The 72,089-nt window shown below is 33.4% G+C and overlaps 3 protein-coding genes across 4 annotated transcripts in view; 1 reads left to right on the top strand and 2 right to left on the bottom strand.

Moving 5' to 3' along the window:
- The window catches only part of LOC142637150 (uncharacterized), a 6,265-nt gene extending 5,466 nt beyond the window's left edge, over positions 1-799 (top strand). For both annotated transcript variants that reach the window (XM_075811430.1, XM_075811428.1), the window contains exon 4: positions 364-799. In XM_075811430.1, the coding sequence (XP_075667545.1) occupies positions 364-582 (219 nt within the window). In that variant the 3' untranslated portion in view covers positions 583-799. The remainder of the gene's footprint in view (positions 1-363) is intronic.
- Positions 800-31,978: 31,179 nt separating this feature from the next.
- Positions 31,979-35,064, bottom strand: LOC142637413 (uncharacterized). Its single transcript, XM_075811690.1, has 4 exons — positions 34,536-35,064; positions 33,306-33,446; positions 32,407-32,487; positions 31,979-32,142 (listed from the first exon to the last, which is right to left on the bottom strand). The coding sequence occupies exons 1-4, from the start codon at positions 35,043-35,045 to the stop codon at positions 32,050-32,052; spliced, it is 825 nt and encodes a 274-aa protein (XP_075667805.1). The 5' UTR covers positions 35,046-35,064; the 3' UTR covers positions 31,979-32,049.
- A 3,368-nt stretch (positions 35,065-38,432) lies between these two features.
- Positions 38,433-50,820, bottom strand: LOC142637369 (uncharacterized). Its single transcript, XM_075811650.1, has 4 exons — positions 50,243-50,820; positions 46,297-46,437; positions 44,649-44,729; positions 38,433-38,688 (listed from the first exon to the last, which is right to left on the bottom strand). The coding sequence occupies exons 1-4, from the start codon at positions 50,768-50,770 to the stop codon at positions 38,596-38,598; spliced, it is 843 nt and encodes a 280-aa protein (XP_075667765.1). The 5' UTR covers positions 50,771-50,820; the 3' UTR covers positions 38,433-38,595.
- Positions 50,821-72,089: the final 21,269 nt, after the last annotated feature.

Here is a 72,089-nt window from a genome sequence, read left to right as displayed (position 1 = left end):
ATTATTATTATATATATTTTTTGAGATAGGGCAAATCACGTGTTAGCAATGACAATATGCAACTTCCATGTGTAAAGGTTTGGGCACGTAATTCACTTTGCTTTGATCAAAAAACATGTTTAGCAAGGATGAATTATTGCCAGGAGTCTTGAAATTCAATTAACATTTTTTTTTTTAATATTTCCAATGGAGATATCAAAAAACATGTTTAAATATCCCCATCTTCCATTGTAACTTTCAAATTATTTAGAAAAGAGAGTAAAAAAATCTATTTATGAAAATAAAAGGCTACTTTTTTATGGACATAAAAGGATTAATTGATACTGACATATGCGCTGTTTGTTAAAAAAAAAAAACACGCAGGCTATTATTCACATCATGTTAGATCGCCCCACGGGCAAGAAAGAAGCCAAAAAATGTTGGGAAGATTTTATGGAGATTCAAAGACACTTTGAATGGCCACCTTGTTCGAATGAAATCCAAGCCCATAAAGTTATTACTGATTTCAATGAGTTTGAGAGGGAAGTAAAGTTGCTTAAAGATGATATCGCCAAGGCACACGCAAAGAAAACACAGGCCTAGTAATGGATGGTATTTGTATGTCACTAAGTGTAAATAAAACAACAAGAGATGTGACTAGGGTCGGTGGAGTACTCCATATTTATATTTCATCCCCCATCCCTTTTTTTTCTTAATCTTTTGAACTTTCCTCTCTCCTCCTTGGATAGAATCGGTGAATATGAAATTTGAAAGATTTATGGCATCCATCTTCTTTGTAATTTGATTGGCATTTGATCTATTGTAGATTTGCAAGTACTACTATAGTAATGAAATACATGTTATCTTTTTTAATTTGCTGTATGTTTTCAACACCCTCTAATCTGTCCAAGAAGATATCAAGCTCCTGAGATTTCAGGGAACTGAAAATGGAAGTAAAGTAGAAATTCTTCAATTATAAAAACTAGTTCATGGCAGTTCCATATTTGTTTCGTTGTCTTTTTTTTTCTTTTTTTTTTTTTTTTTTGATAAACTGGAAAATGCATTAAAGACTGAGGAACAACAGGTTCAGGACAAAGCCTGTTATAGTACAACCCAATTCTGTGTGAGCTTATAAGCTCTATAATATCCATAGGCGGATCATCATATAAAATAAAGTCCCTATTCTAATAAATCCCCTTCTTGGCTAAGAAATCTGCACAGCTATCAGCTTCATGAAAGCAGTGGCCGATCCGAACTTGGAGAATTTGAGAACAACAGGAATGGCAACATTGTTAGAATAGGAGAGATTAGTAAGGAGATCAACAATGGCTTTAGCATCAATTTCTACATCAACGGCACACAGATTAAGGTTTTTGCACAAAGTAAGCCCATCTCTAAGGGCCTACAACTCGGCAATGAAACTGGAAGTGATTCCGATGTTCCTTGAAAACCCCTGGATCCACTCCCCATGTTAATTCCTTACGATTCTTCCATTTCCTGCCATTCCCGGATTGCCACTAGATGCTCCATCTGTGTTTAGACAAACCTAACTCGGCTGAGGTCTTTTCCATCGGACTCTCATCACCTTCCTATTACCTGCGTTTTTAGGATTAAGGGCACAATGCTGGAATTCCGAGGCATTGAAAAGGATATTTTTACGAACATTGGACTGGATGGGGCAATTATTAAACACCATGTCGTTTCTGTGTTTCCATATTAGCTTGATGGCAAAGGGAAAGATAATTCTCCATGGAGGATAGCTATTTAATCGGCATGTGGTGTCCTTGCAGTTCTTGCTTAGCCACTACTATATGTCACCTTCAAAAAAGCTACTAGCGGGGTTGATACCTAGTTGACCCCTGATATTTTTTGCCACCATGCAATCTCGCAGCCCATGAAGAATAGTCTTAGGTTCCCTCTGACATAGCTGGCAAGTATCACTTTCCCTTGGGCCTCTCTTAACTAAGCATTCAGCCACTCCGATGCTATTGTGGAAGCACAACCACATGAATTATTTTATTCGAGGAAGTGTGACTGTTTTCCAAACCCAGCAACCTGTGAACTGCATCTGATCTTCATGACAACCCGTGGCCAATGCATAACCGGATTTAAGATCAAACTCCCCATGACTTGAGCCACTCCAAATCAATTTGTCCTCCCTTCTTGCTGTCGTTGTGGAGTAAGGGATGAACTTGATTTCCGTAAGGATTGAGTCAGGAAGTTGGATGGATAGTTCAGTCTAGTCCCACCCTCCTGGGCCAGTGACTTGACTTGCAAAGAGTCTTATTCTACCAGGAGGCGGCCTTGAATAACTGGTCTTAAGATACCTTTCGTGGTCCAGTTATCATACCAAAGGCTTAACTTGCAGTCCCTTCCCGGAATCCATCTAGTGCCTTTCTTAAAGAACTCTTAACCCTTTTTCATAACCTTCCACACCCTAGAGCAAGGGAGTTTGTCTCTATTTTTGGAATTTATTCTTCGATTCGAGAAATACTTACTCTTTAGCACTTTAGCCCAAATTGAGTCCTTCTCCGTATGAAATCTCCAGTTGAGTTTTGCAAGAAGACCTAAGTTCTTTTCTTTTGCAGATTGTAGCCCTAGACCCTCCTCCACTTTAGGTTTTGTGACTTTATGCCATCCCACCCAATGAATCTTTTTTTATGTTTTTGAAGAGCCCCATAGAAAGTTTCGGTTGACTCTGTCAATATTCTCCAAAAACTTCTTTGGCAGTGCCATACTAACATAGTTCTGGTTGATGTTTCGTTATTATTTCAACTATTGTAGCATTACAAATACTATTATCTTGTACAATAAGCTTTTTAATCACAATAACTTCTTCTTCATTTTTGCATTTTTTATAGCAAGGAGAACAATATAAGAATACATTTTTTTTTCGGAGTTGGCGTAAAGTAGCTCTTTTACGCTACCAATAATAAAGCGCCACATCAGTCAATAACTTTAAATTTAATACACCTAATTACACATGATTATAACCCACATAATATCCCAAAAATGTTTCTAAACTCAAACATGTTCTTCTCTCTGTTTCTCTCTCTGATCCCTTTCATCTCTATTTCTCTCTCCCTCTCATCAAAATCCAGTGACAGTCTTTAGCCTGCACCCACATCATCTCTAATTTTCCATCACCCACACCACCTCCAATTTGCCATCACCCAACGATGATGCTCCAACAACTGGCTGTGCATTTCAGCCACACACCTCTGTTTATTAGATCAGGTAAAATTTTGACATCCCTTTCTTTAATTGAATTTTTTTCCCCTTCCTTGCTAGAGATCTCTAGTAACTGTAGTTGGGTATGAGCCTCTCTCATTTCGACTCTTTTTTTTTTTTCTTGAAACCCTTTAGATCTTGTTTTGTTTCAGTTTTGATTTTGATAACTGGGTTTTATTATGGACTATAAAGCTTGATAATGTTTCTTGGGTTTGAAAATTGGGATTGTTGGGTATGGCCAAATGTGATGTGATTGAATGGAAATTGCCTTGTAGTGGTTGTAAATAGGCAATCATGCAAAGATGGATTCGATCAATACCAAGAGGATTTCTCAAATAATCCAATTCCTGCAAACAAAAAACCAGACCACAAGAAGAGATGATAACAGCATCTTCTCTAAGCCTTATTATTTGACAAGTGAAACAAAATTTTTTTTTTTTTTTTTGAGGTTAAATGGCAGAAATTTTATTCAAAACAAAGCAAACTTGCTTGGTACAATATGAGACACCTCCGACTGAAAGGATTTTGAAACAATATCAAATCTCTAGCATACAAGACATGCTCTAGAGTAGATACAATATCTTCCTAGTCTACCATATATTTGTCTATCTATACAAAATTAAGAAGGAAAGGGGGCATTCCTCCATTTAAATTCCCTTAGAATTTCTCTTGAGAGTTTCCTTTTCTATTACATGAGCTCTTTGATTACATAAAGAATTTGTAAAACTAAAAAAAAAATTTCTGAAGCGTGATGCTCTCCACTGGATGTCTTTAACCAATGCTCTAAAAGGGGCAAAGACATTTCTCTGGATTTTGTAGACACTAAAACAAAATGAATTTTCAGTGAGGGAAAAATTCGTCACTAAAAGTCCAATTTTTTGTCACTAAGAACCTTTAGCGACGAAATCGGACTTTTAGCGATGAAACTCATTTTTTCCCTGAAACCCCGTCGCTAAAAGTCATAGCGACGAAAAATTTCATTACTAAAAGTCCGATTTGTTTTAAAAAGAAAAAGAATTTTCATCACTAAATGTCTTTCTCGCTAAAAATACTATTCAGTGACGAAAATATTTCATCACTAAAAACACTCCAGTTTATTAAATCATATTTAGTGACGAACAATTTCGTCACTAAAACTATTTTCGGGTACATATAGTGACGAAAAAATTTGTCACTAAAACTATTTTTAAGAAAATCTAGGCACATATAGCGACGAAAATTTTCCCATTTCTTACACTACAAGAAATCTGGGTTTAGGCGGCATTTTTTTTAGTGACGTTTTTAAATCCACCACTGTAAGTGGCATACTGTGACGTTTTCTAAAAACGCCGCTAAAGATTGAGATTTTAGCGACGTTTTTTAAAAAACGTCACTGTAACTCAAAACAATACCAACGTTTCTTAAAACGTTGCAAGAAGTATAGTTTTAGCAGCGCATATCGCGTTTATAGTGACGTTTTAATAAAACGTCGCTATAGTGATTAAAGAAAATGTACTGAGCATGTGTCTAAAAAAGAAATACTCTATTGCGACGTTTTTGAAAACGTCGCTATAGTGATTACAGCAAATGGTCTCCGCCTGTTGGTGAAAAAAAAAATACCCGCTATATTGATTAAAGAAAACGCTTTCAAATACTCTATAGCGACGTTTCGAAAACGTCGCTATATGTTCTAAACTTTTGACTTTCTGCCATCATTTTCGGGTTCCCACACTTTTTTTCCCTCTTTATTTTATTTTTTGGCCTACACTTTTTTTTTCTTTCTTTTCATTAACTCACTCCGTGTCCCACTCTTTTCTTTCTTAGGCTCACTATTCATTGTCCCCTTCTTTTCTTTTCTTTGTTCTTTGTTCCTAGTGTTTTCTTTGTGACCCATTTTCTCTAGGACCACCACACATCTTTTCCCTTCCACCCACTGCCACCGCGGCCGTCATCAACCTCCACTAAGGCCCACTGCCACCACCATACTTTTTTCCCTCTTTTTTGTTGTTCAAGTTTCTTTAGAGTGTAAGTATTTGTTCTTGGCTTATGGGTTTGCTTTGATATGGTATTTTTTTAATGGGTCATGGAGCTTTTTTGCTATTTTTTAGTTTTGGTTGGAAAGTTTTTGTTGTTCAATTTTCTTTAGAGTGTAAGTATTTGTTCTTGGCTTATGGGTTTGCTTTGATATGGTATTTCTTTAATAGGTCATGGAGCTTTTGTGCTAATTTTTGCTATTTTTCAGTTTTGGTTTAAAGTTTTTGTTGTTCAAGTTTCTTTAGAGTGTAAGTATTTTTTTTTTTGCTTATGGGTTTGCTTTGATTTGGTTTTTCTTTAATGGGTCATGGAGTTTTGTACTAATTTTTGCTTTTTTCTATTTTGGTTGGAAATTGGTAGAGAAATCTCTTATTCAGATTTGGCTTCTTGGGCGAAAGGACTTGAGGATCAAGGGCTGAATCATTGTAAGTATTTCTTTAGAGTCTTAGTATTTGTTTTTCAACATTATACCTTCTAGCAGTGGCAGGGGATGGACAATAGGATTGCAAAATAGACTATGTTCCAAACATATATATTAATGGGTTTTTAACTAACTAAGAAACTTAATTTAATAGCTACAATTAATCTTAGGCAACCAACCCACTTAGTTAAAGTGATACATGTATTGGTATTAAACAAATATATATATATATATATATATATATATATATATATATATCTATCTATCTATGGTTAATGTGTTATTGTGGAATATCAATGATTAGTAGGTATATTTGATATATTACAATCTTGTGTTAGTTATTGTTGAATTTAAAGCAGGTTTATATAGCATTTTAATTTTTTTTTTTTAAATAATGAGCAGTTTTTGCGACGTTTTTGAAACGTCGCTATAGGTGTGAATATTTGCAGTGTTTTAAAAACGTCGCTAAATGTATTTTCCTACATTATATACGAAAAATGTTATATTATTTAGTGACATTTTAAAAAACGTCACTAAAAGTTTTTGAACGCCACTAAAGAGTAACATATGGCAACGTTTTTTGAAACGTCGCAATAAACCTATAATGACCTCTCTATTGCGACGTTTTTGAACGTCGCAAAAACAAACGTCGCTATAGACCTTTTGTGTCTATAGTGACATTTTTTGGGTTTTTAGTGACGTTTTACAAACGTCGCCTAAACTCAGATTTCTTGTAGTGTTACAAAATTTTGCTATATAAATGTGTTGTTGAAATATTTTGTCACTAACACAATTTTTTGTTGTTATATTTGTGACGAAAAAATTCGTTTCTAAAACTTATTTTCTGTTTTTATTTTTTTCATAGCTTTGATATTAACCTATAACCTGGTATTACATTATTAAAACCTTAAATTCGAATAACACATTTATTTCAACAACACATTTATATAAAAAGATCTATATTTCCACAAGTAAAAAATAAAAGAAGCATCCAATTCAAACTCCTTCCATACAATAATTAATTGCAACACATACAATAACTCAAGATGTTTTATAACAATACAAAAAGTGTAGCATAATATAATTAGAACTAACGGAAGATGTCCTCATATGTCTTCAAGTAATGCCAAAAGTAAATCCCTAAAAGCCACCAATAAGAAATCTACACAAATATAAAAACAATACTACATTAAAATCGTAAAGTAAAAACATTAAATATGTTATAGGAAACATTTCTAACAATGCATTATGAGTAGCCACACCAATGAATTAAAATCACAACTCCTAATGTATAAGTTGTAGAAAACAAATATAGATTTTCAAGTGTAATATAATATAATTAGTTTTAAATATGCATTAAAAAAAGTAGTCACACCATGTAGTACGGGTCAATTGCTAAAATATAGTACTAACCAATAAGTGTTCTAACTTGAAAATGAACCACCCCCATAGGTAAGAGCGTCATCATAACCCTTGCAACAAATTTCATATTTAAAACAGAATCAATTGCCACACACACACAAAAAAAAAAAAAAGTGATCCAAAGGACCATAACACAACGAAAGCATTTTAATACACTACTACAAATGATTAAATCAAACCATTATTAAAATTAGCTAAGTAAAACACATGTTGAGAAAAATGTAGGAATTTACAAGCCAACCCACTCAACAAAGGTTTCAAGAAAATTTCACAAAATTCCAACATACTCGTCATACTTTTAGATTCACTACATAACAAGTCAGCCATTTTGTAAAAATCATTTGGTCCATGAAAAGTTATCTAATTAACTTGAAATTAAATATGGATACGCTCTTATATGTTTAGTATGTACCACAAAAAATTCAGCACAAAATAAAGTTTCTATAATTTATTAAAAATCACGTATTGCAGCTGACTCAAATTTCCCCTCGACAGCTTCACTACATAACAAGTCAGCCCTTTTGTAAAACTCGTTTGGTCCATGAATAGTTATTTAATTAACTTGAAATTAAATAGGGATAAGTTCTTATATGTTTAGTATGTACCATAAAAACTTTAGAACAAAATAATATTTTTATAATTTATTAAAAATTACGTATTGCAGCTGACTCAAATTTCCCCTTGACAGATTCACTACATAAAAAGTCAGCAATTTTGTAAAACTCGTTTGGTCCATGAATAGTTATTTAATTAACTTGAAATTAAATAGAGGTAAGTTCTTATATGTTTAGTATGTACCATAAAAACTTCAGAACAAAATAATATTTTTATAATTTATTAAAAATTACGTATTGCAGCTGACTCAAATTTCCCCTTGACAGATTCACTACATAAAAAGTCAGCCCTTTTGTAAAACTCGTTTGGTCCATGAAAAGTTATCTAATTATCTTGTAATTGAATGGGGATAAGCTCTTATATGTTTAGTATGTACCATAAAAAATTTAGCACAAAATAATATTTTTATAATTTATTAAAAATCACGTATTGCAGTTGACTCAAATTTCCCCTTGATAGATTCACTACATAACAAGTCAGCCATTTTGTAAAACTCGTTTGGTCCATGAAAAGTTATCTAATTAACTTAAAAATAAATAGGGATAAGTTCTTATATGTTTAGTATGTACCATAAAAAATTCAGCACAAAATAATGTTTTTTTATAATTTATTAAAAATCACGTATTGCAGCTGACTCAAATTTTCCCTTGACAGATTCACTACATAAAAAGTCAGCCCTTTTGTAAAAATCATTTGGTCCATGAAAAGTTATCTAATTAACTTGAAATTAAATAAGGATAAGCTCTTATACGTGTAGTATTTACCATAAAAACTTCAGAACAAAATAATTTTTTTTAATAATTTATTAAAAATCACGTATTGCAATTGACTCAAATTTCCCCTTGATAGATTTAGGTTCCCAAAAGAAAATTGCTATAGTTTTAAAACTAGCCCAAATGCTTTGGTACTTTATTCACGTTAGAACTACATGTTAAAGAATATTAAAAACATGGAATGAAACCTTTTATCTCATATAAACAAATACCACAACAACAAATCAAGAAACCAAAACTCATAAATCATAGAGATAAATAATCAAGGAAAATTACCTTGGAATCATGTTGGGAGAAGGCAAAATTTTTGTAGGGCAGGTTGATAACTGAATATCCCATTGCAAGAAACCAAAAGGCCAAGAGAAAGAAGAGACACTACAAGGCACTTAAACTTTCATGGTTAACACTTCATTACAAATTTGTTTTAAAACAAGTTTCTAGCACCCAAACCATCAAAGTATCACATACTCACCTCTAGAACAAAATAATTTAAACAAAATTTTAGATTTCACAAACTTTATATACATATACATATACATACATATATATATATATATATATATATATATATATATATATATCACATAGTCCAACTTCAAATTAAATAATCAACAACAAACAATTAAACCCAACTTCATAACTCATTAAGGTAATATATCAATCACTTTATGTGCAAAAAGCAAAACCTCAAAGCACTTAAACTTTCATGGTTAATGTAAGTGCACAATTGCACCTGGCCCCAAGAACAGTTACGGGCTCAGGCCCAATGAGCCTTAAACAATATGAATTTGTAGAGTGTGGGCTTGAAACCCAGGTTAGAAGTATGTGAGGATTAAATGACAAGCCACAGATTATAAACACCTGGAAACAACAAGGAATGTTGTAAATCAACCTCCTCGGACGTATGCCAAGAGTTGTTCTTATATTATTTCTTGCTCTTTGTTTCTTTTTCTTTTTTTAGATTACAAAAAAGTGAATCCCTATTTCTGTTCTAAGTTGCTCCTTAAATACTCTTATTTTTGATACTTTGTACACGTGTTGCCCCAACTTCCCCTTAGCCTAGATATTTCTTTTCTCAGTGCCTTTGAATAGTAACCAAAAGTTTCCCTTCCATTGTTCAGGTGTCACTTCCCCATTAATGCGGCCAGGGTGGTAGGTGCAGGGTCTTTAATGTGGAGGTAGCAGCCTTTATCTTTGATATTTCTCCAACATCGGTGCTTCTAGGACATTCAAGGGTTCACCCCCTTTAACCATTGGTCTTGACCGTGTCATTCCCTAACCTTTACCATGAAATCCTGAGTTCTCCGGTGTCCGTCCGAAGGGAGATTCATCCTCGGCTAGATCCTCGGATCCTCGGCTAGATCCTCGGATCCTCGGCGTATGAGCCGACCCGTAGTACTAAACAGTTCTAAACCCAAGAGCAGGTCGGCCTTCCTTAGCATGGCCCAAAGGCCCACATCCCCATTAGGGTCCTTTTACTCCCCACAGTTAACACTTCATTACCTATTTGTTTTAAAACAAGTTCATAGCACCCAAACCATCAAATTATCATATACTCACCTCTCCACACCACCAAGACTTCCAAATGCTTCAGGTATTGAAAAAAAAGTAATCAACAAATATAACTCAATCAAAACCTAAGGCCCTAAAGCTTAACTTTACCATCCTAAGACAAATACTCCTACCCAAACGGGAACCAAGCAAGCATACAAGAAACTTATAGGCTTTAACACAACCAAAACCTTTTATTTTCCTACCACAAACAATGTGCATTTACCAACTTAATACAAAGCATTTCATTACCAAACCATGATAAAATTAGCCAAAGTAAAACACTTGTCAAAGAAGCTTGAAATTTGCAACAGGTCAGCCCTTTTTAAAAATTTGTTTGGTCCACTTAGTTCTATCCAAAAAGCTTGAAATTAAATAGACAGAAGCCCTTATATGTCTAGTATGTACCATCAAAACTTCAGTTCAAAATAATTTTTCTATAATTTATTAAAAATCATATAGTGCATCTGACTCAAATCTGTATAAAGTCACAAAAGAAAAATACTATAATTTTAACCCTATGCCAAAAGCTTTGAGACTTGATTAAACCTTAAAGCTACATGTGTTAGTACATATAAAAAACTAGGATTACAACCCATAACTTCATATAAAAATCGTTACAATACAAGTCAAGAAATTCAATCTCATAACTCATATAGACAATTTATCAAAGATTTGGTAAGCAAAAGATACATGTTCATATTACTTGCACAAATTTATGGTTAACACCACAATCACAACCACATATGCCAAAGACATTTCAAAAGGCAAGGAAACCATTTTTCTAAAATTAACCCAATCTCTCATATAAATCAAAAACCCTAATAATTTCTCAAGAAACCCAACCCACATGGTTGCCAAACAACAAAATCCATTTCATAACTCATATAGGCAATTTTTCAAACACTTGGTAAGCAAAAGATATATGCTTATATTACTTGTACAAATTTATAGTTAACACCACAATCACAACCACATATGTCAAAGGCATTTCAAAATGCAAGAAAACCTTTTTTCTAAAATTAACCCAAATGATTTCTTAAGAAACCCAACTCACATAGTTGCCAAACAACAAAATCCATTTCACTCCATTAAATTAAAAACCTCCAATAAGATTTTAAATGTACTAACAAACACAACAAACTACTTCTAAAACAAAACCCACAACATAAAGAGCAATCCTAACTATATAGGATAAAAACCCAAAGATATTAGAAGGTGGGTCATGGAGATTTTACCTTAGATTCATGTTAGGAGAAGTCAAACCATGGATAATAATTTGATGACTAAAACTCTAGTAGAAGCTAACCAAGAAACCAAGAGGGAGGAGAGACTTGGTAGAGAGAGAGATAGAGGAATGTGTGTATTTGTGTTTGTATGTGAGTTTGTGTTTGTGTTAGGGAGTGAGTGATAATGAAAGAGGGAGGGCTGAAATTTTTTAATTTTAGTGACGAATAGAATTTCGTCGCTATAGCATACTTTCAGCCGGACTTTGTTATGATTTTTAGTGACGAAATTCAAATTTCGTCGCTATAGTATACTTTTAGTGACGAATTATGATTTCGTCGCTAAAATTATGAAATGAAAAACCTATTTTGTGTGAATATTTTTAGTGTCGAAATGTAGATTTCGTCGCTATAGCATACTTTTAGTGACGAATTATGATTTCGTCGCTAAAACTATGAAATGAAAAACCTATTTTGTGTGAATATTTTTAGCGACGATAGTTTTTCGTCGCTAATGCTCCCTTTAAGCAACGAAATGATTTTCATCACTAATACTATTCATAGCAACACCTACAGTGATGAAATCTTTCGTCACTAAAAGTTTCAATTTTAGCGACGAAATATTTCGTCGCTATAGATTAATTAAGTTCCCGCCATAATTTTCCCATTTGGCGCTCATATTTTAGATTATCAATAGTGACGAAAATTACTTTTCATCGCTAAATGTTATAATTTTTTCCATTATTAGCGATGAAATCCATATTTCGTCGCTAAATCTGTATTTTTAGTGATGAAAAATATTTCCTCACTAATTTTCGTCGCTAAAATTACATTTTGTTGTAGTGAGAGCTACGAATAGATTAGTACAATCACCTTCAAGCATGAGATCATACAAACTCAAGTTAGTAGCAAACTATATTAGTAAACTTATTATTTGACCAGTGATACAAATTGTATTAATAAACAAGAACATCTATATCAAAGTAGCATACTTTTTTTTTCTATAAGTATATGCAAGCTGCATACATAGACTCCCTCTAAATAATTACAACCTAAAATTCAAATTATTAACACAATCTACAAAGGAAGGGATACAAACACTACAAAACCTAGTAGAATACTTATACAATTACAACAAAAATAAAGATTTTAGCTCAAGGATTGATAACTCAAAGCCATTAAATGTGTGGTTACTTATCTCTGTTGTTATTGTCCATATAAGCAAAGGGGATCCTAATAAGAATCAATTACATATGAAAGCTCATTCAAGTTGCAACTATGATCCTGATGACTACCAAACTCACATCATTAGGCATTCAAATCAGCCAATGTGTAGAAATTTGGAACTTACTCTCGGTTAATGCCAAAGCCAAGAGACTTCTACACACACCAACTATAAGCAGGTCACTTTCAGTTCAATTATTGCACATTTGGCCAAAGCCAATAACCCAATTTTAAAACTCAAGAAAAACTATCAAGCTTTATACTTAATGATAAAAACTCAGTCATTAGACAAATCAAAATTGGAAAAAAAAAAAAGAAAAAAAAAGAAGAAGAAGAGAGATACAAGGGTTCAGTAAACAAATATAAAAATTAAAGAAAAAAAAAACAAAGAGAGATCCTTAACACTAACTATAGTTACCACTAATCTATAGCAAAGAAGGGAAACAAATTGAATTAAATAAAAGCATAATATTTCGTGCTATAAATGAAAGAAAATGGTGATCTTGGCAAAGACAACAAAAAAAAGAAAGAAAGTAGAAAACCATAAATTTGATATCACAATTTCCTTTAGAAACATGGGTAATGTCCCCAATTGTATACATCTTATATGCTTGGGTAAATATGTTTTTGACATCAACAAAGTTCCATTACTTATCCAAAAAATGGCATAATACTAATAGTAATACCATAAAAAAAATAAGGGAAAAATATATAAACCCCATGTGGTTTCTACGTAAAACATAGAACCCCATTTCCATTCCTTTCTTCTTTTTTCCATTTCATTACTTAAATCCATTCTATACTCCATTATGATTTAACAAAAACCTAGCAAACCCAATCAACAAACCCCCAATCATTCTGTGCATCTAGCAACAAAAATCCGCTAACAACCCAACCAACAAAAACCCCAGAAAATCCAATAAAAAGAACCCCAACAATGGTTTGAAACATCCAAAAATAGAGAGAAAGAGAGCTAGAGAGAAGAGAATGAGAACCTACTTTCAGCGTGCCCAACAAGATTAATGACCAAAATAATGGCATTATGCAAATAGAAAGCACAATGTATAGTATATATATAATTTAAAGTTAGAAAGTAGAGAAACCACAAGACATAAAAGCAAATTTCTAAATTCATTATATCCAAAGTGCCAAACCCCAAAAAAAATTTCATATTCAATTCAAGCAAGTAGAAAATTGTGCATAATCTATGTTAATTGACCGTCATCTCCTACACCTTATGCCATGGACTTGAGTATTGAATTAATCTATGTGAGTAATCATATAGAATTAAAATTCTGAGATCTACAGCCACTATAGGGCACTTTCCATTCAATCATAGCACATTTGGCCATACCCAACAACTCCAATTTTCAAACCCAAGAAAAATTATCAAGCTTTACAGTCCATAATAAAACCTAGCTATTAAAAGGATCGAAACTGTAACAAAACAAGACATAAAGGGTTTTAGCAACAAAAAAAAAAGAGTTAGGTTCTAAAGATTTAGACTAAATGTTTAGAATCATGTTTGTGTTGTGTTGGCAAACCGAGAGCAAAACATGTCTAGTCTAAGTGTTTTAGGCAATGCTTAAATAAGTGTGTCTCAAGATTTGAAGTCCAGCTGATTGCAGAAAAGAGAAGTCAAGTTCTGCCTTTCTCGACCGATCAAGAATTAGACCCAACTGATCAGAAATCGCAGACACACTTTTTCTGCAGATTTTTAAGAGGCCAAAGCTCGCGTAAACATTTAGGGTTTCACTTAAACTTCTCTACATATAAAAGGAAAATCCTAATTACGTTTTAGAGGAGCTAAAGAAGACTTGTATGTTACTCTTTGTGAGATTTGAGAGGTACTGTATCTTCTAACTACACAAGATTCTACCAGAGCTTAAACTTCAATTAAGGATTGGTAGAACTAGTTGCTGCATCAAGATTAACAAGAAAAGGTGATCTGAAACTTTTGAGTGGAGTCTCAAAGTCACAAGTAAGGGTGTGCTTGTGTTGCTGTTAATCCAAGAAGAGAAGGAGTCCGTGGATTCGGAGCTTGCACGTGGTCGTGTCAATAAGTTACTACATAAGGTAACATTAGATTTGGGGTTAAATCTTTTGTAAAAACTTCAATTCTCTCATAGTGGATTTGGTTTACCTTGAGGATAGCTAGATCAAATCCTCCCTAGGTTTTTATCTTGAAATGGGTTAGTTTTATTGATTTTCTTGGGTAATTATATCGTGGTGTTATTTACTTTTCCACAACTTTGCATGATATAATTATTTGTGTTTAACCTAAATCTGAAAAATAATCTAAGTAATCACTTGGTTAATAAATTAAGTTAAACAATTTGGTTTAAGGGGTCTAAATAAACTCTTAATTGGTATCAAAGCAGGTTAGTTCTTGTTTTTAAGTATCTTTACCTAGAGTTGATCATTGACCTCTGCTGTCATGGAACACGGTCACTCTCTTGTGATCCCTCTACACTTTGATGGAAATAATTATGCTTACTAGAAAGTTAGGATGAAAGCCTTCTAGAAATCCATTGATGAGAGAATATGGCTGTCTGTTAAGAACGGTTGGAAAAGACCAACCACTGTTATTAGCGAATGGTCTACTACCCAAAAGGAAGCAGCAAGCTTTAATATCAAAGCTATGAATGTGATATTCAATGTTGTTTCCATGGAAGAGTTTAAGAGAATCTCAAATGTGGAGATTGATCACATTGCATGGAACATCTTACAAACTGTGCATGAAGGCACTAAGGCAGTAAAGATTAATAAACTGCAGCAGTTGACATCTAGATTTGAAGGTATTAGAATGTTTGAAGATGAGTCTTTTGATGAATTCTATGCTAAATTAAATGATATTGTTAATTCTATGATCAACCTAAAATTGTTAGGAAAATTCTTAGATCTTTGTCTGAGGACTTTAGACCTAAAGTGACTGTCAGCACTGAGAGTAAAGATGTTGACTCTATCCTGTAGATGAACTTGTAGAATCTCTTTAATCCTATGAATCTGATTTACCAAAGACGAATAAATCCAAATCTATGGCCTTAAAGTTGTTGATGATGTTGATGATTGTGGATTTGATGATGAGCTATCATCTACTGAGATTGCTTATCTTGCCAAGAACTTTAGAAACTTTCTGAGACACAATAATAGGAGGGCAAGAAACAGAAACAATGTTGAAACTAGGAATGTGAAAAAGAATGACACTACTAAGAACAATAATGGTGAAAAATCAAAAGAAAAAGTAGGTCAATCTTCAAATAATTCTTCAGGACAACAATGTTATGGTTTTTAGGGTTATGGTCATACGAAATCTGAGTGCCCAACTTTCTTAAGGTCAAAAGGTAAAGTTATGGCTGTTACCTTGAGTGATGATGAAGTATCTGATCATGAGTTTGAAAGTGATCAAGAAGGAAATTTCATGGCTTTAACTGCTACTGCTGTAGTAAGTGGAATTGAGATTGTTGATGAGAACCCTTTTGATGGAGAACTCTTAGAAAATGCAGATTTGCAGGAAGCTTATAACAAGCTATGCAAGATAGCAACTAAAGATGCTACGAGTTTGGAATCAGGGTTGAAAAAGATAAACACTCTTGTATTGGAAAAGAAAAATTTGCTGCTAAGTTGTTTGGTGCTAATGAACTCCTGAACTCTGTTAAGATTGAGAATGTCTTTGCTTTAAAAAGTAAAAAAGTTTACAATTAGAATTATTTGTCTAGAGAACAAATAGATAGAACGTCTACCTCTAAACTAGATTAGATGTTACATGTTCAAAAGTCTATTTTTGATAAGACAAGTCTAGGGTTTGTTGGGGAATTTGAAGAGTCTCTATGTAAAGATTATGGATGAGTCAATCTTGTTTTTCTCTAGGGTTTCTCTCTCAAAAATTCCCTCTGGAAGCTCTCTACATTTCGTGGGTATAAGGGGTACTTATACTAGAGAGAGAAAGTAATGCGAAGAGTCAGTTTTTCAAAACAAAGCTGACTGGCGACTTGGCCTTGCGACTTGACTGAGTTGCGAGTTCAAGCTGCGAGCAAACAGAATGGCCAGACTGGACTTTTTGTCCTGTAGTGCTCCAGCTAGCGTGACTATTCATCTTCTTTGCATGCTTCACTCGTTTGCAAGTCGCGAGCCACCCAAGAGATCCAACCGCGAGTCCTTACTTCACTGCACAGTCTTGAGCATTTCTTCACACTTTCTCACACACTAAAACATAAAAGTAAGATTAAAACAAGATGCACAAAATGCATGAAGATATGACATTCAATGCATGAAAGGTCCTACAAAGATCGAAAGAATTAGATCAAGGACCAAAAGAGAAAAAGCTCAACCATTGGTACCTTTCCTCATCCAAACGCAACGGAGGTTGGAAGAATGAGAACTGGAGATGCATATAGACAAGGAGTTAAGAGCATTAAACACTTTCTTTAACAACATACTATTTTCACTCAAATCCGGTTTACCCTTTTTAGCACAACTTCCATAAAACTCAAGTTTCTCTTTTCTTTTGATTCTTTTAAGTGTATGAAACTTAGAGCAATGAGGTCTTAGATGACCAGAAGCACCACAATGGTAACACACAATGTGTTTAGGTCCACTAGGCTTTTTGGAAAGGGATCTAGCAACATGGTTTTGTTCCCTCTTCAACTTAGGTCTTATATGACCAATCACACCACAATGGTGGCAAGTTGGAACAAACTTAGATCCATCCAAAGCCTTAGGTTGAGACCTAAACAGTGGCTTTGACTTAAGAGTCTTTCTCTCCACCTTTTGATTTCTTTTGTGTGGAGGAATGTACACTGATTTGCCCTTAGAGGTAGAACACACATTAGGCACAAAATCGGGTACCACAACATGATTGCAACAAATATTTTCATCATTTTTAACAATAGGTTTAGCAATTAAACACTTGGCATGCATCTTAAGAGATTCATTTTCACATTTTAGCTCATCAACAAGTTTGTTAGACAAAACAAGTTTAGCATCCAAGTCCATATTCAAACATTCAAACTCTTTCAGCTTTTCAAGAGAAATTTCAGTAAGTTTCTTATATTTTTCAACTAATTTGTTGGATTTATTGAGCTTAGCAATCAAATCATCATTTTCACAAAATAACTTGCTCAAATCCTTATGAAACTTCTTAGCCTTTTTCTTAAAGAGTTTAATGTTAGGAATATCATCAACACCCAAGGATTCATGTAACATAGCATCACAATCATGAGGATTATCACTCATAGAAGCATTTTCACAAACACGTGGCATGTTACATTCATCAACATCCAAAACACGCATAGAAGCATACAAAGCACTATCCATAGCAAATAACACAAGTGGTCAAGGATCACACTTAGGTATTTAAACCATAACAAATGTATACTAATTGAAAGTGCAAAATGTGTATAAAACACCTATGAACATTTAGACCCCCAAATTACAAATTACCAATTCAAGCTTAATATCAAACAAAGTATGTGCGGAAAATGAACATAAGCTTATAACAGAATTGATAAACAATCTAAACCAAATAAAATCTCATCCATAGTAGAAATTAAATGGCAAAGATTAAGGAAAGAGAGATGCAAACACAAGGACAAGACATCGATGTGTCATCGAAGAGGAAACTGAAGCCCTCGGCGTAAAACCTCTCCGCCGCCCTCCAAGCGATCAATAATCCACTAAAGAATGTAGTTGGGATACATGAATAGCAGAAGACCCTCCAAGCCTAATCTACCCAATGTACCTAACCCCTCCAAGCTCCTACTCCAACGAGGTTGCGCTGAACCTATTTCTTCTTTAGCTTATCGGATTCCGCTATAGCCCATAGCATCAACCAATATGAAATTGGTCCCTTCCTAATTGCTTCCTAAAGCACCAAACAACCTTCTCACAAATATGGGTATGGTGAGAAAAGGTTTTGGTAATGTACCTCTCAAGGATGTAACAATGGAGAGATAGAGAGTAGATGAATTTAAAGAGTCTCTATGTGAAGATTGTGGATGGGTCAATCTTGTTTTTCTCTAGGGTTTCTCTCTCAAAAATTCTCTTTGGAAGCTCTCTACATTTTATGGGTATAAGGGGTATTTATACTAGAGAGAGAAAGGAATGCGAAGAGTCAGTTTTTCAAAACAGAGCTGACTAGCGACTTGGCCACGCAACTTGATTGAGTTGCAAGTTCAAGCTGCAAGCAAACAAAATGGCCAGACTGGACTTTTTGTCCTGTAGTGCTCCAGCTGGCGTGACTGTTCATCTTCTCTACATGTTTCACTTGTGTGCATCAGTTGGCGGCTTGCAAGCCGCGAGCCACCGCGAGATCCAGCCGTGAGTCCCTGCTTCACTGCACAGTCTTGAGCATTTCTTCACACTTTCTCACACACTACCCTTACATGAATCCCATCTAAATACAGGGTTTTTAAGTGCTAAATTACAAGCAAATTGGCACGGAATAAAGCCAACAAAATGGTTGATAAATTTCAACCTTACAATTTTTAAACACATGCTTTTGATTTTGAAGTCACATTCTTTTGACTGTAAGGACTAAAAAATCCTAAGAGAAAGGCATAAATAACCATCTCGCCACTGTTACTCGCCAATCATGAACACTTGTGTGCAAATCATAAAATGTGTGCTCGGTAAGGTGTAGCACTTGCACAGCAAAATACTTAAGGTGTTGTTGTACATTAGTTAAAAGAAGTAAAAAGCAAAATCAAAAACAAAAAGAAAAATATGCTTCAAAAGAAAAGAATAAAAAAATATATATACATGGTTGCAAGCATGTTTTCTAAGAGATGTGGGAGTTATATGATGTAACTCTTTAGGTGATAGTCACTTTCAAACTTATGTGATGAATAATGTAGAAAGTGTGTTTATTCTTTGTTTACCTATCACCTTGTAAGTCTCTCACTTACTTGCTAGTTGCTCACACCACAAGCAAAACTTTGTTAAATTTGGTACATCTGATTGAGTTATGATGTTTTTGTGGCCTACCAAAGTTAAATTTCTTGAAGTGTTTAATGCATTTTTAGGGTGTGAGAAAAGATAAGAGTGAGGAAATTTGTTAAAGTTGAATTTCTTTTTGAAAATTTGATTTTGAAGATCATTTGAAATCGTGAACGTTCATGTCATATCATCAAAATAGGTTTTCAAATGATTCTGCATAAAAATTTTTCTAGAATTTTCAAAATTTGTGTTTCTTTGAAACTCAACCGATCTAGCCTATTCTTAGATCGATCGAAATGAAATGGAGAAAAATGGATTTTCTTTTAAAAGTATTGGGTTGCCTCAATTCCTTGTCGATTCCTCTAGACCAATCGAGCCTGTTTTCCTATTATTTTCGATTCCTGCCCAATTCCTCTCGACTGATCGGATTTTGAATTTTTAAAACATATAGGAATCAGATCTAACTTTTTCAAAAGCTTATTTTGTTTATCTCTTAGATTCCTCTCTCGATCCCTCATCCTTTTTTTTTTTTTTTTGTGGTTAAAGCTTCAAATACTTTCTTCATCTATACTTGGTAAGACCTTTTTACCCTTTCCTTTTCATCATTTTACATGTTTACATGCATTTTTCATGAAATTTTTAGGGATTTTCGCACATTAGAAAATTTGGGGGGTTTTTTATGAAAATTGGGCTTTTAAACAATTTTGAACCTTGGGTTTTTGTTCATGCATCATTTAAACATGATTCACATGCTTTAATTTCAAAACTTTTAAGTTTTATAGGAAATTTTGAAATCAGGGTTCTAAGTTCTTGAGAATTTGTGGATTTTTTGAAATTGGGCAAAATTGAGTGAAATTGGCTAATGTTGTTGATCAATTGAGTGATTATATCTTGTTTTATACCTTTTGTGCTGTTCAAATGATCAATATAAGGATTTTTTGAGAATTAGGTTTTTCAAAAATTGGGAATTTTTTTATAATTCTTAAATTTACCTTGTCAATTTTGCAAATTGTGATGATTTTGGACTGTTTAAGAACATTAGATCATGCATTAGGTAAGATTAAATGCATTGCATCATATAGTTTTTAAATTTACATGTTATCTTGTCTCTAATCCTTCTTATGCAGCCTGCCATTGGTTTTTTTTTTTTTTTTTTATTCTTAGACATGGCTTCAAAACTTGGTGGGAAATTTAAAACTAGAGCCAAAAGGAACCCTGGGTCTTCCTCTTCATCATATTCTGCCGTAGGAGTTAGGTTTTCGACTAAAAAATGCGAGGAAACTGATGGGACCTTAAACAAGTATAGGTCAATTTGGGGTGAAAGGGAGATAATTCTGAGTGAGTTAGATCCTTCTATACGTAGGACATTTATGGCTAGGAACTGGGTTTCTCTGTGTGAGTTGTCTGAAACTCCTCATGTTGCCTTGATTAGAGAGTTTTACTCTAATCTTTCTATGTATTCGGAGGACACCAGTGGTCATTACTTAACTACTTGGATCTGTTGCCAAGAGTTTACCATAACTAAATAAGTTTTTTATGAGGCTTTAAGAGTACCCTTAGTTCGTAAACCTGTTTATCCATGCACTGAGTTTCCTATTGTAAATCATATGATGTCCTTTTTTTGTGGTCATCCTATTTCTTGGGAATCAGATTTAAGAATCAACTCTTGTGAGTTTACTAAGCTTAACTCATTATACTTATGGATCACTTGTCATAACATCTATCCTATCTCTCATGTTCATATAGTACCTATTGAGCGTTGTTCTTTCTAGGGGTGTGCGCGGTTTTTTTCCAAATTTATTACCGAACCAATAGAGATCGATTTTTTCATAATTGGAACCAATGCACACCGCATAGGGTCAGTTTTCCAACCTATAGCGGTGCGGTTTTTTGGTCAGTTTGGTCGGTTTGAAATATTAAAAAAAAAAAAAAACTGTTTTTTAATAATAAAAAAATTGGGCTTTCAAGCCCAATATCAATATATCAACTTATTCAAGATTTCAAGTAAATGCAAACTGTTTTTTATTTATTTAGCAAGCCATCAAAAATCTAGTCACACATAAAACAGAAGCAAAAGAAAAGTCAAATAAAAAAAAAAAGTAAAAATGCCAAATAATATTTTTCTACATCCAGCCAACACACAAAAGCGTATTCCAACTCATACTTATACCATAATTACTCATTACTCAATCAGACACTAACAATATACATTACGCAATCTCAATATATATAACCTAAACAACTATAATCAGAATGTATTGCAAATAAAATTAATATCGACTTCCATGTAAAAATAAATAAATAAATAATTTTTTTGACCAAAGAAATGCTTTACAATGAATAGATACTACAAGAAATAAACAAAAGCCAATGCCTAATAGGTAGTATGGCAGTACCATAGTAGTTACACTAAATAGCTCAGAATCCCCAAGTTAAAAAATATAAAAATAAAAATACAAAAATAATGAAAAAAAATTGAAAATACTATGCAATATTTTGAATTATTAGTGATTATAGCTCAAAATCTTTCTCAGTGAATGATTGAAGACTGATAGCTCTTTCAGTCTCCCTCAAAATCAAATTGTTGGAAAAAAGAGAGAAAAAGATGTCAGTTCTCATGGACTTAGAGGAGAGAGAGAGAGAGAGAGAGAGAGAGAGAGAGAGAGAGAAGAAATGGGTTAATTGTTTGTGACTATGAAACTCACTGGCGGTGTTGCGATGGACTGGCAAAGGGTGAGCATTGAGTAGCAGCTTTAGTGTTGCAGCAGTAGCAGAGAGGCGAGGGAGAAAGAGAGAGTTCTGAGGTGGGTTATGTGAAAAGAACCATTTATATACTTCTTAAAATTTGTAACCCTAAAGTAAAACTACGTTGTTTAATTGTTTTATTTTTAAATAGCCCTATTAAACTGAAACGTTCCGTTTCATTAAGTCATATATTAGGAAATAAGAATCATAGATTCATAGCATCATTGTCTTTATTAGAACTAGACTCAGATTAGAAGAACTGGAGAAGCCGAGAAGTGGAGAATGATATACATACAGGTATCGGTTCGGTTAGGCATGTATCGATTTCGGATTTCTAGCTTTGGTGACCGCACCACACCGGCATCGGGATTCCCTTTGTGCTTTGATCGCCGGCATTGGCTTTGTCGATCGGTTGCAATGGCAGTGCAGGACGATCGGTGCCGGTCGGTTGGATCGGTGCCGGTGACTTTCTGCTTACCCCTAGTTTTTTCTTATATGCTCTTATCACATATGGTTCTATGTGTTTCCCTTCCATGTTTATTCAGACCATTGTTGATGTCTATAGGAGTAAGAGTAAAGGTCAAAAGTTATTCTTTCCTTTGTTCATTTTTAAGATTTTGAGATTTTAAGAGTTGTCAGAGTTTCCTTCCCTAGAGTTAGTACATATTATGGCCCCCATAGGAACTCTCTATCTTAGACAACGACAGGCACAAATGAAGAGTGTTGAGCTAAGCATTGGGACGTCTAAGAGACCACGAGGAGATGCTTCTACTACCTCTGGTGCCATGCTTGCTGCTGAGGAGACTTATGTGGATCTGATTGCCGCTGTATATCCTACTAGACATGCTCAAGATGTTGATCCTCCATTGTCACTCCGAGCCATGGTGCAGTCTATCATGATGACTTAGGCTACTCAATAATAGCTGCTTGATGAGCTATTAACTGAGGTTGCATCATTAAGAGCTGACTTCTCAGATTATAGGAGTTCTTTTCCACCTCCTCTACCCTTTGAGGACTGACATTGCCTTTGGCAATACGTAACAAAAAGGAAGAGTAGTTTTATGTTTATAGGGAGAGTACATGTATTTTGGCTAGAGGGAGTACTTTGTTTCACCTTGTTTCAATTTTTCAGTTTTATTTGTTTTGATGTATTTATATTATTGTTTTTAGTTATTTTCTTTGTTTCACTTAAACATTGATGTGATGAGATTTTAGTTGATGATTATGAGGTTATTCATTTTGATGTGTTCACTATCTAATTGTTTGATTTGGTGATTTCAAAGTTTAAAGTTTGTTTAGAATGTTTAATTATAGTTTCCACACATGCATTTATGAGGTGTTTTCAGTGTTTCAGAAATTTACAGGTTTAAATCTTTCAACAGCTGCTGTCTATATTAGCAACTAATAGTTAGTAGTTGTGTCAGATTTGTATTAGGGCAATAACTTGTATTTGAGCTGGTTTTCGTTTAAGTATTACATGTTGTATGTGTGTTTTGTCATGGATAGCCAAAGGGGGAGATTGTTAGGTTCTAAAGATTTAGATTAAATGTTTAGAATCATGTTTGTATTGTGTTGGAAAACCGAGAGCAAAACATGTCTAGTCTAAGTGTTTTAGGCAATGCTTAAATAAGTGTGTTTCAAGATTTGAAGTCCAGTTGATTGCAGAAAAGAGAAGTCAAGTTCTGCCTTTCTCGACCGATCGAGAATTAGACCCGACCGATCAAAAATCATAGACACAGTTTTTCTGCAGATTTTTAAAAAGGCCCAAGCCCACATAAACGTTTAGGGTTTCACTTAAACTTCTCTACATATAAAAGGAAAACCTTGTTTTAGAGGAGTTGAAGAAGACATGTGTGTTACTCTTTGTGAGATTTGAGAGATTTTGTACCTTTTAACTACACAAGATTTTACCGGAGCATAAACTTCAATCAAGGATTGGTAGAACTAGTTGCTGCATCAAGATCAACAAGAAAAGGTGATCTGAAACATTTGAGTGGAGTATCAAAGTCACAAGCAAGGGTGTGCTTGTGTTGCTGTTAATCCAAGAAGGGGAGTCCATGGATTTGGAGCTTGCACGTGGTCATGCCAGTAAGTTACTACATAAGGTAGCATTAGATTTAGGGTTAAATCTTTTGTAAAAACTTCGATTCTCTTATAGTAGATCTTGTTTACCTTGAGGATAGTTAGGTCAAATTCTCACCAGGTTTTTACCTTGAAACAGGTTAGTTTCATTAGTTTTCCTAGGTAATCATATCGTGGTATTATTTACTTTTCCGCAACTTTGCATGATATGATTATTTGTGTTTAACCTAGATTTGAAAATTAATCTAAGTAATCACTTGGTTAGTAAATTAGGTTAAACAATCTGGTTTAAGGGGTCTAAACAAACTCTCAAAAAAAAAAAAAAAAGACATTAAAGAGAGAAAGAAAAATGAGAGAGTCTTGTACCTAACTATAGTTACCAAATCTATATCTATAGTGAGGAAGGGGAAAAAATTCAATTAAAGAAAGGGATATCAAAATTTTACCACAAGGAGAGAGAAACAGAGATGAGAGGGATCAGAGAGAAGAACGTGTTGAGTTTGGGAGAAAAATTGGGATATTATGTGGTTTGTAATCGTGTGTAGTAAGGTGTATTAAATTTAAAGTTATTGGCTAACGTGACGCTTTATTATTGGTGGCGTAAAAGAGCTCCAAACAGAATGTATTCTTGAACAATATTATGGTGGCGTTTGGATTCAAGCTGCGTTTGCGTTTCCTGCATTTTTTTTTTCAGCTGAGTGTGCTTGGCACTGTTCATTTTCCATGAACAGTGTCAAGCGCGTGAACAGTAACTTTTTTATTATTTTTTTTATATTGTTTTTAGCAAAATAAATGGTATTCAAACGAACCCTATATGTTAGCAATGTTGCTACATCGTTTTGCACTCCTGAAAGAAAATTATGACGTAGAAACAAAAAACAGAGAAAAAAAAAAACCACGATTTCAAGTAAAACTCTGATTCCTCCCAACCCAAGACATGAATTGGGATCATGAAACCCACTCAAATGCCTCCACTTGGCTTAATTTACACAATTTAGGTCAAATTCATGAGTTTCAAAGCAAAAAATGAAGTTTGACCAAAGATCCAACCACTTGATCAGAGTGATTCTTGTGTTAACACAGATAATTTATTCCCCTTAAAAATAATAGGTGGATCATCAAAATCAAAAGTAAAACGAATGAGACATTAGGAAAATAAAAACACTAACCAAAACTGAAACCCTAAGTTGGTCAAAATTAGGGTTTTATTGAAACTTGACCAAACAATCTTTTAATCCGGCGAGCCATATATTGTTGGAAGGCTTATGCAATAAAATTATATTGGGTAGTTTTGAGCAACTAAAAATTCTCAAGAAAGTTCACAAATTATTGAAAGCTAAAAAAACTTAAGAAACACTTTGAAAGCCGGTAGCTCCCAAAATTAACGTAAAGGCTACCCAAACGGAAGCAAGATCATAAAGTTGGAGTCATAATCTTTCTAATGATGTACAACTTGCCCTATATTGAGTTCTGGAAGGCCTCCATGCAAACATATGCTGTTTCACTATGATAAACCGAAAATGTTTGCAATGTCACAAACTTTCACCAGACATAAATTTCACATTGAGTTTAATTTAGTAAAACCCTGATGTCATTGGAAAATTAATTTCATAAAATTTCCACTAATATATAATATGATTGGTTTTGAGCTTCAGAAGGTTCCTAAAACACCCTCAAAAGTCGAGGGCAAAGTAAGAAAGTCATCGGGAGTTGGCACATTATGGAAACGCACCAGAAGTGTTGCTATGTTACCATCACGCGCCAGGATCATCATGGACATGTGGGGCCGCGGGGGCCATGAATTTTTAACATGTACCAGTAAAATCTTATATTATCTACAGATTCGAGATAAATACACCCACTGGCCCACTTGGATTTTGGGAGAGAAAAAAGATACTGCCAGTTTTGTTAAATACTCTTCCATCTTAATTTATCTACCAACTTTTTAAGAAAATATCATTTATTATATTATTTATCTTATAAAATTGTATAAATTTTCAAAATTACACTCATTAATTTAAACTATAGAAAAAGAATGAATTTTGTGGTGAAATAGATATTTTAGTTATTAATTTTAGAAAGAGGACTTCATTTTGAGACATCTTAAAATAGAATAGATGACTAACAAATTGGGACAAAGGGAGTGATTAATTAACAAAACTGATAGTATTTTTTTTTTCAAATTGATACTCACTTATTTAGGCCTCCTCAAATTTTTGAATTGATTCATAAAAGCCCAAAAAATTAATACAAAAAACAAAACAAAACAAAACATTTGGTTCATTCCTAATGCCCATAATACCTCCAAATACAAATACAAAACTAGATTTAACAAATCCTTAGATGAGTAATATCTATTTTTTTTAATAAAAAAAATCTCGTCGTTTACTAAACAAAAAACCCAAATGTGAAAAAAAAATCCATTACCCGGCCAAAGTATCCAAACCAAGCAAGACGATACCTTACCGTACAACCAATGCACCGATATAGGTACACCCCTTATTTCGTACCGGAAAAAATACCAGCCGTACCGGCGAATTTTGGTTTTTTTGGCTGGTAAACGAATACCGGACTGAAACGTGAAATGTTTTTTTTTTTTTTTGGTAATTGTGGCAGTTTTTTAAGGGCATGATGGTAATTTCAATTCCTAATTCTAACCCTAAAAACTACCCAAGCCGAAGCCGAAGTCGAAGCCGCAGCCCTCAGCCCCTCACTCTCTTTTCTCCCTCACTCTCGTTCTCACTCTTTCTGATCTGCAACAAAATTCCCAGCTCTGTTATTAATACTCTCATCAGGTATATAAGTTTGCTACCTTTGTTTTAATCGCACGGATGAACCCTCCGTTCCCATCAATATCGGTTTTTTTTTTTTTTTTCCACTTTCCTTGTTGAAAAATCCAAATAGAAAGAGGGAATATATGGTATAGCTGTATTGGGTTGTTTTTGTTTTTGTTTTTGTTTTTGTTTTGTGTGCAATTTGGTTATGGGGTATGTGTCTGTGTGTGAAGTAAATGGGTGTGAGGTTGTGGATTAGGTGATGGTGGAGGCAGAGAATACAGATGGTAAGGAATGGCAGCGAAAGCTATGAGGTTGAAGGTTGGTTTGGAAGTAACTACATAAATTATTGAAACAGCTGTGGTCCAATGAGAATGATTGTTTGTGCAAGCAAGCAGCTGGTTTTTATTTTTAGTTTTTGAGAGATTTCTCTACCCGAGTGTTTAACTTAATTATTATTTGTGTTAACTTAATTATTTGTATTATTTGTTTTGTTTGTGTACAATGAACAATTAAGTTTTTTTATTTTTTATTTTAATATTGTGTGTTTTTTTTCTTTATATGCAACAAACAGATTTTTGAGGTAATGTTTTATGGTAAATAGAGATTTTGTGTGTGTGTGTATATATTAAATATATAAAATAACGGTAAACCAGAAACGATACACCGGTATCCTAAATATATCATACCAGTGGCCAAACCGGTATGGTATTGACTTCCTTGATCTAAACCGTCGAGTATTTGACAGTTTACCTCTACCACTCACCAGTTTGCGATGCCAAACTGCTGCTTAAGCCTTAACAAGACTACGATAAAGGCTTAAGCCTTCACTCGATCACTGTCCTTAGCTCCATGAGTGTAATGGTACTAATGTCTCTTTGGCTCTCTCTATTTATAATTTTTGAGATTACAAGTGTTTTTTTTTTTTTGGGTGTTTATAGCTATGGCTGACTGTGCTTGTGGGTATATGTGAAACCAAAAAAAAAAAAAAAGACTAAACTATGTAATGTTTTGATTAGTGTGTATAGTGTTGTTCAACTTGCATTTTACGTGTTAAGTGTGTCACTGTTGTCTGTTTTGATAATGGTGATTTCTTATTTGTTTTATTTATTTGATTTTTATATTAAGTTCTTCTACCATTACAATTTTTGTCACAATTTAATAAATTTATCGAATATGAGTGTTGGTCAATTAATTTCAAATAAACTCACTATTTTTTTCTTTGACACTCACAGTCGATTTTTATGTCAGAATTTTGAACAAAAATTGTGGTATATAAGTTGTGTTCCTACACTCTCTCGTTTATATTTGACATTATTTTTGAGACTTTTGGGAATTAAAATAAGTAACTCTTAAATATTGTTTATTATATATTTAGGGCTATAATCGGTTCGGTTCGGTCGGTTTTTTTTTATTTGGCCAACCAAAACCAACCGAAATAGCTGGAACCCAATCGGTTTTGGTTTGTTTCGGTTTCGGTCGGAGTTCGGTTTTGGCGCCTTGAGTTTGGGTCAGTTGGGCCTTTGGTTTTTTTTTTTCCAAAAATTTTCTATTTGGGCTTTTTTTCATATATATATTTTTTTATTTTATAAAAATGCAGTAATCAATATGTTGTTACTACAAAACAGAGACTTAGCCAAGAACATGGGTTATCATTTTTTCAAATCCCTAACTTTATTTGCATATAAAACTTGAAAAAATAAACATCTTGATCTTGATTCATTATTTTCAAAGTCCTAACTTTATTGATTCAGATTCAGTATTAAACAAAACCTAAAACACAAAACAGAGAGAGGGTATCGAGATTTTCAAAAGAGACTCACCATGAGTCTTGACTCTTGAGATGAGAAGCCAATGATCAAGTAGATTTGGAGCTCCTCGATGGCTTCATGGAGACAGTCTTCGGCTTCCTAGAAGCGACGCTCGGCGTCGACGTTGTCTTGGAGTGGCGGCAATGGTGGAGACCTTGCTGCTGATGCCATATTCGTCGCACAACCACAGTCACAGCTAGAAGAGAGGGTAGCGTGGGGAGGGCGGTGTGTGGAGGCGGCGGAGGCAGATTTAGCGTGAGAGGGAGTGTGGAGTGGAGGCTGTGGCTGTCTAAATGTGAGAGTGGAAAGTGTGAGAGTGAAAAGTGTGGGGTATGTAGGGTAGGGTTTCTAAACTTTTGTTTTTAAAGTCTAATTAGTTTTAGTTTAATTAGATATTTACTTAGTTTAATTATAGTTAATTAATTTAATATGTTTTAAAATGCTATGTTTAAAAAGATAAAATGAAAAGGCAAAAAATGAGAAAAGCCATTAAGCTTGGGCCAGATTAAATAGATCATGAGATCAATGATCTTTTTTTTTTTTCTTTTTTTTTTTTTTTTATGTGAATAGATCAATGATATGTTTGATCATATAAACAAAAAACGCCCAAATGTTTTAAAATAAGATGGAGGCCCAAAGTATATATAAACCAAAGGAGGCCCAACGCAAAGCATATATAATAAGTCAAGAGGCCCAAAGCTCAAATATTTATAAACTTTATATTATATATTTAATATAAAATATAATATAATATAATAATATATTTTGGTTCGGTTCGGACGGTTTGGTTTATTCAAATCTGCCACCGAAAACCGAACGAAAAATTTTCAGTTTTTCATATAATAAAACCGAACCGAAATTTTTGCACCGGTTCGGTCAGTTTGAAGCGATTTTTTCGGTTCCTTGATTTTTTGCACACCCCTATATATATATATATCATTAATACTAGTTTGTAGGTATTGAGATAAAAGACAAATTCACTTTCAGATTGTGTTAGTATTTTACGGGGAAACCATTCACAATTGTTGCATATTTTAAGAGAAAAATGTTCATGATTTAGAGATTACTTTTTAATTCTTTATTTCAAATTCTTAAAAAAGATATAAACATAAATAAATAGATATTGCTTTCTTAGAATTATAAAAGTTATTATGTAAAACAAAGTTTTTTTTTTTTTTTTGGGAGGGGGAAATTATTTTACTTAAGAATTGTTGTTATATCTTGTTTGGCCCCCTCTGGAAAAAATTCTTGCCTCTGCCATGTGCCAGGGCCCAGGTGCATGCATGATGGCCACGCACCAACTGCTTCTTGCTCTCTTTTATTGAGATTATGTCACTTTTTTCGTTTTATAAACAGGTTTTACTAACGTGTATGTGCTTAGGATATACATTTATAAACTATTTTAGAAAATGTTTTCATGGGAAAATGAAAAAAATAATTATATTTTTTTTTATAGCTTTTTCAATTTTGTATAAAAAGTTTTTAAAAATAGATAATTAATGTATATCACAAGGGCTTACATTAACCAGACCCTTTGCAAAAACTCTTTACCCCCATTTGCCAAACCAAGTTGGAAGAGGCATCTAAGCATAATTTTGCTTCTAATGATGCATTTTAATCTTGTCTCTTTGAACTAAAATCTTGACTTCGCCACTAAACATAAAAATTACCAATTCACATTAATTAAATTTTGTTCTAAGATTCTTGCTTCTATCATTAATATTTATTACACACGTGTTGTTTCAGGACAATAGTTTTAAGTTTCATGAATGTATCACATATTTATGCATGTGCCATTTGTGTTATACTCCATTCGTCCCATATTGTTTGTCATATTTAAAAAATTCAATGTTTTAGTGGAATATTATATAAGACATTGTCTTTTAAATAAAATGATATATTAGTTGTTAAACATCATCTTTAACTTAAATTCTAATCATGAATGAGTAATATTGACTTTTTTAAATAAAGTAAATAGTTTTTACTTTTCAAAGAGGATTACATTTTTGAGATATCTTAAAATGGAATAGAGAACACTAATAATTTGGAATGGAGGAGCACATTATTCCTAAGATTACCTATGACACACCATTTGTTTACACAAACTCACTAGGATAACAATCATCTTCTCTTTATCATGTGTGCAGCCTAGTTCTCTCAAAGTTCAAGACCAGCATTATGCCATTCTTATTACAACTTAAAATATTATAAAATGCATATTGTTTTTTACTAATTTATTTTTTTGAGGCATGTAAATAACGGAAAAAAGAGGGTAAGGTTTGAACTACAAATATGGAATACTATAAAAGCATTGATGAAACCAATGCATGGGGCTGTGACCCCCCCGGGCCGCAAAATTGATTTTTTAATAATATTTGTAATTTTGAAGTTTTTGACAATTTGACCTCAAAATTTTGACTTGGCCCTTCCTAAAATGTTTGAACTAGTCTAATGACCTTCTAAAATATATTGGCCAACAGAATTTGTGACTTTCAAAAAACCAAATAGTTAACCATCTAAAAATGTTTCTTTTTCAACTAAAAAAAAAAGAACTTTAATTTCTTATCAACTATTCTTTTTATCATAATTGTTATTTCTATATCATTAATTTTTATTTTTTATGTCCATATATTTTTTATTAATAAAATAGAGAATTATTGTAATTACTTTGGATATTTTTTTACATGTTCAAGGAAATTAGGCAACTTTTTTGTACTCATTAAAATTTAGAAAAAACGATAAATTCTTTTATTATCTTGACCGGTTTATCAATATCATCATAATCCCCCATGCCAACAAAAATTTCCGACTCCCGGCCACTCCATAGTCCATATAGTGTACCATTACCGAACTTATATAGCATGGAATTCTTACAAGAAAAAAAAAAAAAAAAAAAAAAAAAAAAAAAAGAAGAAGAAGAAGCTATCATAGATGATTTCATCTATGTAACAAGGAAGTAATATTAAGGAGCAAAGGTTGCGCATTTCAGATCATATTTTATATGAAAATAAGGGGAGAAAGAAACACAAAATTTAAAACTAATGCTTCCTCTATATATGCATTATAGTCATGAACCATTCTAAAGTTTTTTTTTTTTTTTTTTGGTAAGAAAAATCAAATGATATTTTTATATGAATATAGTTCTATTAAAAACAGAATGAAATATCCCAGATGCTTTTCTGGCTGCAACCAACTTGCTCTTAATATTCCGCTCACTTTGTGCATATGCAAACAAAATTAGGTGAGTTAACCGGGTAATCCTTCTTCAATAGCCTTTATGTATACAGTCCAGCATTCCCTTGCAGATTCCTTTTCATTCATCATAGTATATATAATAGCCTGTACAAGTAGAAACATAAGAACCATCATGTTGCTTATTAAGGTTTTGGCTTTGATTACTTGGTCAACTGCCTTTCACAAATGCATAAATATTGGTCTTTGTAAAACATTCATATTGAAGTCCTCACTTTTAAAAATACGAAGTGGGAGAACCCAAAGCCAGACAAACTTTAAAGAAGTTACATTTTGCAGATTCTTTTTCTAATAGTATCTAAGTGTTTTTAAATCTTAGATAATTTTCTTGATAATTTGAAATTTACGAACCTTGTAAAGAGGAACTCGAGCATCTGCTTTGATAGCCGGCTTTTTGAGACACTTGCATTCTAATGCTTCTTCATATTTTCCCTTTATAAGAAGACATTAAAGATCATGAATTGCGAATAAACATAAGAAGAATGCTTGTTGGTGTCCTTCTGCCCAACTGATCAGGTTTACCTCAAGCAATGGACTTTTATTTTTACTACAATTTCTGTTCATACTTTACTGACCATTTGCTAGGATTAAACCAGTCATGTATCTTTTCTTATCTTCGCGATTTACTACTTTGTTTTGGGAGATATAATGAATGTGATTATCCTCAAAGAATGTGTTCACTAAGTAAAACATAAAGATGTTAAATTTAGCAATTGATGTGAATGGAAATTACAGTTCTAAATGCGGATGCTGTGGATGATATAAAAAACCCTCGTACCGATTTTTTCCTACCTAAGATGTCAAAGTTAACTTCCACAAAAAACAAAACAAAACAAAAAACAAAAAACAAAACAAAACAAAAAAAAAAAAAAAAAAAGAATTAAAAAAAAGACTAAAATATGAAAGTGCCATACCTTTTTTAATCAGAATTTAGTTAAAACCTGAAACAACAATCTAGTTCCTAAATGATGGTAAAATCTTGCTATGCTTGAGGCCCTAATTAATCCATTAATCACTCATTGTCTATTTAAGATGTTTTAAGGTTATTTTAGTTCTGAGAAATTTTAATATGTCAACTTTGACTGGTGCATGTAGTATATCCAAGTTCTGATACTATGTGATCAAAAGGTCAAAGAGATCACAGGTATGCTCCCAAACAAAAGTTCACTGGGTCTAATGCTTGAAGTTGTAGTGTCTAATATATAATGATCTTGTGTTCTAGGAGCGGGGAAATTTTATGTCATATATACCAGATAGATGAGAACCTCAACCAATGTCATCTCCACATAGAATGCAGGCTCCGGATCATTCTTTAAGAACTTATATGCTTCTTGCAGTTCCTTCACTACTTCATCAGCCTTTTTAGATTTCATTAGCTCCATTGCCTCATCCTACAACATAGTTTTGAATAAAAAAAAAATCATACACCATATCAGGCAATTAGTTCTAGCTCGGTTCGTGTTAATAAGACAGTTGAAATTCTTATGTAACATTCGGCTAGGTGCTAGGAGTACAAAAATTTTGTGTATGGAATTACACAACGTTAGATACAAATTACAAGAAATTTTTTTAACGAAAGTACATAATAGGATTTTTAACTCACTTAGGGTGCTTCAAATGTGAGTAATCCTTTTATGAACAGTCAAAACTTAAAATTGAAGACAAAGGCTGAACTTAGAAAAGTAAAGGTATAAGAATCTACTATTAAATGAAGACACTAGTCTTTGTTAAGATAAGACTTTGACAAGGTTTTGATCATAATAAGATCCGTTCCCATTCAAATTCTCTAATTTCCTTTTATTTTTAGCCAAATATAAACCAAGTGGAGCTTATTTAATTTTATGTGGTTTACATAGATTTTTTTTTTTCAATATCATGTCTTACATTTAAATTAAAATTAATTTGAGGGATTAGATGATTTAAATATCCTTAATCGTTTTGATGATCCTTTTGTTGACACAGATGCACTCAGATGCTAGGCCTTGAAATTATTCTAAAAAAAAAAAAAGTTAATGAAATGTGTGTATAGGTTAAAGTGTCTGTATACCATAATCATCACCCTTCTTTCTATATTTATAACAATGAGGCGGGTTGTTATTTTATTATAAGGGAGGCTATACTAATTTAATTTTTCAAATTTACTCTCACGCTAACACGGGTAACTTAGGAGTAAAACCAAATTTAAATTTCTTACTAGATTCTAGAGTAGCCTACTCAAATTTAATTTAAAGGAACTTAATTTTGTCTTAGATCTGAATTCCCACTTCTTCATCATGATAACTATTGAAAAAAAAAAATATATATATATATATATACACACACACACACGTAACTTCTTTATGTACATTAAGCACTTAGGCATTGACATCATCGAACATATTATCCACATGTCATGTTTAAAATATAAACCATAAACATATACATATAGAAGCACAAGCTGAAGCTGGGCTAAAGGACAAAGAGAAGAGAATGAATGATACCTTAAGGGTTTGAACATCTTGTGCTGAAGGCCTTTTATTAGCCGCAAACAGCTTTGTCTTTTTGGACTCTGTTAGACGTGAAGCCAGGTATGCACTAGTATCCAAAAAAGATTTCATTGCGGGTCCCCCACCCGCTGGGTAGAAATCAGATGATGGCACAATTGGAGATTTTCTCTGATTCATCAAAGTAGCTGCATTGGCCATTGGACTCATCCTACAACTGATGATACCAAGAGCACATGCCAATACAAGAGACACCCCTACGGTTCCTCTTACAATTTTGCTGTCACTTTCATCATTCGTTGATGGTGTTGGGAACTTATTTACTGCACAAACAATGGGACTGAAGGCATGCCTAAGTGGACGTCGGTAGGAACTGTTAGGTAGTGAAAGAGAGGAGTGGTTAGAGCTGAAATTAGGCTTGGTTAACCTTGTAGCACTCAGAGGGGAAGAGATGCGTAGAGACACGCTGGGCAGGGGGCCATTGCGGAGGAAAAGTGTGGATTCCATGGAAGATGGAACGGTGTGTGCTTTCAGTTGCATTAAGGAAACCATTACTTATTCTTGGTCATAAATAGGAAGTAGCTATGACCGACACAAATTGCCCTTTAGGGGTCAAGTAAGGTATCGTTAACTGCTTTGAACTAAAGTATTGGCAAGGCATCATTTTCAAGTCCACTTAGGCCGTGGCTTAGGGGCTCCCTCTTAGATAAGGCCCCCAAATGGATTGCAACGACTTATATTATTTTTTCCTCTATTTAAGAAAGTCCCAAAAAATTGAATGGCGATAAAGATATTACAAATTTTGCTACTTAAAATTCAAAAATTGATATGTGATTAATGATCTGTTTATTTTGAAGTAAAATAATTTTATCATTTTTTAGTGTTTATTTTGTTGTAAAATATTAGTCAAAGGTAAAACGTTTTCAATCAACTTTAAAACTCAAGCCAAAAGATGTAAAATGTTTTACCAATAAAAACAAAAGTAAAACATTTTACCAAAATCTGACAAACATCCCCCAATTCTTGCAAAATCCTCTCTCTCTTCTCTCTTTCTCTCTTTCTCTCTCCTAGACAACAAATGTTGGTTCATTGTTACCCCAATCTTGCACTTAAAACTCACCACCACCACTCGCCACTGCTTTGATCTCCACTGCTTGCCGCTACTCTAATCTTGCTAATCACGTAAGATGAAAGCTTCCTCTTCTCACAATTTTGTTTTTGTTTTTTCTTTGTTTTTGCTTATTGATCTAGGTTTTTGGGTGGTGACTCATGGCAGCATTGGCTTTGATGGTGTTGGAGGTGGTAGTTTGGTAGTGTTGTGAGGTGTTAATGGTTTAGTGAGTTTGGTTGTGGTGTTGGATTTGCTGGACTGCTGGGGTTTTTTGCAAATTTGTTTTTTTTGTTCCCTTTCAATCTAGGTTTTTGAGCCAATTTGAGTTTGAATTGCCTTTGTTTTTGAATCATAGTTATGTTTCTAATTAAAGGAATTTGAGAATTTCTATTTGGATTGGTGAGAATTTTGAGTTTAAGTCCTTTCTAATTAAAGGAATTAAAAAAAAAATTACAATGAACCAAACACAAAAAATGATTTTCATAGCATTTTTAGGTATGCGACCAAACATGATAAAATATTTATAATGAAAATGTTTTATAGGAAATATTTAATGTAAAATATTTTACATTTGAAAATATGTTATATCAAAACAAACAGATCATTATTTAGCAGTGTTTTGTGATCATTTGAAAAATGAGAATGATATGTTGATTTTAAGGCTCACCTGTTAAATCATCCTTGCTTTGGAAATTTTGTTAGTATTTTGTTTTTGCTTTTATATTACTCCACATAATTACTCATTAAATTTCTCACATGTTCTAAGAATGTGTGTGTGGATTGTGTGGCTTTGATTTTGGAGATTAAGATTGACAGAGCTCAGGGACTTCATTGATGATTATCGTAATTCAGTCACTTTAGTTGAGATGAGTACAACTATAAGTTAGGACTATTTTTTTTTTCAAATAACCTGTAGCCAGCCTAAACAAAGTGGCAATATCTGGTTTCTTTAGGGACATACTTTAGTAAGAAAATGATCATTATTTGTGACATCCCACACCCCACCCTCTTTTTCATTTTAGGAATTGGAATTATTGTAGAATTTGTAATATTTGGTATTTTATGTACGTGTGGTTGTAGCACATATTGAAAGAAATTTGAACCCAGTTATATAATATTGTATTTTAGTATAATATAGATTTGGTAATATGTGGTTCTTTAAAGTGGATTTAGCTTGGATCCAATGTCTTGTTGTACTAGATCTTAAAGTATATGTGCAAATTTTTTTTTTAATTAGAAAATCCTTATTTTCAGAGTTAGGAGACCATCAAAAAAGGTTATTCCTTTTTAGATGTTTATCAAGGGTTATTTTTATATTTTTCAAGGATTGACCATCTTGATAAAGATAAAGCACTTGTTTTGAGGGTCATGAAGGCGTTAAAGTAATTTTTTTCTAAAAATTTTCTTTAGAAAAAAATATATTTTAACCCTTAAAAAAGCCAACTTTTTTTTATAGTACGTAGTACTCCTTACACGCTCTTTTTGAAATCATGATTTGAAAACAAAATTAACTAATCTTGGGATTTCATAACACTATTTCATAATTTTTACTAAAATCATATTTTGAAAACATGACGTCATTCTATGTGGCAGTGTTTATTTAGTAAATGTGCAAACATCATATGTGTTATAATCATTAGCCAATGTTTAATTTGTGCAACAAGGTCGTATATAACATTTCTTTCACGTAGATTTATTATTTTGTGTAACATGTTGCATACAATGGTTATACATAATACCACCTCTTCTGATGTAGATGACCTCACAATTAATCATGAAACGCAACATATGTCATGTGTGGGACTTGATATTACATAAAATAATGAATCAAGTTATATTATGTTTCTTCCTGTTAGTATGGGTGAGTGTGTTTCAAACACTTATCCTCCTTAGCTTTTACGTTGTGGCCCACGTTGGTTAGAAGTAAGTATCTTTAGTATTTATAAGTTTTTGTCCTCCTCAAGTGATACATAGAGTTAGTGGGCCTAGTGGTTTGATTAGAGCTTGACCATAAGCCCCACACTTAAAACCCAATGGTTCTTGCTTGGGCCTTACCTTTATCTTATGTTTCCAGCCCATTTTGATTTGGCCCTTTGGGTATTATCCAAGCAGCTCGTTAGGGCCTTTGGCTCCATTGGAGCCCACTTGCCCCTTATTTGCTTGTTCTTTGTTTTTCTTGCTTGAGTGTGCGTCAAACGGGAAGAAATTGCTATAATCTTATTTTGAGAGATTTTACTACGGATGATATGAATCCACCTTTATGGCCTATTTGGATGTTTAAAAAAGGAGGGGGAGTAGAGTAGAGGAAAGGGGAGTAATTCAATTATCTTGTTTGTGAGTTTTTTAAGGAATGAAGGGGAGGGGTTTGGAGGGGTTTGAAGGGGTTTCAACTACTTCCAACTCCCTCATTTTTAATTCCTCCAAATTAGAGAGATTTGGAGAGAGAGTAGAGCACATAAAATTATTGATAAAGTAAATTACCTAATTTACCCTTATTATATTTATAAAATTACAATGTTAAAAACAAGGGGAATGGCTAATTACTTCATTCCCCCTTACTAATTATAAAAACATCCAAATAAAGTGGAGGGTAATCATTCTCCTCTAGTCTCCTCCCCACTACTCCCCTCCCCTCTACTCCCCTCTACTCTCCTCCTTCTCTATACTCCCAAACAGGCCATTAAGGATAACATTATTGCTAATTTTTTAGGGTATATTGTTGAATCAAAACGTGTTTTTCCATAGCTTTTTTCCAACACTTCTATGCATCAACCATTCTTATATTAGAAAAGAAAAAAAAATAGAAATTATATTGTTATGCATATATTGTTCTATAACGGAATGAAATATCCAAAATACTTTTGTTGCTGCTTCCAAACTTGCTATCTTTCTGCTCATCACTTTGCCCATATGGAAAATGAGGTGAGTTAACTGGGAAAAACTGGATTAATTCGGGATTCCTCCATCAACAGTCCTTATGTATTCTTTCCAACAATGCTTTGCCGAAACCTTGTTATCCAACATGGTGTATATAATAGCCTGTACAAAAGTAGATACATATATAAGAACCATCACGTTGCAAGTCAAGTTTTGGTTTTCATTACTTCGTCAACTACCATGCTCAAATCAAATGTACTAACATATTGATGTCTTCACTTGTTAAACTACGAAGTGCGAGAAGCCATAGCTAGACAAGTTTGATAAAAATTAAAATTTGCAAATTCTCTTTGTAGTTACCTTCTCTCTTTTTTTTTTTTTTTTTTAATAAATATTTCTTATTTAGTATTCTTGATAATATAAAATTGTTAAATTCTAAAAGTTTAGAACAATTGGCAAACTGTGAGCACGAAATTGTCTAGATACAAATCTTATAGTCCATAGGGTTTATTAGACAATGTTCAAGGTGCTACAAGTCAAAATACAAGAAAAATGAAACTACAAGTTCAGGAATTCAAAACATGACAAACTCGACCGATTGAGAAAACAAGTTCGACCGATCGAAAGACGGATTTTGCAAAATTTAATTAAAGCCCAATAGCTCATTAAGCTCATTAAGTAATTAGAGTTTCAAATCTAATTCTCCTAGTATTTAAAGGAATCCATAAGGCACGTTTTGCTATGACTTTGGAGGTGCTCTTATTAGATCGAAAAGATACTATGCCTTCTCCTTTCAAGTCACTACCAGAATTTCATCTATATATCTTTAAAATCGATAGTTCTGAAGTTGCTGTAACAAAATTATACATAGCTGATGATTTAAAGTTTTGAGTGGAATTTCAAAGTCACAAACGTGAGTGTTTGTGTGCGACAAATTTAGATAGAAGAGTCTGTGGATTTTGAGTTACACGTGGTCGTGTGAGTAAGTTTTACAAAAGGTAGTTTTAGATTTTAGAGAAAAAAAATATATTGTAAACTTTCATTCTATCATAGTGAATTTGTTTACTTTGAGGATAGCTAAGTTAAATCCTCTCTGAGTTTTTTACCTTGAAACTGGACGGTTTCATTGGTTTTCCTAACTGTCTTCTTTACTTTTCCGCACTTAGTGATATGATTGTTTATTTTTAGCTTCGATCTGAATAATAAACCTAAGTATCAACTTAGTTAATTAATTAGGTTAAATAATCTGAGAATATAGGGGTCTAAACAAGCAAACAAGTGGTATTAGAACGGGTTTACTATGATTGCATTGACATCCTAAGTAAGATCCTTGATCCTTGATATTTTGGATAATTTTAAGTGTCTTACTGCTTTTAGCTATGATGTTTTGAATAAAAAAGACACCAATGTTTCTATTAATTTTGTTGATGCCTATGAAACTCTTCGTAAGGAATTATTTAAATCTATAAAAATTACTAAGAAATTCAAGGAAGTGTTAAAATTAGCTAATCTCAAAAAATTTGAATTGATTGTGAGATTAGATAAATCTAATAAAAAGAATGAAGCTTTGAGAAATCAATTTTCCTCTCAAGATGAAAGTATTAGAACAAGAGTTAATTGAGTCTAAAGCTAAAATTGAAAATTTGACTATTACCAAGCGTACTATTGATAACAGATCTGTTTCTGTTCCTTTTAAGCCTAAAGATAAAAAAAAATGTTTATATTCCTCATTTTAAGAGGAACCATAAGGAAAAGACTTACTCTGCTAGGTTAGACAAAGGTAAAAGTTCTGATGTAGACGCTGAAGTTTCTAAACCTATGTCTAAATCTCTTGTTAGAGAGCAAAAGAAATTTGTTTTTGTGCATACTTGTCAACTTTGTGGTGTTGTTGATCACATTAGACCAAATTGTTCTTTGTTGAGGCAAGAACCAAAGCCGATGTTCCTAAATTTGTTCATATTTGTCTCTTTTGTGGTGTTTGTGATCAAATTCATCATAATTGTCATAAATTGAAATTTAAGCAATTTGTGTTTTAGTCTAGGATATATGATGATATTTCTCCAATCATAAGTCCAAATAAATTGCTTCATATGCTTTTGAAAATTTAAGCTTGTTGCCTTATAAAAGAAAATTGCAAGATTTCAGTCTCTCTGATTAAAAGAAGTTTGTAAGCTCTCAAATACACTCTGCTTCTCATGGTTCTTTGCCTACAAAGCCAAAGACTTATGTTGTATGGGTGAGAAAAGATTCGCTAAGGTGAGTGTTGCTTACTAGTCCCCGATTTGATTCTTTCAATTATTTGTGGACATTTTTTTTTTTTTTAGTTTTTGGCTATTTTATTTTCTTAAGTTGTTTTGTTTATTCAAAAACAAAAATCCAAAAATATTGAAAATTTAAAAAAAGACAAAAACATTTTTTTTTTCTAGTTTTATGTTTTCTGAAGAATTACATGAATTATAATATCTCTCTCTTGATTTAGAACATGCTTGATATTGTGGAGAAACTTGAAAAGTATGTATTGCATAACTGAGCACATAAGCTATTTTTGATTTTGTATGAGTATGTACTAGATAGTACATGTACTCATGGGTTAATTAAAAAATTGATTTTGTATGAACATTATTTTTGCATTTTATTCATTTAGCATAATGTGTGCTTTTTGATATTTGGTCATAAAAAATTAAAACACAAAAAGATTTTTATTTTTTTGTATTGCACACAACTAAGTGTGCAATACAAAAACTAGTCAAACCTCTAATAGGTGAATAAGAGATCTGGAGTTCAATCTCCGCTTACACCAAAACCTAATTGGTGTTTGGTCTAATAATAGAGCTATTATCATGAGTGAACGTCATAGGTTGAAATTCTCTATAAAAACAAAAAGTGTAATTAAGGTTGGCCAATGAAATTTTCATTTCATGACTATGTACTTTTTTTTTTTTTTTATGAGCTATTTTCCGCACTTTACTAGTTTGTGTTATGTAGTGCATGATTGTGTGAGTTGTTTATAATTTTAAAACAAATGATCTTGATTTTGATGTCACATTCTTTTGATTGTCAAGACTAGAAAATCCTAGGAGAAAGGTACAAATACTATCTCACCACTAGTACTCGCCAATCATGAATAGCTATGTGCAAATCATAAAAGTTGTACTTGGTAAAGTGTAACACTTGCACAACAAGATAAAATGAGGTGTTAAAAAAGAATGAATAAAAAAAGGAATATGTAACAAGGGTATTTTCTTTTCTATCTCCTATATGCCCATGCATGATATTTTTTATTGTGTTAAAAAGAAAAAAAAATTTAAAATCAAATAAAAAAAAATGCTTTTACATGATTGCAAGCGTATTTTATAAAATATGTGAGAGTTATATGATATAACTTTTTAGGTAATAGTCACTTTCAAGCCAATGTGATTGATAATGTAGAAAATTTGTTTGATTACTATTTACATATCACATTTTCTGTACTTTGTACACTTACCAGTTGCACACACTACATGCAAATCTTTGCTAAATTCTATTTGACTAATCAGGCAATCTTTAAATGCATATGATTTGATGTGTAAATGCAATTTTTTTTTTTTGTTTTGGTTGTAATTTGAAGTAAAATGTGTTTAGAAGTTTAAAATTTGTGTTTTTAACTTTTTGATTGGTTTTGATATTTGCATTTAAGAGGTATCATGTTTTTAAAACTTTTCTGGATCATGTTCATATATATTGAGTATTAAAAACTTCTTTTTAAGTTGTTTTTCTGCATAAAATTTTTAGATTTTTAAGTTTTAAAATTTATATGTTGATGGACCGATCAAAAATTTCCCTCCACCGATCGAAACTATCAGCTCTTTGCCTCTCTCAATTGATGTTTGATCGATGTTTGATCAATTGAAAATTCTCTAAAAATTCATTTGATTGAAAATCGATTACTTTCGACCGATCGAACTTCGAAAAATTTCAGTTTTTTAAGTTCTTGACCGATCAGTCTTTTTATGCATCATTTGTTTTTGGATTCACATGCATTGCATTTTTTTTTAATTTTTTTTTATCTATCTTGCATTTTTGCAGTCATATCTCTCATAGATTGTTTTCATACACAACATGCATACACTTTGCTAAAATGGGTACTCAACTTCATCTAAAAATTGATTAATTAATTTTTGAGTTCTGTACATTTTAGTATGTGCTATTTTTCTTAATGTGTGAACTGTTAAAAATTGAGAATATTTAAAAAAAAAAAGAAGAAGAAGATAAGGTAGATAATGAATGTGCAAATATTTTCTCTACTATTGAGGTTTATTTGAGTTCAAAATACGTTGACACGTGAAAACACTTTGCATGCTAAATTTTTATATAAGTGAGATGTATTTTGTATAGTCTTAATTGATTGTGCCTAGAAGTGTTTACATGCATCTATTTATGGGTCATGTAGTGTCAAGTTTGCATACATTGAAAGAGAGAATATTTGTATTTATGTGTATCCTCACTTATTTTTTTGGTTAGGTTTGTATCCTTTTAGTTTTCCCCACCTCCTAAATTTTTTCCCATACACTTTTTTCCCACAAACTTGTTTTGTTTTTCCTATTTTTATAAGGGAAGAAAATTGTTTTTAGAACCTATGCTATTTATAGGGGGAGTTGTTGCTCTTTATAGGAGGAGTTGCCTCTATTTTCTATAGAGCTGAATTCTTTTATGTTTCCATGATTCCCTATTTTCTCTTGACATATGTTGTGTATATATACTGTCTACCTTCTGATTGGGTTATCGTTGTCAATACGTTACAAAAAAGGGAGAAATAGATGAAATTTAGAAAAGGTTTTAACTATTTTTATTTAGGGGGAGAGTTAGTTTAGAAAAGGTTTGAAAGAGGGGGAGAGTTAATTGAGAAAAGGCATTGCATTGCATTGCATTGTTTTTATTTTTTTTTTATGTATCTAACTTAGGGGGAGAGTTTGCATGTTTTTTATTTGTTGTTATTACTTTTTTTTTTTTATTCATATGTTTTATCTATCTTTATTTCTACACGTGTTGATGTGCTCTTTTAAGTGTTTTAGGAGACAGGTTCATTCCAATCAAGACCTTCTGCCTCTTCTTACAACTTTTGGGTTAGAAGTATTAGATTGGAATTTGTGATGTATTTGAGTATTTTATTGTAATTGGGTTATTCATGTATTTGAGTATGTTATTGTAATTGGGTTATTCATGTATTTGAGTATTTCATTTTGCATGTAAGTTTTGTCATAGATTGCTAAAGAGAAAGATTGTTAGGTTCTAAAAGTTTAGAACAATTGGCAAGCTGTGAGTATAAACTTGCCTAAATATAGCTCTTAGAGTCTATAGGGTTTATTAGACAATGCTCAAGGTGTTGCAAGTTAGGATACAAGAAAAATGAAGCTACGGGTTCCAAAATTCGAAACATGCCAAGCTCGACCGATTGAGAAAACAGTTCGATCGATTGAAAGACGAATTCCGCAAAATGTAATTATAGCCCAACAACTAATTAAGCCTATTAAGTGATTACGGTTTCAGATCTAATTTTCCTAGTATTTAAAGGAAACTCTAAGGCATGTTTTGCTATGATTTTGGAGGTGCTTTTGTGAGATCTAAAAGGTACCGTGATTTCTCCTTTCAAAGTTACTACCAAAATTCCATCTATACATCTTTAGAACCAATAGATTTGAAGTTGCGACAACAAGATCATACATAATTGATGATTTAAAGTTTTGAGTGGGATCTCAGAGTCATAAACGTGGGTGCTTATGTGTGACAAATTCAGATAGAAGAGTCCGTGGATTTAGAGTTGTACATGGTCGTGTGAGTAAGTATTACAAGAAGTAGCTTTAGATTTTAGTAAGAAAATCTATTGTAAACTTCCATTCTATCATAGTGAATTTGTTAACCTTGAAGATATAGGTTAAACCATTCCTAGGTTTTTTACCTTAAAACTAGGCAGTTTCATTGGTGATCATCATATCATTGTTTTCTTTACTTTTTACCTTAGTGACATGATTGTTTGTGTTTAATCTAAATTTGAATAATAAATCTAAGTATCAACTTAGTTAATTAGTTAGGCTAAATAATCTGAATATATAGAATTCTAAACAAACAAACAAAAATTTACGAACCTTGTAAAGAGGAACTCGACCATCTGCTGGGACATTCGGACTCTTGAGGCAGTTGCATTTTAAGGCTTCTTCATATTTCCCCTGTATATATATATAGGCATTAACGTTATGAACAACCAATAAAGATAAGAAGAATGCATGGCGATGTCCAATTTGCCCAAAATATCAGGTTTACCTAAAGCAATGAAACTTTTTTTTTTGGTCCTTTCAATTTTTATTCATCCACTTTTTTAACCATTAGCTAGGATTAAAACCGCCTGGTTTCTTTCTTGCACTACTTTGTCTTGGGAAAGATAATGAATGCGATTATATGCTCATAGATAGTGTTCAAAAAATAAACATAATGATATTAGATTTAGCAATCATGTCTATTAGATTGTAAAGATTTAAGATTAAATGTTTAGAATTCTATTTTGTATGTGTTAGCAAACCGAGAACAAAACATGTCTAGTCTTTGTGTTAGGCATTGATCAAAGATGTGTGTTTCAAGCTTCAAGTACGTGTAGAAAAGAGAGTTGAGAATTTGCCAAGCTCGATCAATCGAAAATTGGATTTGACCAATCGAGAATAGAAAAAATCAGATTCTGCAGAATTTTAAAACAAGGCCCAAGCCCATGAAAACATTTAGAGTTTCAATCCAATTAGTTGACATATAAAAGGGAAACCCTAGCTACAGTTTGAAGACCTTTGGAAGACTTGTGTGTGTTATTCCTTGTGAGATCTGAGAGATGTTATATCTTCTAACCGCACAAGTGTCTACCGAAGTAAGACCTACAATCAAGCATTGGTAGAACCTAGTTGTTGCTACAACGATCAACAACTGAAGGTGATTTGAAACCTTTGAGCGGGAACTCAAAGTCACAAGTGTGAGTACTTGTGTCGCAGTAAGTCTAAAAAGAGGAGTTTGTAGATTCAGAACTTGCACGTGGTCGTATTAGTAAGTTTAACAATAGATTTAAGGCTAAATCTAATTGTAAAAATTTCGATTATTTTATAGTAGACTTGTTTTACCTTGAAGATAATTAAGTCAATTCCTCCCTAAGTTTTTACCCTGAAACTATTAGTTTCATTAGTTTTCTTAGGTCATCATATCAGGGTATTATTTACTTTCCGCTATTTCACATGATATGATTTATTATTTTTTAACTTAGATCTGAATAATTAACTTAAATAATCACTTGATTAATATATTAGATTAAACAATCTGCTTTAAGAGGTCTAAACAAACAAACAATGTCAAAAAGAAATTACAGTTCTAAATGAGAATTCTTTGGCTGCTATAAAAAAAGATCGTACTGATTTTTTCCTACCTAAGAATTTCAAAGTTAACTTCAACGAAAAAAGAAAGAAGACTAAAATATGAAAGTGCCACCCTTTTTTTTCCCATGCAGATTGTACATAGGAAATCATTGCAGACTGCCACACCATTTTATTGAAGAAATATTATACTATGGCATAGCTAGAATCTATATCTACAGTGTCTAGAAGTTATTATACAAGGCAGAGCAAATACTGTTTTTCTATTGTTAATTGTAATTTTTTTTATAAAAATTATAATTAAGTGATTAAATTCACTATTTTGTAAAATTTTGAAACTGAAGTGTGATGTTCTTATGTTTTAGTAGTGTGGAGAACTTTTATGTCATACCAGACACATGAGAACTTCAACCAATGCCATCTCCACATTGAATTCAGGCTCCGGATCACCCTGGACAGCCTTATATGCCTCTCGGAACTCCTTCACTATTTGATCACCCTTTCCAGATTTTATTAGCTGCATTGCCTCTGTCTACAGCATTGTCATGAAAAAGATAAATCATTCACCATAAGATAATCTGGCTAACAACGCTAGCTCGGTTGGTATCATGACATGGTTGAAAACCATATGCATTAGGCGATGTGCTAGGTGTACAAATATTTTGTGTTAGGAATACAATGTTGGATACAAATTACAAGATTTAAAAAAAAAAAAAATTATCACAAGAATAGGATTTATATTCACCCTTAAAAAAAAAAAAACAAAAACAAAAAACAAAAAACAAAAAAAAGGAAAAGAAAAAGAAAAAGAAAGACAGTAAAACTGTCTACCAATTACTCCTCCAAATATCATCCTAATCTCATAAAAAGTGGGAAATTTGTGTATTGTATACTACCTTTTACAAAAATAGGATTTATACTCACGAGCCTTCAAATGTGAGCAACTCTTTAACCGTCAAAATTGAAGACAAAGACCGAACTTCAAAAAGTATAGATATAAGAATCTTTTCTTAAATTAGGACATTAGTCTCTATAAAGATAGATAAGTTTTCACCATTTTTTGTGAGATCTAAAGATGGTAAAAAAGGTAAAAAAAAGTTTAGTTGTTAATTTTTTTTTTACCACTGGGTTTGATCACTGGGTTTTTATTGTGGGATGTTATAAACATGATCCTTGTAAAACTGGAAATTCTAGGGCTAGAAACTATCCGAATTGGGGATTTTGTCCAATTAAATTTAATTTAATAAAATTGGCTTGTTGGATTGATTAATTTGATCATTTTAATGTGTTCTCTATCTTGTTTAATGATCAATTGGTTAATTTCTTGAAATTTGTACAAGTGGTTTTTCATAATTTTGGGGTTTTTGATATAAACTCTATGCTCAAGCCAATTTTGTGATTTTAAAGTTATATTGAATTTATTCTCACTGCAATAAGGCATGCATCATTTGCTTACACTGTTCATGTATCATATAGATTGTTATTTTCTATATTGTTTTGTGCTAACTTTCAATCTATCCTTGGTTTTTTCTTGTTTTCTTTTTTGGTTCTTTTTTGTTTATCCTATCTTTTCCTTAGCATCATGCCTAGGAAAACTAGAGCCAACAAAAAATCCCCCTCTTCCTCTGCTCCATTCTTTGAGAGTGAGAGATTCTTGAGTGAGAAACACCAAGTGATCTTTGAGACACTTAACCTTAAGAGGAACATTTGGGCTGAGAGAAAGGTTCTTTTAGATGAGCTAGATCTCGAGATTAAGAGAAAATTTGAGCGTAGGGGTTGGTTACCTTTGTTAGATATTTCTCACCCCCCTCCGGTTACCTTGATTAGAGAGTTCTATTTGAACCTCTCTATCCACGTCTATGATTCCAACACTTTACTTAAGAGTTGGATACAAGGTGAAAAGTATATCATTACTCCTCTGGTAGTGGCTAAAGCTCTTGGGGTATCCTGTGATTCAGCATCCTGTCTACCTTTATGATCAGTCTCCTCTCTTAGACGACATCATGTCTTACATCACTAGGTCTTCTATCCAGTGGGGTTCTAATCCTCGGATCACTACTGCTGACCTTACTGAGGTTCACTATCTTTTATTTCGGATTGCTTGTCATTCCTTGTGGCCTATATCTCATTTACACACCATCCCTATTGAATAATGTGTGTTTCTGTATGCCCTTGTTACTAATGCTCCTATCATTTTTCCTTATCTATTTATTCATTCCTTGACTGAGGTTTATAGGAGTAGTTCTACTGCTCATGCTCTTTTCTTCTCCGTTTTTATTCATTAGATTTTTTTACATCTTGGTTTAGAGGAGTTTCTGCGTTTCAGCTTGTCCATATTATTGCTCCTATAGGTGCCACCTTTCTTAGTTGAGGGCTGCTTAGTTGAGAGCAAGCTCTAAACATCATAGGGTTAAGTCTTCTGGTGTCGTACCTCCTCCTCCTCCCTCCTCTACAGGTGATACTTTTGCTGAGGCATCTGTCGATTCTGCTGCTGCAGCTGCTGATGTTCCTCCGCCTTCTACTTCAGATGATTCAGACCATTTGGCGTATGTTGGAGACTGTCATGATTGTTTAGGTGTTTTTGTTGTTAGGGGGAGATTTTGTGTTGATTGGAGCTGTGGAGTTTTTAGATTCTATCTAGGTGCTTCACTCTGTATTTATTTTTTTGGCTCATGATGTTTGTGTTTGAGTTATCTATGATAAGGGGAGATATTTTTTATTTATTTATCTGTTTCTTGCTTCACATTGTGCTACATTGGTTATTGATCTATATACATGAGGTTATTCATGATATATGTCTTATAGTTTATGTTTATGTGAAATCAAGAAGTTATGCTATTTACTTGTATTTTCCACACATGCGTTTATGTGTTTGTTAAGTGTTACAGGAATATACAGGTTGATTTAGTCGTGCTGCTGTTTACATTTGCAACTGATAGATGGTAGTTAGGTTGAATTTGTTATGTTTGGGCTATGTTTTTGTAATGGCCTATCTATATGTAAATTTTGAGTATTTTGTTATGTTTGTGTTTTGTCATGGATTGTCAAAGGGGGAGTTTGTTAGGTTCTAAGACCTTTAGATTTAAATGTATTAGAACACTAATTTGTAATGTTGGCAAACCATGATTAAAACGTTTTAGTATTGTTTAGACTGCTTAAAGTATGTGTTTTATATGTAAAGTTGGAATCGAGTTGCTGCAGAATTTACTATGCAATTCTGCCTGGCTCGATCGATTAAGAATTAGACTCGACCGATTGAAAGTTGTGCAGATTGTTTTTCAGCAAAATTTTCCAACTCAGCTCAAGTCCGTTTTACGTGTAGAGTTTTATGTTTTGCCCTAAGTATGAAAGGAAAAACCCTAGCCACGTTTTTAGTGTTGTTGATGCTGCGTGTATAAATCTTCTGTGAGATCTAGAGGTGTTTGCCTTCACACATACTTAGGATTATCAAAGATCAAGACTATGTCAAGAACTTGATGATCAATTCATTTGCAGATTCAAGAGCTTAAAGATTTACAAGCAGGAGTGCTTGTGCTTGTTGGGAATTCAAGAAAGAAGTAATCCGTGGACTTGGAGCTGTCACGTGATCGTGGTAATAAGTTTTTTACTCGAAGTAGCAATAGGATGTTAGTGATTTAAGTCACTATTGTGTAAATTTCAATTATTTCATAATGGATTTAGTTTTACCTTGAGGATAGCTAAGTTAAATCCTCCTCAAGTTTTTTACCGGTTTGGTTTTCTTGGGTCATCATATCATTGCGTTCTTTATTTTTCTACTGCTTTGCATGATATGATATATTTGTGTTAACCTAAATCTGCTTAATTTACCTAAATTAATCACTTGACTAAATAACTAGGTTAATCTGGTTGTGTTTAAGGGGTCTAAAAATGTACACAAATGATTATATGAATCAAAACTTTCAAACATAACATAAATGTTATATAAACGGATTAAAATATGAACCTAAAATAGTTCTCATAAAATTCAACCATTTATAGTGGTTCAACACACACACACACACATACAACCATCCAAAATGGCTTATAGGTTCTTTGAGTTGCAAGAATATGGGTTGGTTAAGGTCATTTAGGCTTCATTTTTAATTCGATGAAATTGAGGCCCAAAAAAGCAACACTATACAGAACTTCTATGTACATTAAGCATATTGAAGCACAAGCACAAGCTCGGCTACATGCCAAGAGTCTTGGGGAAATTATTACATACTCCTAGAGTATGTAATAATTCTCCAGAGTCTTGTAGATAGCTTAATTGATTGGTACTTTTTGGTGTTATCAGATGAGATATCCCGGAATAGATACAGAGAAGAGAATGAGACCTGAATGGCTTTAACGTCTTTTGCTGAAGGCCTTTTAATGGTGCTCCACGGCCTGAACTTACTTGGCTCGGCTAGACGTGAAGACACGTATACAGTAGTATCGAAAAGTGATTGCAGTGCGACCTTTCCACCCGCTGGGTAGAAGATAGGTTTCTGGAAAGATGAAGTTCTTCGCTGATTCAAAAGAGTACTTGCAATCGCATTGGCTTTTGGACTCATCGTACAACCGCTACTGATGACACCAAGAACACATGCCAATACAAGAGACACCCCTACGGCCCCTCTTACAATTTTGTTGTCACCACCAGCTTCTTCATTTGTTGAAGGTTCTGGAAACCTATTAATGGCACAAACAACGGGACTGAAGGCATGCCTAAGTGGACGCTGGTTGGAACTGTTAGGTAGTGAAAGAGAAGAATAGTTAGAGCTAAAATTAGGGTTGGTTAACCTTGTAGCACTCAGAGGGGAAGAGATGCGTAGGGGCATGCTAGGCAGGGGGTTATAGCGGAGGAAAAGTGTGGATTCCATAGAACTGTGTGTACTTTCAGGAACTAGGAGGCTAGCATTGGAAGGGTCATGGTTATTAACTGTTAACACACACTGTTGAATATATTTTATACTAATTGGAAATGGCCATAACCCACACAAATTGCCTTTTAGGAGTTTAAGTAAGGTATCATTACATGCTTTGAACTGAAGTCTCAGTAATTAATGAGCAAGGTATCACTTTCAAGTCTATGTACTAGAACGAAAGTGTTACTAATACGTACGAGAAGGATCTAGTCTTGCTTTAGTTCTTGCTTCTTGTGTATGAGAGGAACAAGTTTCTCATACAGCCTTAAAAGATGCCTGAAGATGCATCTGTTTCTTTACCCACCTAGCAAGATTGTTATCAGAACCATTTTTTATCTCCTTTCCACGCTAAAATTGCGGTCCAAGTTCTCTTTCTCTCCCTCTGTGAATATCCAATGCTTACTTTCTCGCACAATTTTCATCATCAATCGTTCTCTTCACAAGTTCTCTTTCAACGTGTTTTCGGAGGAACATTCACTAATGGCAGGGTTGGCATTTAGTATAAAAGTACAAATTTAGTAAGGACGGAATGTAAAACTCATGTTTTATACTACCAATAAAAGATTGTCATATCAACTTTTTACTTAAAACTCAATATATTTTATCATAGTTAATAGCATTTCAATAAACTCTCGGTTGAATTGAATTTTCCAAGAGAAACAAAAAACCCTATTCTTCAAGCCTATCATACTATCTTAAAAATGCCTGAAAAAGTGTAATGTTATTGTGTGGTAAATTAATGACAATGTAATGCTTATTTAAGTTATAATAATGAAATTTTAAATGCATCTCAAAGTTCAAGAATCATCTCAAGTTTTGTAGTCTCGAGAATCCCAACTACATCTCAATTAACTCTCAATTGATTGAGATGTGATTTTCGATTGACTCTCGACTATGTCTCGATCAACTGAGAATAAAAAATCCTAATTCTCTCATAGGCCCATTAAGTCGACTATCAAGTGAGGATTTTAGTGTTGGATATACACGTGTAAGTAAAGTTCTACATTAAATAGTAATATAAAGAATAAATTGTTAATATAATATAGTTGAGCTCATACCCATTAGGCTTAAGTCTTTTGAATTAAATGTATCTCTATATATTATACTCCATCTGTCTCACTTTGTTTGTCCTGTTTAAAAAGTGAAACTTTTTAAGTGAACATCATTTATTGTCTTGTCTATCTTATAAATATGTATAAATTTGCAAAACTGCCCTTAAATAATTATCAGTTTTTTTAAAAAAATAGTTATTCTTAATGAGATAACTAAAAAGGTGACCTAATTAGATTGATTTTTTAAATATTTGTTAGTTTTCTTTTCAAATAGTTTTGAAAATAAAGTAGGAATATAATAGGAATATTAGTAAATTAATTAATTTTATTTTTAGAAACAAGATAACATTTTGGAACATCCCAAAATAGAATAGATGACAAATAAACTGGGACGGGAGAGTATTAACTATTTATATATTTTTCACATAGTCAACAAAATTTGTGTGCTTTACTTTTCCTAAGCATCAATTTATATTGCAATTTGTTATTGTGGTGTGATTAACTGGAAATCCATTCATCATCATAATTGGTTAATTAACTAATTTGGCTTAAATTGATTTAATTTAATTAACGAGGTGTAACCGTAACTTCTCAATTGGTATTCGAGCTACATTAAAACAAGGTTGGGCATTTATTCTTAAGTTCATCCTTGACCCTTGATGTCAATGGATCACTATCACTCTATAAGTAATCCTTCGTTTTTTTTTTTTTTTTTTGGGAAAATGTATTCCTTCGTATTTTGATAGAAATAATTGCGCATATTAGAGGATTCAGATCCTTTAGAGTTCTTAGGGTACTCTACCAGTAGAGTTCATTAAATCCTAACCACTCTTTAATGATTTAATGGTTTAAATTCTGTCATGTCAGCATTTCATTAATAATATTCTTAAAATAATAAAATAATGTTGTAAACAAAATAATTAAGATGATTGTTAATAAAATGGTGACATGGCAAAATCTAGACTATTAAATCATTAAAGAGTGGTTAGGATTTAATGAACTCTACTTGGTAGAGTACCCTAGGAACTCTAGAGAATCTGAATCCCATATTAGAAGGTGTGTATGAGATCCATTTTGAAGTTTTTAAATGACAAGGTGTGGTTCTCAGTAGAAGCAAGGATGGACCAAGAGTAGACCTCAACTCCTAGTGCAGAATGGTCTACAGAATAGTTGGTTGTGGCGAATTTGAATGCCATTTTCGTAGCGGTTTGACATGAGGAATTTAATTAGGAGGTGCTCCAATGTGGAGATAGCTAAGGTTGCTTGGTCAATGTTAGAGGCCACGTACTCTTTAATGCACAGAAGTTGTTAAAGGCTCCAAGCTTCAGATGCTAACTTGAAGTTTGAAAAAAAAAGAATGGCTGAAGATGAATCCTTTAACGACTATTATGCAAATATTAATAACATAGTCAGTTTCACATTTAACATGGGAGAAATCATACGGGAACTAAGTATTGTTAGAAGATCACCACCGCATATCCTTAGTACGATGGTCACTCTATAAGTATAAGTGCTTGTAAGGTGTAGAGGGTAAGGGTCAGAATTTAAGTCTTTAGGATGGAGTTTTACACACACATATATTTAGATTAGACTAGAGTAGAATTCTACATTATATCAAAAAAAAGTATTGTGAGAAGATCATGAGATCCCTACCTGAGTGTTTTAGTCCTATATTATATCCATTAAAGAAAGTAAGGAACTAGTCCTATATTATATCCATTAAAGAAAGTAAGGAACTAGACACCATTAGGTTGAAGAATTAATGGGATCTTTACAAACATATGAACAAACCTTGCACGAGGACCAAGACATCATTATTATTATTTTTTTATTTTTATGAAAAACAAACATACACACAAAAGGAGGATTGAAATTCTAACACAAATGCACAACATATCATAATCGTATTGTTTAATTTTTAATAGTTATTCATAATGTTAATATTAAATTATGCTTCCTCTATGCATTATAGTCATCAGTGGCGCAGTTAAAGAGATTTTTCAAGGGGCCAAGTTAAATATAATACAATTATATTAAAAAAATTATTAAATAAATTAACTTTAAGTCAATAAACTTGTACGACCTTGATGGTATTAAAACCATTTATAAAATAATTAATCATGAACTAAATTTTTAAGCAGTTTTGTTTTCTGTATACACAGTTAAACAATAATGTCCGAAAAAAGTAATCTCTTTTTTTAGGTTCACGTCTTTGAGCCTTGAAATGGTCCAACATTTGAAATTTAGAATTTTGGATAGAGGAATTAGGATTGAGCAGTAGTTTTCAAATCTTGAACATTTTTTTTTCTATTAAAATATGTGGATGGTTTTCCCCCATTAAAATTATATAAGATTCAAAAATTGAATATTAAATTTTATAAATTAATTTCATAACCAATTTTTTTCATTAAAAAAAGTGCAGATTATTCTTTATGTGCAATCAATAAAAAAAAAAACTTCATATATATATAGATAATAACACAATTTAATTACTTAAACCTCTAGTGCTATATTTTAAATATAATATAAAACAGTAGAACAAAAAGGAGGTGCAGGATGCAAAGTGGTACAAACCACTAATCTAACAGAGAGATTTCGGCAAAAACAAAAGCAAACCAGCAGAGAGATAGAAAGAGAGATATACGGATACCACACTGCTAGCTGATCCTTAACTAGAGGCCGGAGCGGAGAAGAGCGGACGACAAATTAATATATATTTTGGGTTTATCTTAACGAATTTTAAGACTTGAGGGAAAATATATATATATAATAGGGTATTAGACAAAATTTTTTTTTTTTCCTCTCAAATTTTAGAGGGGCAGGTAATAAGTTAATTTACATACAATTTAGCTATAATTTATCATTTTGTTATAGTTATAAATGAAATTCTCGAAAGGTAAAGGGAGGCCATGGTCCCCTTAGCTCTGCCTCTGATGGTCATTTTGTACTTTTTCTTCAAAAAGATAAAGAAATGATATAATTATACAAAGAAATGAGTGCATGTATTTTTTTTTTCAAAAAAAAAAAAAAACGCAATGAAATATCCAAAATGCTTTTCTTGCTGCAACCAACTTGCTACGGTTCTGCTCACTTTGCATATATGAAAAAATAAGGTGAGCTAATTGGGAAGAAAAAGGGGTAATTCTGATTCAACTTTAACAATCCTTGCGAATTTTTTCCACCATGTCATTGCATTATCCTTTTCATCCAACATAGTATATATAATACCCTGTAAAAGTAGAAATAAAAGAACCATCATGTTGCAAATAAAAGAACCATGGTTTTGATTACTTGGTCAATTGCCATGCTAATTTCTTTTTTTAATTATTACGAAGTGGGAGAAGCCATAGCCAGACATTTTAAAAATTCTCTTTTTTAATAGTAACAGTTTCTTCTAATTATTTTATAATATTCTTTGATAATGTGAAATTTACGAACCTTGTAAAGAGGAACTCGAGCATCTGATTTGATAGACGACGATTTATTGAGATTGAGACATTTGCTTTTTATGGCTTCTTGATATCTTCCCTGTATATATAAAGCAGACATGAACAATATGAACAGCGAATTTGACTGATGCAGACTGTGCATGTAAAGTCATGGGGTACACTATCACTGTTCCACATTATTTTATTGCAGAATTTTACTATGGCATTGACATGATAGCCGTCTGATCATATATATAGTTTTATTGTATAATATTAATGTCCATGAAGTGTGAGTTCTCTGAGTGTGAACGGTACCGAGAGGAAGACGCTGAACTTCAACGGAGTATAAAGAAAGTCAAAGATTCAGTTAAGGCTTTTGCTTTTGAACCCCCTCTTTCCTACAAGGACAAGCTGGTCGGAGAGATCCCAGGGGCTTTTGCGCAAGCCTTTAATCTTGATTCAGGTGTTAAGGTCACTACAAAAAAAATAGTCTATGAGGATAGAATAATCTCGCAAAAATTTAAATATCGTCGCAAAAGATTATTTGCAAGGGTATATGGCCTTTGAAGGCCGTCGAATTTGCTTTTGTTGCTAAAAATTATTTTGCGACCATACCTTCTTCGCAAATAAATAATTTATGAGGGCAATCCACCGTCATTATTGAACAAATCTACCCTCACAAATATATTATCAAACAACGAGAAAAATTGACGATTTATTTTTAGCGAGGGGAAGCAGTTGTCGTTAACAACTATTTGTGAGGACCTTTATACCCTCGCAATTAGTTATTTGCAAATTTCAAATTAACGACATACTTTTTAAAGAAAAATAATGTTGTCCTTAAAATTTATTTGTGAGGACTTTTAACCCCTCACAATTAGTTAGGAATAATAGTGACGACATTAAGCTATCACTTAAAATGTTTTTGTAAGGGGTTAATTGGCATCGCTATTCTATAAATTGCGAGGGACTTTGCCGTCACTATAAAATTATTTATGACCAAATTGTTGTGTCATCGGTGATAATATTTTATATAATTTTTGTAATATTTAATTTTTTAATTATTTTATATAATTTTTTTTAACTATTATGTTACGATAGTCCAATAATTACTAAAAATTGATCAATTGAAAGATAAAAATTTATAGAAGTTCAAACTTTAAAATATAGAATATACAAAGAAATCCTGAAATTAAACCTTGTTTTAAACTTAAGCAACTAGAATTATGACAAGATCTATACTAGTCTTCCTCTGAGTTACCCTCCAAGCTGTTTTCAACCTCCCTCATGTTATTGATTAAATTGTCCTCTTCATCTCTACTAGTACCATCCTTAAAAAAACAAAACATTAAACATAATTCATACACTAGAATATTGGCTTTTATAAAAATAATAACAAATAATGGTTAAAGAGAGTGCAAGAGAGATAGAGAGAATTCATGACATGTATTTCATTTATACTCACCCCCTAATCTTCATCCATCCATTTGTCCATCATCTTTTTTCAAAAGAGTGTAGGAATGAAGGAAGGATCATTCTTATAACGATCTTCTTTCCCTGTGTACTTCTTAAAAATAGGATTTTTAATATGAAACATCCAATCAGAATAACAGCGTTTCACCAATTCTACAAATTCTTTCTTCACTTCCTCATCTGGTTGCTTATACTTAAAATGTTGAGCTCTATAGCAAGGATATAAAGTTTCGAGCTCAGATATTGGGTATTCACTAAAAGTCGTCCAGGCTCCATTCAATTTTTGGTAAAAAAGAATAGTAATCTCTTGAGTAGCTTTTAGTGTGATGATTCTACATTTACTTTTACCTTCCCTTGCCATGTCTGCCTTTTTTTTTTATAAGCCGTTGCCATGTCTACCTACTATTAGTTAGTATTAATATGATGAAAGTATATAGTATAAATATGTATTTCCAGTATGATTATGTTAAAGACATGACCCACTAGTAAAAGATGATACTCTAGTATAAGATGATATTAGACCTTATCCTCAATCCAACAATACTTATTGCTACAATCAACACACAAATAATTGATTTTCATATCTTTATTTATTGAATGTTTAAATAAATACTCAAGAAAATTTTCAACCCCATTAATATCTAGTAGAATGATGCATCCAAAATTTATCAACTGACATTTTATCTACTCTCTATAAAGCATCATATTATATAACTAACAACAATAATGGTTGCTAACACATGCATAATTATTCACTCTTAAAAATAACTAGCACAGTTAACATTGGGTCTTGATAAATAGAAATACCAAGGATTTGCATATCTGGCCACAAAATAGATATATCAACACAACCTAAAGCAAGTCTCAAGCCAAAAAATTGAGATTGGACAAATATGTTGTCAACATCGTCATCCTAATTAACTTTTTCAAGTAATCTATAGATTTTCAGCTCACTACAAGCCTTATACATTTAAAACTCACATCAGAGAACTCTACAAAATTTCTACATTTAACATTCCTTATAGTGTTCCGAAAATTACCACAATATATATATTTTCAATAAGATACAAAAGTTTGAATTTGCTTGTATACGACATAAAAAATAAATAAACTAATTATAAAAAAATATATAAATAAATAGCTTCAATCAATATCAGTATAGATATATATGACTAAAAAACCAACAAAAGTTGATAAGATGCACATTCTTATGCTCCAATAGTTCTGTGATGCTATTTTTCACAAATTAATGAATGGAATCACTTCCCTGTAGTACAAACTACAGTGATTTTTACCTACCAAGAAGCAGGCACAATATTGTGTTTTCAAATGGTAAGAAAACCATCATTAAAAAAATTTCATGTTACTAAACCCCCAAATCCAATAATCTTTTCTTAAATCATAACGTGCAACAACAATTTAATAAGGTGCACTCTTCACTACATACCATTATTGACAGGATTAACCATGATCTATTGTCTACCCGTAACTTCCTGCTCTTTAGAGATCTAAGTTTCAAAGGCCACTAAAAAAATAAAAAAAGAATATAGAAAATATACATGAAATAAAAATAAAAGCATGGTTTCCCAAATTTACATAGTTTTTATTTTATTTTTATTTTCATCAAAGACATCATTGGATGGCATTTTGGTAGGCAAAGTGCCAAAGTCCCCTATAAAAAAATCTCACAGATTACAACTATAAATTGGGTTTAAGAAGTGTAATAATTTACATATTATTTTACTTGGAAATCAAAACTATGTAGGCTAATCTCCTAGCAAACTCCTTGATTAGCGACCATTTGGATTTTTTACCACACTTTTAAGTACATATATGATTTAATTTGCCTATATTTAACTCCTAAAAAAGATTAACTTAATAATTGTAAAATAATAGGCTTCTATGTTTGATAATGTTCTATGTGGGTGTATTGATTCCCAAAAGTAGAGATGGGACGTTAGGCATAAAGCTGGTGTATAAGGATAATGACCAATTTAATCCATAGCCGCAAAGCAAATTAGCAATGTGAGATACACAACATTTTTTTACAATTTTTCATACTCTAGTGAGGTGATAATTTGTTATTGATTTCCCACATGATTCCACTACTAGCGTCCCTTTGTTGTTTTTCATTCATAACTTACCACATCCCAACAGTTCTAAAAAAAGTATTTTTATATGTCTAAACTGTTACAATTTTCACATATGAGCCATATGGTTAGTTAAGTAATAGAGTTTAACATTGAAAACTAATGACAAAAATGAGTAGTTAGATTGGTTAATATAATATAAGGTTAATATAATATAATTATATCCAACTCTCTTTTCTTTTTTTCTTTTTTTAGAAGAAATTATATCCAAATCTAATGGCTTAAGTTTTGGGTCAATTGACTCAATTGGTGTCTCTAACCACAGCCAAAGACTTAATATGCTATATGAAATCTGAATCTTATTATGGATGGATTGGAGTGGAATCTAAGGCATAGCCAATAATTTTTTAGTGGCTATTCCAAATTCTTCAGCCAAAGTAATAAACAAATAGATGCAAAACCAATAATTTTTTAGTAGCTATTCCAAATTCCTCAGCCAAAATAATAAACAAATAAATGCAAAAGGACTAGCTATTCTATATGCAAATCTTTTGGTTGTAGAAAGGATGACATATTTCATGAAATAGTATCTTGCATTAATCATATAGACAATATTTGGAGGGTATGGCAAAGGCAGGGGAGAATACCTGCGATGATTCTGGTAGAAATTGTCAAGCTGTTAGTACACATATATAGGCTGCTTCATTTGCTTTGGTACCTTTCCAGATAAACAAGAAAATAGAAGTTAAGTTTAGCCATTTTGTAAACTTAGGAACTAGGGATTTCTTTTAAATTAAAACTTTCTATCACCTTAAAAACACAATAGGTATCAGAGAGTGATATTGCCAGAGACGTTACAGTAGCTTCCAAGATCCCCTCCTACTACTCAGCGTAGTCAAAGGTGAGCCAAGCACTCACCTCAACACTTAGGCAAGCCACTCTCTATGGAAAAAATTTAAAAATCAAAACTTACAATGAGGGAAAAGCTAAGGGAAAAAGAGAGGAGGGCAGATCGGGGTGAAGGAGTTCATGAGAGAGAGAAGGGAACGGTTGTGAGGGAGGGAGTCAGGCGGCGGCAGAGGGAGATGGGGTGGCGACGGTGGCTGGGCTGGACGGCGGTGACGGTGGCTAGGCTGTGAGAGAGAGAGAGAGAGAGAGAGAGAGAGAGAGAGAAGGAGAAAGGAAAAGGAGAGGGTTTTGTTGTGAGGGAGTGAGTGAGGTTTAGAGGGAGTGTTGAAAAAATTTTAAGTGGGCGGGAAAAACCAAATTCTATGTGGGAAAAGGCAAAAAAAAAAAAAAATTGCTGAAATTTAATATTATTACACTGTAGTAGTAGCTAAGAGGCAAAAGTTAATAATTTGTATCTATTATAATTTGAGATTATTACATTTTTTTAATTACAAAAAAAACTAAAGAATGATAAAAAAAATTCACTCACAAATGTATAATATTCATCATACACCTAGATTTGTCAAAATTCACTTCGAATTAAGAAATATAGGGTTGGGTTTAAGTTACATGATGTAACTCAAAAATATGTTACAGCACCCAATAACTTATTATTGAATTTATATTTTGCAAATCCAACCGTTTGATTACATGTTGTATATGTTCTTAACACGTATGCAAATTTTCATGACAATCGGATGTAATTTACCATTTGATCTTTAAACTCATCTTTTATGCGTTATTTTAGATTACAAAAACTTAAATTTAGAAAATTGATTGATGACATGCTTATTAATTTTTTATCACCTTAAAATATTTTAAGCATGAAAAATATATGAAGATAATGTAATTTAATGGTAGATTTATCAAAATTTACATCAAATTAAAAAAATATAGGATTGAGTTCAAGTTACACCTAACGTAACTCTAATTACACCATTCAATAACTTATTATTGAATTCATATTTTCAAAATCCAACCATTGGATTACATGTTCTATATGGTCTTAACATTCATGCCAAGTTTCATGTCAATCACATGTAATTTACCATTTCATCTTTAAACTCATCTTTTATGGATTATTTTAAACAACAAAAACTTGAATTTAGACAATTGATTGATAACATGCCTATTAATTTTTTATCACCTTAAAATTTTGTAAGCATGAAAAATATATGAAGATAATGTAATCTAATGATAAATTTATCAAAATTCACATCGAATTAAGAAATATAGGGTTGGGTTCAAGTTACACCTGACGTAAATCTAACAAATGTTACAACATTCAATAGCGTATTATTGAATTCATACTTTGAAAATCTAACTGTTGGATTACATGTTCTATATAGTCTTAACATGCATGCCAATTCTCATGCCAATCGGATGTAATTTACCATTTAATTTATAAACTTATATTTTATGCATTATTTTAAACCACTAAAACTTGAATCTAGACAATTGATTGATGACATGGCTATTAATTTTTGATCACCTTAAAATTTTGTAAGCATGAAAAATATATAAAGATAATGTAATCTAACGGTAGATTTGTCAAAATTCACATCGAATTAAGAAATATAGGGTTGGATTCGAGTTACACCTGTTATAACTCTAAAAAATGTTACACTACCTAATAACTTATTACTGAATTCATATTTTGAAAATCCAACCGTTGGATTAGATGTTCTATATGGTCTTAACATACATGCCAATTTTCATGCCAATCGGATATAATTTACCATTTTATCTAAAAACTCATATTTTATGCATTATTTTAAACCACTAAAACTTGAATCTAGACAATTGATTGATGACATAGCTATTCATTTTTTATCACGGTGAAATTTTGTAAACATGAAAAATATATGAATATAATGTAATCTAACGGCAGATTTGTCAAAATTCACATCGAATTAAGAAATATAAGGTTGGGTTCGAATTACACTTGATGTAATACTAAAAAATGTTACACAACCCAATAACTTATTATTGAATTCATATTTTGAAAATCCAACCGTTGGATTACACGTTTTATATGTTCTTAACATGCATGTCAATTTTTATGTCAATAGGATGTAATTTACCACTTGATATATAAACTCATCTTTTATGCATTATTTTAAACTACAAAAACTTGAATTTAAACAATTGATTGATGACATGAAAATTAATATTTGATCACCTTGAAATTTATAAGCCTGAAAAATATATGAAGATAATATAATTTAACGGTAAATTTGTCAAAATTCACATCGAATTAAGAAATATAGAGTTGGGTTTAAGTTACACGTGTTGTAACTCTAAAAAAGTTACATCACCCAATTACTTATTATTGAATTCATTTTTTTGAAAATTCAACCATGGATTACATGTTCTATGTGTTATTAACATACATGCCAATTTTCATGCCAATTGAATGTAATTTACCATTTAATTTATGAACTCATCTTTTATGCATTATTTTAATGGGGAGAAATTTTTATTCACTTTTGGAGAGAGAGAGAGAGAGAGTACAAAAGACTGAAATTCTTGAATTTTAGGCTACTATTTTGAAGTGAAAAGTGCTATCATTTTTTTATGGGTACAATTGTTTAGAAAATAAGGACCGACCTTTCTTATATAGGATGTCTATAAAAGGTTTTTTTATAGACTGTAACAAAAGGTTCATCTAAAGAATACAAAGTGCTATATGTTTATGAGTTTCTTTTTATTTTTCTTTAAATTTTAGAATAACTTTTATCTCCAAAAAAATTAATATTTTATTGATTTTTTGCGAAGGTCAATAATAGCCCTCGCAAATAATTTAGTATTAGTAAGGGTATATTTTTAACCCACACAAAAAATAAATTTTTTGCAAGGGATTTTTATGGTCCCTCGGAAATAATTTGGTGGGAACATTTCCCTCCAAAATTTTTGACATTTTAATGATTATTTGTGAAGGTCGATCTTAGCCCTCGCAAATAATTTAGTATTAGTGACGGGTTTTTTTAACCGTCACAAATAATACACTTTTTGCGAGAGATTTGTAATTGTCCCTCGCAAATAATATGGAGGGAAAATTTCCCTCCAAAATATTAGTGTTTGTGACGGCTATAACGCATAATTGCGACAGCTTTTTTTGTTGGTCACAAATATTTCACATTTTACCAAGTATTTGCGAGGGCTTCATTTTTCCATCTCAAATAAGATTTTTTGAGAGGGCTTTTTGGGTCTGTCAAAAATTCTTGGTTGCTAATAGGCATTTTTTTTGTAGTGCGGTGCTACCCGGGCCAGACAGACTTATAGGAGAACTAAGCAAAGGTTTGATGACTGTCAACTTGACACTAGAGATGAGGAACCTTATTAAAGCTAAATGGGCACACGCATTGATTGTTAAAGTCCATGGGAGATCAATAGGGTACTAGTTCCTTCATTCCAAGTTGATGAGCATGTGGAAACCAGAAGGTAGAATGGACTGTGTGGACTTGGAAAAGAACTTCTATCTGATAAGGTTTGGATTGGTTGAAGACTATGATAATGTCCTCAAGGTTGGCCCTTGGTTTGCAAGTGGACACTTCCTCAACATTAGAGTTTGGGAGCCAAATTTCAAGCCTACTACAGCCGTGTGCAATATGGTTGCTGTTTGGATTAGGCTGCTCGAGCTTCCCATTGATTTCTATGACTTGCGTGTCCTCAAGGAAATTGGCAATGCGATTGGGCCAGTGTTACAGATTGACTCCAATACTGCCTCAGAAGAAAGGGGCCGATACGCAAGGATTTGTGTCCAAATTGATCTCAACAAACCACTTGTTCGACAAATCCTCCTGGAGGGGAAGATTCAGGATATCCAGTATAAGGGGATCAATTCTCTCTATTTCTCTTGTGGGCGAATGGGCCATCGGCGAGAAAGTTGCCCTTACATGGTGAAGGTGGTCACATCTGAGCTGAGAGCGGATGAGGAAGAAATGTCAACAGGTGAGGAAGCATGATACTGAAGGGTATTGTTCCCAAGATGTGGGAGACACGGACGTTGATGTGAAAGAGGAGTATCTAGTGCTATCAAAAGAAATGCTAGCTAAGATAAAGTCCAATCCCGCGTTGATTTGGGGATGGTTCGACCAGGATAAAATGAAGGCATGGAGTCATATTTTTCCTTTAACATCGGAGAGTCAGAAGCTGGGTTGTCTTCCCCTCGCAGATCCAGCATGGATGGAATAGGGAAACCCTTGGTAGATCTTCCTCTCGGATAGGTCAACATTAGCAGAAGCTTAGATCCTCAATTGGAGGACTCAATCACTGTAATTATTGGAGCAAAGCTTGAGCGAATTAGGCCAGGAGGAAGAAATCGAGGAAAGGAGAATGTTGAACTCCTAGATAATTGCGGTGCGGTGTAAGGGAAACCTAATATCCAAGAAGCTAGTCTTGGTATATGCCCCTCTCCCTTGCTTCAATCTACTCATTTGCTCAAGCGAGAGAATGTTGGGGGTGTTGGATCATGAAATCTTTTGTGCGAAAGGGGAGAAGGTCCCTAGAAAGGCATTGATGTTGATGAGATGGAGGATACTGAGCGAGATGGAAGCTTAGACCATCAATGATTGGTCCTCAACCTTTTCACAATCCCTATCAATGAATATCCTACTATGGAATTGTAGAGGGGCTTTGAACTCCCATTTTCGAAGTGTGTTGGCAGACCTAATCAATACCCAATCCCTTTCCATTGTCATCATAATGGAAACTAGAGTGGGTGGAGCTAGAGCTAAGGAAATTACGGACAGGCTCCCATTTGATGGAGCGATTCATTCTGATACTATTGGCTACTCAGGTGCTATCTGGGTGTTATGGAACTCTAATGTCGTTGGGATTATGCTGTTGGAAAAAACAGAGCAAGAGATACATGCGGTGGTCAAGGTACGCCCTACAAACTTTACTTGGCTTCTCTCTTCTATTTACACAAGTCTTAGGCTAGAGGAAAGAAAATTACTTTGGAATAATTTGTCTGCTATTGCATCTTTTCATCAACTGCCCTAGCTCATGCTAGGTGATTTTAATAAGCTGCTCTCCAAACATGATAAACTTGGAGGAAATCCTCTTAATCCTAGGCGAGTTCAATTGTTTAAGGAGTGCTGAAATTCCTGTAGTATGGTTGATTTGGGTTTTCATGGACCAAAATATACCTAGGTTAATAAAAGGGAAGTGGGTCAATTTATTCAAGAGAGGTTGGACAGAGGCTTTGCCAACCCCATGTGGAGTGATCTCTACTCGGAAGCTACTATCCATCACTTTGGCCGAACTCACTCTGATTATTATCCTGTTTAGTTAAACCTTGAGAATGCTCCTGCCTCTAAGTTGACCAGACCGTTTAGATTCCAGCCTATGTGGATGTCCCACCCCCTCTTCCCTAGTGTTGTGAAGGATTCATGGGCTGATGACTTACACCTTAAACCAAATGTGGACAAATTTACAACTGATGTCAAGATTTGTAACAAGGAATTCTTTGGTAACCTTTTTTATAGGAAGAATAGGGTGGAAGCAAGGTTAAGGGGTATCCAAATTAGCTTAGCCATTTGTCCCAGTGATCACCTTCTGAATCTTGAAGCTCAATTGAGAAAGGAATATTTTGAGATTCTTCAGCAAGAAAAAGAATTTTGGTTTGTTAAGTCTAGGTATAATTGGCTTATCCAAGGGGATAAGAACATAAATTTCTTCCATACTTCTACAGTAATTAGAAGAAAAAGAAATAGGATTTCTTGCCTAAAGGATAGCAAAGGTAACTGGGTGCACAGTGAAGAGGATATTGCTACCTTGATTAGAAATGAGTATCAAGAACTTTTTGCTTCCAGTGCCCCTAGTGCTCCAAGAGCCATTTGGGAGTTCCCCACTTGGCCACACTGTGTGCCATTAGATGATAGAGGGCAGCAGACATCAGAGATTAATATCTTTGAAGTCCAGGTGGCACTTTGGAGTATGAAGCCTTTTAAAGCCCCTGGGCTTGATGGGCTACATGCTGGATTTTTCCAAACTTATTGGAGCACTGTGGGTGATACCGTGTTTGAAGAAGTTAAGGAGATTTTTAATGATTTTTCTATGCCTCCCCACCTTAATGAAACACTTATTACTCTCATTCCTAAATGTCCAAGAGTTGATTCCCTTGGGTTGTTTAGGCCTATTAGCTTGTGTAATACCATTTACAAGGTGGTCATCAAAATGATAGTTAAGAGGCTTAGACCGTTGCTACCTAATCTTATTTCCCCTCTTCAAATGGCCTTTGTCCCTGGCAGACTAGGGGTTGATAATATGATTATTGCCCAGGAAATCATTCATACCATGAGTCTTAAGAAGGGCAAAAAAGGTTACATGGCGATTAAAATAGACTTGAAAAAAAGCCTATGATAGAATTGAATGGCACTTCATTCGTGATATTCTCCACCTGTACAAGATCCCTTATCAGCTAGTCAAACTCATCATGAGTTGTGTCTCTTCTACTTCCATCTCCTTGCTTTTTAATGGTGGAAATTAGAACCCTTCTTGCCCTCCCGTGGAATTAGGCGTGGAGACCCGATGTCTCCTTACCTATTTATTATGTGTATGGAGATATTGGGGTTTCTTATTTCGGAAAAATGTGAGTCAAAGCTTTGGGATCTAGTGAAAGCCTCAAGGAATGGCCCTACTTTCTCTCATCTATTCTTTGCAAATGATTTGATTTTATTTGTCAAAGCAGATTTGAAGAACTGTTGCAATATTAGAGAAGCGCTTGACTATTTTTGTGAACTATCCGGGCAAAAAATTAGCCTTTACAGGTCTAAGGTTTACTTCTCTCCTAATGTCAGCCAAGATACTAGGGATGAATTGAGTGAGGTCTTGGGTTTTAACTCTGCTCCTAACTTGGGCAAGTACTTGGGCTTCCCCTTAAAGCACCCGGGTTCAACTTCTCGAGATTTTAATTTTACCATTGAAAGGGTCCGGGCAAAGCTTCAAGGTTGGAAAGCCAATATGCTTTCAATGGCAGGGAAGGTCATTTTGTCTCAATCAGTTGTATCTGCTATCCCATCTTATGTAATGCAAGGTTGTGTTTTTCTGGCCAGGTTACTCAACCACCTTGATAGAGTTAATAGAGACTTTTTATGGGGGAGTGAGTGAGTCGGGGAAGAAAATGCACATGGTGAGCTGGTCTAAGATTACTAAGCCCAAGGCAAGAGGTGGGTTGGGCATTCAGGGAACCAAGGGAAGGAACTTTACTATTGCAGCCAAACTTTACTAGAGAATCACTAATTGTCGAGGTGCTGGTTGGGTTGAGGTCCTTCAAAGAAATACCAGTGTCGGAGGCACAGCGGCAAAGGGAGACAATCCCGAGTGTGGGCTGCTGTGGAAAAGGGAAACGGTATTTGTGATAGAGGAGTGAAATGGACTATTGGTAGCAATAGTAGTCTCAACTTCTAGCATGACAAGTGGCTCAATGTAGGCACACTGAGATCTTTATTTGAAGGCCCTCTAGTTAGAGGAGAGGATAACTTGATGGTCAAGGATGTTATTACAAATGGTAACTGGGACTTGCACATGCTATCCATTCCGCTGAGTCCATATATCCAGAATGCTATTTATGCGACCATGCTTAGAAGAATCTCGGAGAAGAAGGACCAATTGAGCTGGATTTCGAGCATTAATGGTGAATTTGATTCAAAGAATGCCTATTTGTGGGCTACTGGAGATGACATGGGTGCTAGTGAATTTCATGGTAAGTGGGTTTGGAAGATTAAGACTCTGCTAAAAATCCACGTTTTTCTTTGGAAATGTCACCACAATAGTCTCCCTGTCAAAAGTATCTTGGCACAAAGAGGCATTGAAGGGCTAGGAGGGTGTGCCTTTTGCACAGACACTGATGAAAGCATATTGCATGTGCTCAGTGAGTGCCCAATCGCACAGAAGTTTTGGCGTTTGGCTGGGTGCCCTCCTCAGGTCCAACCTTCCTTTTCAGGTGACCTTGCGAGATGGCTTCACGCAAATGCCCATAGCCCACACCAGGCAGTCCCCAAGGATTACCCATGGAAGTGTTTTTTTTTTTTTTTTTTTTTTCTGTTTAGGGTTTGGAATATTTGGCTGCAACGTAACCGCAAGGCCTTTAAACAGCAAGGCACAAGCCCCAACCTCGTTCAAGCTATGGAAATGCAAGTTAGAAAGTTCTTTTACTGTGTGGCAAACCAGGAGGAGACGAAGAACAAGGTAATCAAGCATGTGAGGTGGTCCAAACCAGAAGTTGTGTGGCTTAAGTTAAATACGGATGGCTCCTTTGGGGGAGAGGGTGCTTCATCTGGGTGTGGAGGTCTCCTCAGGGACAGAAATGGGCAGTGGATCAGGGGGTTTGCAAAGGCCATGGTGGTTAGTTCTAGTTTAGCAGCTGAGATGTGGGCACCGAGGGAGGGGCTCACCCTTTGTTTGGAATTGCAGACTCAGGCAGTAGAGATCGAACATGATGCATCTACAACAATTTCCTTTATCTCTGGTAATAGCAACGCTAATGGGGACCTCTCTGGCCTTGTTGATGATTACAGGAATCTGTTACTGCAGCTGCCTCAAGTTAAGATGCTGCATTGCTACCGCGAGGCCAACTCATACGCTGACGTCTTGGCACGGAATGGGAGTTGCTGGTGATGGTGGTGATAGTTATTTTGTTACCCCTCCCCATAATGTTATCCCCCTTTTGAACTTTGACTTTCTAGGCAAGCACCGTGATAGGCTTGGTCCCTCTGTTTGTGGAACTACTTTTAGTACTTAATGCATTTTCTCCATATTTACCACACAAAAAAATAAAATAAAAAAGACATGATAGCCGCGGTGCATGGTTAGAACCAATATCAACAATTTATAGTTATTATTGTACAAAGCAAAGCAATTACTATTTTTCTATTGTTAGGAATCTGACTTCCATTACAAAGGGAAGCCAAGGGGATAAATATCTTCGTTTAAATATGGCTAATTTCATGACAAATTTATTTATAATTATTGGGTTTTACTACGTTGGGTAATGAAGACTAAAGTTGAAGAGTCTCTAATCTCTATAGACTCTTGCTCAACTTGAATCCTATTGTGAGAAATTCTAATATTTGCTTTTCAACAATCGGTTTCATGACAGATTCTAGTCCAAACCCTACACATATGTGTACACACTATTAAACTTGTTAAGTTATAATTTATTTGTAATTATGTTAATTAGCCTTATTCCATATCAAATTTGATTGTAATTTATGCTTAATTTTTTGTAATTGGGTTAGGTTTAGACGTCCCTTGAAGTAGTGCTGCTGGAAGTACAAATTTACAGGACACTGTCAAGACAATGGCACCTGCAAAGTGGTACCTCACAACTTAAAAAAATCAGTTGCACACAAAAACTCGCTAGACACCACCAATTTGCACTCGCAAAACTGCCACTATAGCAAAAAAATTAGTTATTTAGATCCACAGTTGTTCCAGCTCATATATATATATATATATATATACACATATACATATACACCCCATATATATATATATATATACACACACACACACATATACACACCCTATTTCTTACTAATTTTACCCTAAGCACCCACTAGAGAGTTGAGACAATTGTACCCGTTGATGTGAGAGCTAAGCACTACTAATTCTCTACATTGTACTCTCACTACACGCATAACCAAATCCTTGAGAGGAGATTCGATCCTACACACCCATCATCACTTCAGTGTTGTGAGTGTTTTTTGGACCCTAGGAAACCATTGGAGCTTGCCAATTTTAGCCATGGTAGCTTGAAGATACAATTGGTGCTTGGTTGGTTATCCAGTGCCTAAGTTAGAGAAACGACTTGATGTAGTTGGTTGTGAGCAGAAGCTCGGAAGACTCAAGTATTAGGATAGCTTTAGGTTTGGAGGGCTAATTGTGTGTGTGTGTGTGTGTGTATATATATATATATATTGGATTGTTTCATGGAGAGGTTTTTAAGCATGGTACTTAGGTTTTTCACTTCGATAACACATTTAGTGTTTTCTTGAGTTTGCTTCTCTTTATTTACTTTACTTTATTGCTTATGTAATTGCTGATTTAACTCATCCATGCAATGCTTGTTTGTCATGCTTAGTTCATTTGCTAAATACTTTCACTTGGCTTTAATTGTTAGTTTAGCCTAGAAGTAAATTAGACGTAAAATTCAATTTTTGGGGGGAGGGGGGGGGGGGGTCAAAATCATTGCCTAGATTAATTATGTAATATCTCAAACCCTAATCCCCCAAAAAGGAAGCCAACTACCAAAACCTAAAGAAAAACTCTGTGAACCCATTCTTGTCTTCCAATCCTCTCCAATTGTAAAATCCTTGAGAAGAGAATTTAGCCACAAATAATTCTATCCAATGAGTTTCACAACTGCAAATTCTCAAGTAGGTTTCTTGGAGTGCCAGAGGTTTTGGTTCACGCAAATATGTAGTTTGTGAAGTAAAATCATTTCATAAGATTTCAAATGTTTTGGGGTAATTGTGGTAGGTAGGCAAGTGGGGTTTTTTCAAAAGGTAGAAAATCCTTTAGTTGTACAATGGTTTTGTAATTAGTTAATCGTAACTACATTCTTATTGTGAATTGTTTATGGAATTGGGTCTTTAGAGTGGCTTTACATTGAATAATTAATTCTACTCTATAAAACATGTAGTAGTTTAAAATGATTTTTTCACTTCATTATTTAAATGTTTTAAGGTGAATTTGGTTTTGTGTCATACCAGATATATGAGAACTTCAACCAATGCCATCTCCACTTGGTAATTAGGTTCCCCATATTCAGGATCTTTGGTCTCAATGTCCTTCAGTGCCTTTCGCATTGGCTTCAATACTTCCTCATCACGTCCGCATTTTGCTAGCATCTTGGCCTGTCTCTGCAACATAGTTGTGAAGAAAAAGAAAAATCATAAACAATATATAAGACAATTTGGAAATCAACTCTAGCTCAGTTGGTATCAAGACATAGTTGAAAATTTTATGTAACATTAGGCACCCTAGGTGCTAGGTGTACAAAAAAATTGAGAATGGAATTACATAATGTTGGATTCAAATTACAATAAATATATTTTTCACCACAATTATAGGATTTTCACTCGCTTAGGGTGCTTCAACTGTAAGCAATCCTTATTTTTAATAGTCAAAATTGAAGACGAAGGCCGAACTATGATCAAAAGGTAGAGATATAAGAATCTTCTCTACATGAAGACAATTGTCTCTGTTATGAAAAGACTTTGACTAGGTTTTGACTTTTGATCATTCTTTTGTTGACATAGATGCACTCCAAGGCTAGGTCTTAAGGTTTTTTTTTTTTTTTTTTTTTTAAATAAAATATTTAATAGAATGTGAGTGTATAGGTTGAAGTGTATGTATACCTTTGCTACTTTTCTTCTTGTTTGTACGTATAACATTGTCATAAATTAGCATTAGGGACTAAATTGACTGTAAATTAATTAAAAATAATAGAAATTAAATTGACTACTACAAAAATGTTAGCACTAAATTAATTATGGCCTTAAAATAGTATTTCTGCCTATATTTTAAGCTTGCTACTAATTTAATTTATCTAATTTATCCTCGCTAGCAAGGGTAACTTTGGAGTTGGCAACAATTTAAATGGTTTAATAGCTTTAACACAAAATAAATTTGACTTGAAATGAAGAGGACAGAATTGGATATAACAATACCCTAAAGAATTTCGTCGTGTGCATTAAACATGTAGAAGCACAAGCTGAAGCTCGGCTTCATAATAGAAGCAGCTAAAGAGATAAGAGAATGATACCTTAAGGGATTCAATGTTTGGAGGCTTTTTTTTGGACTCTACTACAGTATCCGCTGGCTTTAACATATGTGTCGGGATAGATAAAGCTATTGGCTTCCACGGAGAAATTGCTTTGGCTTTTGGACTAATCATACAACCGCAACTGATGATTCCAACAACACATGCCAATACCAGAGACGCCCCTACGGTTCCTCTTACAATTTTGCTGTTAATTTCATCATTCGTTGATGGTGTTGGGAACCTATTTACTGCACAAACAATGGGACTGAAGGCATGCCTAAGTGGACGTTGGTAAGAACTGTTAGGTAGTGAAAGAGAGGAATGGTTAGAGATGAAATTAGGGCTGGTTAAGCTTGTAGCACTCAGAGGGGATGAAATTAAGGTATCATTTACTGCTTTGAATTGAAGTCTCTGTAATTAACGGGCAAGGCATCATTTTCAAGACTGTGTACTAGAAAGAATCTGTTACACGTGAGAGGAATATATATATAGAGAGAGAGAGAGAGA

This window comes from Castanea sativa, chromosome 5 (genome assembly GCF_040712315.1).
Source record: "Castanea sativa cultivar Marrone di Chiusa Pesio chromosome 5, ASM4071231v1".
Classification (NCBI taxonomy): Eukaryota; Viridiplantae; Streptophyta; class Magnoliopsida; order Fagales; family Fagaceae; genus Castanea; species Castanea sativa.
This window is presented reverse-complemented; position numbering and strand designations above follow the sequence as displayed.

What these genes read in the sequence shown, in the direction of transcription:
- LOC142637413 (XM_075811690.1), bottom strand. Translation starts at nt 35,045, where the DNA reads ATGGAATCCACACTTTTCCTCCGCAATGGCCCCCTGCCCAGCGTGTCT. An exon ending in TTGAGGTTCTCATCTATCTG is followed by an intron (nt 32,488 to 33,305) that starts GTATATATGACA and finishes CTTCTTATAAAG; the next exon opens with GGAAAATATGAAGAAGCATT. An exon ending in CTCGAGTTCCTCTTTACAAG is followed by an intron (nt 32,143 to 32,406) that starts GTTCGTAAATTT and finishes CTACTTGTACAG; the next exon opens with GCTATTATATATACTATGAT.
- LOC142637369 (XM_075811650.1), bottom strand. Translation starts at nt 50,770, where the DNA reads ATGGAATCCACACTTTTCCTCCGCTATAACCCCCTGCCTAGCATGCCC. An exon ending in AAGACGTTAAAGCCATTCAG is followed by an intron (nt 46,438 to 50,242) that starts GTCTCATTCTCT and finishes ACAATGCTGTAG; the next exon opens with ACAGAGGCAATGCAGCTAAT. An exon ending in TTGAAGTTCTCATGTGTCTG is followed by an intron (nt 44,730 to 46,296) that starts GTATGACATAAA and finishes ATATATATACAG; the next exon opens with GGGAAATATGAAGAAGCCTT.